The sequence below is a fragment of the Oncorhynchus kisutch genome, unplaced genomic scaffold (assembly GCF_002021735.2).
Source record: "Oncorhynchus kisutch isolate 150728-3 unplaced genomic scaffold, Okis_V2 scaffold916, whole genome shotgun sequence".
NCBI classification, from domain to species: domain Eukaryota; kingdom Metazoa; phylum Chordata; class Actinopteri; order Salmoniformes; family Salmonidae; genus Oncorhynchus; species Oncorhynchus kisutch.
In genome coordinates this window covers 1-55,048 of record NW_022262861.1, presented here as the reverse complement: position 1 = coordinate 55,048, position 55,048 = coordinate 1, and the positions used below count along the sequence as shown (strand labels likewise).

General features: G+C 44.9%; 1 protein-coding gene across 1 annotated transcript; it reads left to right on the top strand.

Annotated features, from left to right (window-relative positions):
• Nucleotides 1–2,059: 2,059 nt before the first annotated feature.
• Nucleotides 2,060–12,719, top strand: LOC116363224 (ran GTPase-activating protein 1-like; the record flags this gene model as incomplete). Its single annotated transcript, XM_031817029.1, has 3 exons — nt 2,060–2,198; nt 5,511–5,536; nt 12,491–12,719. Coding segments are annotated over exons 1-3 (310 nt in total), but the record flags the coding sequence as incomplete, so codon positions are not given.
• Nucleotides 12,720–55,048: the final 42,329 nt, after the last annotated feature.

Genomic DNA, 55,048 nt, shown 5'->3' with positions numbered 1-55,048 from the left:
AGAGAAGGAGTAGTATGAGGGTGCGGCTAAAGGCTATCAAAACTGGTCGCCTAGAGCGTTGGGGACAGAGAATAAGAGGAGCAGGTTTCTGGGCATGGTAGAATATATTCAGGGCATAATGCGCAGACAGGGGTATGGTGGGGTGCGGGTACAGCGGAGGTAAGCCCAGGCACTGGGTGATGATGAGAGAGGTTGTATCTCTGGACATGCTGGTAGTAATGGGTGAGGTCACCGCATGTGTGGGAGGTGGGACAAAGGAGTTATCAGGGGTATGAAGAGTGGAACTAGGGGCTCCATTGTGAACTAAAACAATGATAACTAACCTGAACAACAGTATACAAGGCATATTGACATTTGAGAGAGACATATAGCGAGGCATACAGTAATCACAGGTGTTGAATTGGGAAAGCTAGCTAAAACAGTAGGTGAGACAACAGCTAATCAGCTAGCACAACAACAGCAGGTAAAATGGCGTAGACTAGGCAACGGGGCCAACAGATAAAACAAACAAGCAGAATGGAGTACCGTGATTTATGGACAGTCCAGCGTGCATCAGCTATGTAGCCAAGAGATCAGTGTCCAGGGGGCAGCGGTGGATGGGGAAGGGAAGCTGGACTGGCGAGTGTTATCCAGGTTAAAAAAAACGAACAATGACTAAATAGCTTGTAGCTAGTTAGCTGGTTAGCTTCTGGAGGTTCTTGAGTGTGTTCTAAAAATAAATAAAAAATAATAGCGATTCCGTATCACATTGGGTGAGGCAGGTTTCCGGAAGGTATAAACAAATTAAAAGTCAAAAGAGATAGAAAGTAAATATGGGTCCGGTGGGCGTTTGGGACGCGGCGATTCAGGCGGTTAGCAGGCCTGTGCTAACAAGCTAACAGTTTGTAGGCCCGGGCTAGACAAGGTAGCAGTTAGCGGACCGGAGCTGGACAAGCTAGCAGTTAGCAGGCCGAATTAGCAAGCAGGGAGATAGCGAGGGCTAGAGAGTTAGCCTTTGGGGGACGTCGCGATGGGGTGAGTCTGTTTATTCCTCTTCATGCGGTGACATCGATAGACCGGTCGTGGGCCCGGGTATTGTAGCTCAGGAGTATGCTACGGTGGTAGCGCAGGCCGGGCTAGCTTCAAGCTAAGTGGGTGGAAACGCTAGCCAGGGGTAATCGTCCAGGGTTGCGGTTTAGCTAGATAGCTAGTTGTGAAGATCCAGCGTATTTGGAAGCTTAGGTTTAGCAAAATGTTTTTAAAGGGATAGCTATGTAAAAAACGAAAAATATGTAAAAAAACGAAAAATAAACAAAATATACAGGGACACGACACGACAGGACGACTTACTGCTACGCCATCTTGTGAAGCATCACAGCACAGTTAAAAAATGTATGGCAAATGTTTATTTTACCTTTATTTAACTAGGCAAGTCAGTTAAGAGGCAGAACGACAGATTTGTACCTTGTCAGCTCGGGGATTTGAACTTGCAACCTTCCAGTAACTAGTCCAACAATCTAACCACTAGGCTACCCTGCCGCTCCATAAAAAATCTGCCATTTTCAGCTACAATAGTCATCTACAACATGAACAATGTCTACACTGTATTTCTGATCAATTTGATGTTGTTTTAATGGACAACAAAAAATAGCTTATCTTTCAAAAACAAGGACATATCTAAGTGACCCCAAACTTTTGAACGGTAGTGTATATAGATATATATACTTACCCCCAAAATATATGGGGGATTGGAAATGATGCAGACAATTACATTAATTTTAAATTACAAATCATTTTAAATAATAAAAAAAATAGTGACTAAAAAGAGACATACGGTGAATTTCATTTGAAGGTTTAGAAGATGGTTAGAGACAAAATGTTTGACAATCCAGCAGAGGGAATGTGTGTCATTCTAGTAGAACAGTTTAACATAATGAGTAGTTCTCTGTTGCCACTATGGCCCAGGGCTGAGGGATGGCCAGGATAACTGAGGGAGGGAGGGGTTTGGTCATGGGGCAGATTGTGGGTATTAGATGAGGCCATCAGAGTCCAGTGGATTACTGTAAGCCTATCCAGCAGCCTACAGCAGCCTATCCACTAGCCTCTGTGTCCTGCTCAGTCACATCATATCACTCTACTCACACCAGTCCAGTCCGGGAGGAAGATGGGGGTCAATACTCGCTGTGTTGCTCTGCTGGTTCTGCTGCTGTTAGCTCAAGGTAAGATTAATCTCCCTAACCCAGGTACCCTGTCAGCACTGTCGCTAACCTAACTCACCCTAACCCCCCTAACCCTAACTCACCCTAACCCCCCTAACCCTAACTCAACCTAACTCACCCTAACCCCCCTAACCCTAACTCACCCTAACCCTAACTCACCCTAACCCTAACTCACCCTAACCCATATGTCCAGTTACCCAAATCAGCATGATTTCCCTGTGTTTTATATATATTTCCATGCTGAGGTTGGAATGATACTTAGACATTTAGAAAATTATTATAATGCCATTTTAGTGTAAGAGCTGTTTGAAAATGCAGCCTGCAATTTCAGTCTGTTTTGGTGGGATGGAGTTTTAGCTTGCCTGGTGACATCACCTGGCGGTAAATTAGAAAGAGTTTCCCAAACAGCTCTGCCGATAACAGCTAGGTTTCAGTTTCTCTCCCCATTCAGACCCCTCCCAGAAAGTCCTAGCAAAAGTCTTGCTTGAGAAATTGCTGTTTGCTCAGAAGCAATTGTTGTTTATTTTTGACCATTTTAATTGAAAACAATCACAGTAAGGTACATAATTGTTAGCCCGAAATGATTTGATATTGAGATCAAAACTGCTGCATTGGACCAATGACCCATGCCCAGTTTACTGAACCAGTGGTTTACTAACCATGACCCAGTTTACTGAACCAGCAGTTTACTAACCATGACCCATGCCCAGTTTACTGAACCAGTGGTTTACTAACCATGACCCATGCCCAGTTTACTGAACCAGTGGTTTACTAACCATGACCCACTTTACTGAACCATTGGTTTACTAACCATGACTCAGTTTACTGAATCAGCAGTTTACTAACCATGACCCATGCCCAGTTTACTGAATCAGCAGTTTACTAACCATGACCCATGCCCAGTTTACTGAACCAGTGGTTTACTAACCATGACCCACTTTACTGAACCATTGGTTTACTAACCATGACCCAGTTTACTGAATCAGCAGTTTACTAACCATGACCCATGCCCAGTTTACTGAATCAGCAGTTTACTAACCTTGACCCACTTTACTGAACCATTGGTTTACTAACCATGACCCAGTTTACTGAATCAGCAGTTTACTAACCATGACCCACTTTACTGAACCATTGGTTTACTAACCATGACCCAGTTTACTGAACCAGTGGTTTACTAACCATGACCCATGCCCAGTTTACTGAATCAGCAGTTTACTAACCATGACCCAGTTTACTGAACCAGTGGTTTACTAACCATGACCCATGCCCAGTTTACTGAACCAGCAGTTTACTAACCATGTCTGGAATAGACATCGCTAAACTCTGTTGGTATCTGCTTGTCCTCCTGCTGTCTGGTTGTTAGACTGGGCTAGACTGGGTGATGTCTCAGACTGGGTTAGACTGTGTGATGTCTCAGACTGGGTTAAACTGGGTGATGTCTCAGACTGGGTTAGACCGGGTAATGTTGGATTGGTTTAGACTGGGTAATGTCAGACTGGGTTAGACTGGGTAATGTCAGACTGTGTTAAACTGGGTTAGACTGGGTAATGTCAGACTGGGTTAGACTGGGTAATGTCAGACTGGGTTAGACTGGGTAATGTCAGACTGGGTTCGACTGGGTAATGTCAGACTGGGTTAGACTGGGTAATGTCAGACTGGGTTAGACTGGTTAATGTCAGACTAGGTTAGACTGGGTAATGTCAGACTGGGTTAGACTGGGTAATGTCAGACTGGGTTAGACTGGGTAATGTCAGAGTGGGTTAGACTGGGTAATGTCAGACTTGGTTAAACTGGTTTAGAGTGGGGAATGACAGACTAGATTAATCTGGGTAATGTCAGACTGGGTTAAACTGGTTTAGACTGGGTAATTTCAGACTGCATTAGACTGGGTTAAACTGGTTTAGACTGGGTAATGTCAGAGTGGGTTAGACTGGGTAATGTCAGACTGGGTTAAACTGGTTTAGAGTGGAGAAAGACAGACTGGATTAATCTGGGTAATGTCAGACTGGGTTAAATTGGTTTAGACTGGGTAATGTCAGACTGCATTAGACTAGGTTAAACTGGTTTAGACTGGGTAATGTCAGAGTGGGTTAGACTGGGTAATGTCAGACTGGGTTAGACTGGGTAATGTCAGAGTCGGTTAGACTGGGTAATGTCAGACTGGGTTAGACTGGGTAATGTCAGACTGGGTTAAATTAGTTTAGAGTGGGGAATGACTGACTGGATTAAACTGGGTTAGACTGGGTAATGTCAGAATGGGTTAGACTGGGTAATGCCAGACTGCATTAGACGGGGTAATGTCAGACTGATCTGTATCTCACTGATCATCCCTAAAGCCAACAGCTCATTTGGCCGCCTTTCGTTCCAGTACTCTGCTGCCTGTGACTGGAACGAATTGCAAAAATCGCTTGACATGGGTACATTGACATGGGATTGGACTGGTTGTAATGGGTTGGTTTTGAGATGTATTGGGCTGGTTAAATCTCTAGTTACACTAGCACAGTGAGATGGGCTTGTGCTGGTTAGAACTCAAGATACATTAATACATTGAGATTGGACCTTTTAAAACTCTCGTTACTCTAGTACATTGAGATGTGATTGGGCTGGTTTTTGAGATGCGATTGGGCTGGATAAAACTCTAGTTGCTATAAAACATTAAGATGCATTAGACTGGGTATATCAGACCATATGTTGGAGATATCAGACCATATGTTGGAGATATCAGACCATATGTTGGAGATACCCGACCATATGTTGGAGATATCAGACCATATGTTGGAGATATCAGGCCATATATTGGGGATATCAGACCATATGTTGGAGATATCAGACCATATGTTGGAGATACCCGACCATATGTTGGAGATACCCAACCATATGTTGGAGATATCAGACCATATGTTGGAGATATCAGACCATGTGTTGGAGATATCAGACCATATGTTGGAGATATCAGACCATATGTTGGGGATATCAGACCATATGTTGGAGATATCAGACCATGTGTTGGGGATATCAGACCATATGTTGGAGATACCCGACCATATGTTGGGGATATCAGACCATATGTTGGAGATATCAGACCATGTGTTGGAGATATCAGACCATATGTTGGAGATATCAGACCATGTGTTGGGGATATCAGATCATATGTTGGGGATATCAGACCATATATTGGGGATATCAGACCAGGGATATAAGACAAAGTAGTTTATTTTGTCTCTGTATTTCTGTGTTTTTCTCACTGTATTTTCCTCCTTCTGTCTGTCTTTTTCTCTTTCTTTCTCTGCTGCCTGTCTGTCGGTGCTGCAGTCCTAAGCGGTGTTCACTCTCAGGAGGTAGGTACTCTAATACATTGAAATGGGATTTGGCTGGTTAGCACTCTAGTTATTTTAGTATAGTGAGATGGGTTTGGGCTGGTTAGAACTCTAGTTACTCTAATACTTTGAGATGGGATTGGGCTGGTTATTGAGATTGGATTGGGCTGTATAAAACTCTAGTTACTCTAGAACATTGAGATTGGATTGGGCTGGTTAGAACTCTAGTTGTTTCCGTACATTGAAATGGGATTGGGGTGGTTTGAATCTAGTTACTCAAATAAATTGAGATGGGATTGGGCTGTTAGAACTCTAGTACATTGGGATTGGGCTGGTTAGAACTCTTGTTACTCTAGTACAGTGAGGTTGGATTGGGCTGGTTAGAACTAGTTACTCTAAAACATTGAGATGGGATTGGGCTGGTTAGAACTCAAATTACTCTAGTATATTGAGATGGGATTGGGCTGGTTATAAATCTATTTATTTTAGCTAAGGGGGATTGGGCTGGTTTGAACTCTAGTAACTCTAATACATAGATATGTGATTGGGCTGGTTGAACTAATTTACTCTAGTAGAATGATATGTGATTGGGCTGTTTAGAACTCAAGTTACTCTAGTACAGTGAGATTGGATTGGGCTGTTTAGAATATAGTTACTCTAATAAATTGAGATGGGATTGGGCTGGTTAGATAATAGTTACTTTAGTAAAGTGAGATGGGATTGGGCTGTTAGCACTCTAGTTACTCTGGTACATTGACATGGGATTGGACTGGTTGTAATGGGTTGGTTTTTGAGATGTATTGGGCTGTTTAAATCTCTAGTTACACTAGCACAGTGAGGTGGGTTAGAGTGCTGGTTAGAACTCAAGATACTTTAATACATTGAGATTGGACCTTTTAAAGCTCTCGTTACTCTAGTACATTGAGATGTGATTGGGCTGGTTTTTGAGATTGGGCTGGATAAAACTCTAGTTGTAATAGAACATTAAGATGGGAATGGGCTGGTTAGAATTGAGTTACTCTGGTACATTGAGATGGTGCTGGTTTTTGAGATGAGATTGGGCTGGATAAAACTCTAGTTGTAATAGAACATTAAGATGGGATTTGGCTAATTAGAGCTGTAGTTACTCTTGTACAGTGAGATGGGAATGGGCTGGTTAGAATTGAGTTACTCTGGTACATTGAGATGGTGCTGGTTATTAAGATGGGATTGGGCTAATTAGAACTGTAGTTACTCTTGTACAGTGAGATGGGAATGGGCTGGTTAGAATGTAGTTACTCTGGTACATTGAGATGGGAATGGGCTGGTTAGAATTGAGTTACTCTGGTACATTGAGATGGTGCTGGTTATTGAGATGAGATTGGGCTAGTTAGAACTCTAGTTACTTTAGTACAGTGAGATGGGATTGGGGTGGTTAGAATGTAGTTACTCTGGTACATTGAGATGGGAATGGGCTGGTTAGATCTAGTTACTCTAGTACATTGAGATGGTGCTGGTTATTGAGATGGGATTGAGCTGGTTAGAACTTTAGTTACTTTAGTGCAGTGATATTGGATTGGGGTGGTTGTAATCTAGTTACTCTGGTATATTGAGATGGGATTGGGCAGGTCAGAATATTGCTACTCTAGTGCATTGAGATGGCGCTGGTTATTGAGATGGGATTGGGCTGGTTAGAATTCTAGTTACTCCAGTCCCTTGAGATATGATTGGGCTGGTTAGCACTCTAGTTACTTTAGTACAGTGAGATGGGATTGGGCTGGTTAGAACTCTAGTTACTCTAGTCCATTGAGATATGCCTGGGCTGGTAAGATCCCGAGTTACTTTGGTACAGTGAGATAGGATTGGGCTGGTTAGAATCTAATTACTCTTGTACATGGAGATGGGATTTGGCTGTTAGAACTCTCGTCCATTGAGATATGATTGGGCTTGTCAGAACTCTAGTTACAGTGAGATTGGATTGTATTTTTTAGAATATATTTACTCTAATGCATTGAGATGGGATTGGGCTGGTTAGAATAAAGTTACTCTCACACATTTAATATGGGATTGGACTTTTTAGAATTCCGTTACTCTAATGCACATAGATGGGATTGGGCAGGATAGAATGTCGTTACTCTAGTACATTGAGATGTGATTGGGCTGTTAAAACTCTCGTACAGTGATATGGGATTGGGATGGTTAGAACTCTAATTACTTTAGTACTGTGAGATTGGATTGGGCTGGTCAGAACTCTCTGACATTGATATGGGATTGGGATGGTTAGAACTCTAGTTACTTTAGTACTGTGAGATTGGATTGGGCTGGTCAGAACTCTAGTTTCTCTAGTACACACAGACGTAATTGGGCTGGTTAGAACTCTAGTTACTTCAGTACATTGAGATGGGATTGTTTTTTTTATAATACAATTAATACACTGAGATGGGATTGGCTGGTTAGAACTCTAGTTACTTTAGTACAGGGAGATGGGATTGGGCTGTTTAGAACACTAGTTATTTTATTACAGTGAGATTGGCTTGGGCTGGTCAGTACTTTAGTTACACTAATACATTGAGATGGGATTGGGCTGTTAGAACTCTAGTTTCTTTACTACATTGAGATGGAATTGGGATGGTTAGAACTCTAGTTACTGTAGTACATTGAGATGGGATTTGGTTGTTAAGAATTAATTTAGTCTAGTACAGCAATATTGGATTGGGCTGGTTAGAACTCTAGTTTCTCTAGTACATTGAGATGGGTATTACGTTGGTTAGAACTCGAGGTACTTTAGTACTGTGAGTTGGGATTGGGATGTTATAACAAGTTGTTGTTTTTTAGATGGTATTGGGCTGAATAAATATCTAGTTACACTAGCACAGTGAGATGGGATAGGGCAGGTTAGAACTCTAATTACTCTACTACATTGAGATTGGACTGAGCTGGTTAGAACTCTAGTTACTCTAGTATATTGATATGGAATTGGCTGGTTATTGAGATGTGATTGGGCTGGTTAACACTAGTTAAAATTGTACATTGAGATGGGATTAGGATAGTTAGGACTAATGTAGTCTATTACAGCAAAATGGGATTGGGCTGGTTAGAACTATAGTTTCTCTAGTACAGTGAGATGGGATTGGGTTGGTTAGATCTCTAGTTACTTTAGTACATTGAGATGGGATTGGGCTGGTTAGAACTCTAGTTATTTTAGTACAGTGAAATGGGATTGGGCTGGTGAGAATCGAGTTACTCTTGTACAATGGGATTGGGTTGGTTAGAACTCTAGTCACTCTAGTACAATGAGATGGGATTGGGCTTTTTAGAATCTAATTCATCTAGCACATTGAGATGGGATTGGTCTGGTCAAAACTCTAGTATCTCTAGTGCATTGTGATGGTGCTGGTTATTGAGATGGGATTGGGCTGGTTAAATTCTACTTACTCTAGTACGTAGAGATGGTATCGGGCAGGTATAGATTCTAGTTACTTTAGTACAGTGAGATTGGATTGGGCTGGTTAGAACTGAAGTTACTCTAGTGTAGATTGAGAAGGGAATGGCTGGTTAGAACTCTATTTATTTTAGTACAGGGAGATGGGATTGGGCTGGTTGGAACTATAGTTTCTCTAGTACAATAAGATGGAATTGGGATGGTTAGAACTCTTGTTACTCTAGTACATTGAGATGGGATTGGGCTACGTGGAATTCTAATTACTCTACTTCATTGACTTTGGATATGGATGGTTGGACATCTAGTTACTTTAGTACAGTTAGATGGGATAGGGCTGGTTAGAATCTAGTTACTCTAGTACATTGAGATGGGATAGGGCTGGTTAGAATCTAGTTACTCTAGTACATTGAGATGGGATAGGGCTGGTTAGAATCTAGTTACTCTAGTACATTGAGATGGGATAGGGCTGGTTAGAATCTAGTTACTCTAGTACATTGAGATGGGATAGGGCTGGTTAGAATCTAGTTACTCTAGTACATTGAGATGGGATTGGGATGGTTAGAACTTTAATTTCTCGACTACATTGAAATTGGATTGGGCAGGTTAGAACTCTAGTTACCGTAAAACAATGAGATGGGATTGGGCTGGTAAGAACTCTATTTACTTTAGTAAAATGAAAGGGGGAATGGGCTGGTTAGAGCTAATTTAGTGTAGTACAGCAAGATGGGATTGGGCTGGTTAGGACTATAGTTTCTCAAGTACTGTGAGATGGGATTGGGCTGGTTAGAACTCTAGTACAATGAGATGGGATTGGGATGGTTAGAACTCTTGTTACTCTAGTACATGGAGATGGGAATGGGCTGGTTAGAACTCTAGATACTCTAGTATTGAGTTTGGATTGGCTTTATTTAGAGATGGGATTGGGCTGGTTAACGCTAGTTACTCTAGTACATTGAGATGGAATTGGGATGTTTATAATTGTAATGGTTTTCCTCCTCTTCTTCCGAAGTGTTCATGATTTTTATTTTAAAGACAAACTGAACACTAAAATACAAAAACAATAAACGTAACGTGAATAACCAAAAGCGAAAACAGTACCGTGTGGTGAACAAACACAGACACGGAAACAAACTTCCACCAACAAACAAGTGAAACCCAGGCTACCTAAATATGATTCTCAATCAGAGACAACTAATGACACCTGCCTCTGATTGAGAACCATACTAGGACGAAACATAGAAATCCCAAAATCATAGAAAAACAAACATAGACTGCCCACCCCAACTCATCAAATCAAATCAAATCAAATGTATTTATATAGCCCTTCGTACATCAGCTGATATCTCAAAGTGCTGTACAGAAACCCAGCCTAAAACCCCAAACAGCAAGCAATGCAGGTGTAGAAGCACGGTGGCTAGGAAAAACTCCCTAGAAAGGCCAAAACCTAGGAAGAAACCTAGAGAGGAACCAGGCTATGTGGGGTGGCCAGTCCTCTTCTGGCTGTGCCGGGTGGAGATTATAACAGAACATGGCCAAGATGTTCAAATGTTCATAAATGACCAGCATGGTCGAATAATAATAAGGCAGAACAGTTGAAACTGGAGCAGCAGCACAGTCAGGTGGAAGTTGAAACTGGAGCAGCAGCATGGCCAGGTGGACTGGGGACAGCAAGGAGTCATCATGTCAGGTAGTCCTGGGGCATGGTCCTAGGGCTCAGGTCAGTTGAAACTGGAACAGCAGCATGGCCAGGTGGACTGGGGACAGCAAGGAGTCATCATGTCAGGTAGTCCTGGGGCATGGTCCTAGGGCTCAGGTCCTCCGAGAGAGAGAAAGAAAGAGAGAAGGAGAGAATTAGAGAACGCACACTTAGATTCACACAGGACACCGAATAGGACAGGAGAAGTACTCCAGATATAACAAACTGACCCCAGCCCCCCGACACATAAACTACTGCAGCATAAATACTGGAGGCTGAGACACTCATGCCCTGACCATACTAAATAACGACAAAACAAAGGAAATAAAGGTCAGAACGTGACAATAATCTAGTGACTCTAGTACATTGAGATAGGATTGGGCTGGTTAGATCTCTAGTTACTTTCGTAAAGTGAGATGGATATGGGTGTGCTTTTTACTCTAATTACTCTACTGCATTGAGATTGGATTGGGCTGGTTAGAACTCTAATACATTAAGATGAGATTGGGCTTGTTAGAACTCTCGTTACTTGTAGTTCAGTGAAATGGGATTGGGCTGATTAGAAATCTAGTTACTTTGGTACAGTGAGATGTGATTGGGCTGCTTAGAACTCTAGGTACTCTAGGTACATTGAGATGGGATTGGGCTGGTTAGAACTCTAGGTACTCTAGGTACATTGAGATGGGATTGGGCTGCTTAGAACTCTAGTAACACTAGTTTATTGAGATGAGTTTGGGGTGGTTAGAATCTAGTTACTCTAATATGGTGAGATATGATTGGGCTGGTTAGAACTCTAGTTACCCTACTACATTGAGATTGGATTGGGCTGGTTACTAATCTAGTTACTTTAGTACAGTGCGATGGAATTTGGCTGGGTAGAGCTCAAGTTACTTAAATTGCTATAGGATTTGGCAGGTTAGAATCTAGTTACTCTAATACATTGAGATGGGATTGGGCTGGTTAGAATCTAGTTACTCTAGTATATTTAGATGGGATTGGGCTGTTAGGACTCTAGTACATTGAGATAGGATTGGGATTGTTAGAACTGTAGTTACTTTAGTACAGTGAGATTGGGCTGGTCAGAACTCTAGATACACTAACACATTGAGATGGGATTGGGCTGGTTAGAATCTAGTTACTCTAGTACATTGAGATAGGATTGGGATTGTTAGAACTGTAGTTACTTTAGTACAGTGAGATTGGGCTGGTCAGAACTCTAGTTACTCTAGCATATTGAGATGGGATTGGCTTGTTATTGAGATGGGATTGGGCTGGTTTACACTAGTTACTCTAGTGCTTTGAGATGGGATTGGGATATTTAGAATGAATATAGTCTAGGACAGTGAATGGGATTGGGTTGGTTAGAACTCTAGGTCCTCTAGTACATGGAGATGGGATTGGGCTGGTTACAATCTAGTTTTTATAGTACAGTGAGATAGGACTGGGCTGGTCAGAACTCTTGTTACTCGAGTACATTGAAATGGGATTGGGCTGGTTATTGAGATTGGATTGGGCTGGATATAATCTAGGTACACTAATACATTGAGATGGGATTGGGTTTGTTAGAATTCTAGTTACTCTAACACAGTTGATTTGGGCTGGTTAGAACTCTAGTTGCTCTAGAACATTGAGATGGGATTGGGCTGGTTATTGAGCTGAGAGTGTGCTGGTTAAAACTTGTTACTCTAGTACATTGCGATTGGATTGGGCTGGTTAGAACTCTAGTTACTCTAGTACATTGCGATTGGATTGGGCTGGTTAAACTCTAGTTTCTCTGGTACAGTGTGTTTTGATTTGGTTGGTTTGAACGATAGTAGGCTCAATTAGGATTGTAACCATTTCTGGACCTGTATTCCAGGAGGAAGAGGAGGTCCAGGAGGAGCAGGCGGAGGAGATGCAACCAGAAGAGGAGGTGCAGGAGGAGGAGCAGCAGCAGGAGGAAGAGGTCCTAGAGACATGGACAGGGACAGGGAAAGCCTGCATATGTGACTGTGAAGGGGGGGAGTCTGCGACAGGTACCCCCACTATGACATCACCTGTCCTGGCCACATCGCCTCCTCAGAGCCGCCCACTAGACTGCATGCCAGGTGAGGATAGGATTCCGCCTGGTGAACGACTCTATCTGTGGTCACCTACTGTACCTGTGGTCACCTAGCTATAGTCACCTACTGTACCTGTGGTCACCTAGCTATGGTCAACTACTGAACCTGTGGTCACCTAGCTATAGTCACCTACTGTACCTGTGGTCACCTAACTGTAGTCTCCTACTGTACCTGTGGTCACCAAGCCATAGTCACCTAGCTATAGTCACATAGCTATAGTCACCTACTGTACCTGTGGTCACCTAGCTATGGTCACCTACTGTACCTGTGGTCACCTAGCTATGGTCACCTACTGTACCTGTGGTCACCTAACTGTAGTCTCCTACTATACCTGTGGTCACCAAGCTATAGTCACCTAGCTATAGTCACATAGCTATAGTCACCTACTGTACATGTGGTCACCTAGCTATAGTCTCCTACTGTACCTGTGGTCACCTAGCTATTGTAAATCAAATCAAATTTTATTTGTCACATACACATGGTTAGCAGATGTTAATGCGAGTGTAGCGAAATGCTTGTGCTTCTGGTTCCGACAATGCAGTACTATCCAACGAGTAATCTAACCTAACAATTTCACAACAATTACCTTATACACACAAGTGTAAAGGAATGAATAAGAATATGTACATTAAACAAATATATATGAATGAGTGATGGTATAGAACGGCATAGGCAAGATACAGTGGATGGTATAGAGTACAGTATATGCATATGAGATGAGTAATATAGGGTATGTAAACATTATATGAAGTGGCATTGTTTAAAGTGGCTAGTGATACATTTATTACATCCATTTTTTCATTATTAAAGTGGCTGTAGTTGAGTCAGTATGTTGGCAGCAGCACCAGGCGGTGATACAGCCCGACAGGATGCTCTCGATTGTGCATCTGTAAAAGTTTGTGAGTGTTTTTGGTGACAAGCCGAATTTCTTCAGCCTCCTGAGGTTGAAGAGGTGCTGTTGCTACTACTGTCCCATCAATGTGGATAGGGGGCTGCTCCCTCTGCTGTTTCCTGAAGTCCACGATCATCTCCTTTGTTTTGTTGACGTTGAGTGTGAGGTTATTTTCCTGACACCACACTCCAAGGGCCCTCACCTCCTCCCTGTAGGCCGTCTCGTTGTTGTTGGTAATCAAGCCTACCACTGTAGTGTCGTCTGCAAACTTGATGATTGAGTTGGAGGCGTGCATGGCCATGCAGTCGTGGGTGAACAGGGAGTACAGGAGAGGGCTGAGAACGCACCCTTGTGGGGCCCCAGTGTTGAGGATCAGCAGGGTGGAGATGTTGTTACCTACCCTCACCACCTGGGTGCGGCCCGTCAGGAAGTCCAGGACCCAGTTGCACAGGGCGGGGTCCAGACCCAGGGTCTCGAGCTTGATGACGAGTTTGGAGGGTACTATGGTGTTAAATGCTGAGTTGTAGTCGATGAACAGCATTCTCATATAGGTATTCCTCTTGTCCAGATGGGTTAGGGCAGTGTGATTGCGATTGCGTCGTCTGTGGACCTATTGGGGCGGTAAGCAAATTGGAGTGGGTCTAGGGTGTCCGGTAGGGTGGAGGTGATATGGTCCTTGACTAGTCTCTCAAAGCACTTCATGATGACAGAAGTGAGTGCTATGGGGCGGTAGTCATTTAGCTCAGTTACCTTAGCTTTCTTGGGAACATGAACATTGGTGGCCCTCTTGAAGCATGTGGGGACAGCAGACTGGGATAAGGATTGATTGAATATGTCCGTAAACACACCAGCCACCTGGTCTGCGCATGCTCTGAGGATGCTGTCTGGACCTGCAGGCTTGCGAGGGTTGGCACGTTTAAACGTTTTGCTCATGTCGGCTGCAGTGAAGGAAAGTCCGCAGGTTTTGGTAGCGGTCCTCAAAGCGAGCAAAGAAGTTGTTTCTGAGCCGTTGAATTGCGACTCTACTTTGTCTCTATACTGACGCTTAGCTTGTTTGATTGCCTTTTGGAGGGAATAGCTACACTGTTTGTATTCGGTCATGTTTCCGGTCACCTTGCCCTGATTAAAAGCAATGTTTCGCACTTTCAGTTTTGCGCGAATGCTGCCATCAATCCACAGTTTCTGGTTTGGGAATGTTTTAATAGATGCTGTGGGTATGACATCGCCGATGCACTTGCAAATAAACCCGCTCACCGACTCAGTGTATTCGTCAATGTTGTTGTTCGCCGCAATGCGGAACATATCCCAGTCCAATCGAAGCAATCTTGAAGTGTGGAATCCGATTGGTTGGACCAGCGTTGAACAGACCTGAGTGTGGGAGCTTCCTGTTTTAGTTTCTGTCTATAGGCTGGAAGCAACAAAAGCTTCAGCTTTTCAGAAAGGAGGGCAGGGGAGGGCCTTATATAAGTTAGAATAGCAATGATCTAGGTTTTTGCCAGCCCTGGTTGCGCAATCGATATGCTGATAGAATTTAGGAAGCCTTGTTTTCAGATTAGCCTTGATAAAATCCCCAGCTACAATAAATACAGCCTCAGGATATGTGGTTTCCAGTTTACATAGAGTCAGGTGAACAGAAGGACTTGAGTTCCTCTATGTTGTTATGATCACACCACGTCTCGTTAATCATAAGGCATACACCCCCGCCCTTCTTCTTACCAGAAAGATGCTTGTTTCTGTCGGCGCGATGCGTGAAGAAACCAGCTGGCTGTACCGACTCCGATAGCATGTCTCGAGTGAGCCATATTTCCGTAAAACAAAGAACGTTACAGTCTCTGATGTCTCTCTGGAAGGGTAGCCTTCCAGAGAGATGTGCCCGATCCTCTGTTTTGCCCGGGCGCGATGTGCCCGTCTACGGAGCCTGACCAGAAGACCGCTCCGTCCGCCCTTTCTACGGCGTCGTTGTTTCGGGTCGCCGGCTGGGATCCGGTCCATTGTCCTGGGTGGGGGGCAAAACAGAGGATCCGCTTCGGGAAAGTCGTATTCCTGGTCGTAATGTTGGTGAGTTGACGTTGCTCTTATATCCAATAGTTACTCCCGACTGTATGTAATAAAACCTAAGATTACCTGGGGTAACAATGTAAGAAATAAAACTACATAATTTCCTAGAAACGCGAAGAGAGGCGGCCATCTCTGTCGGCGCCAGAAGTAAACACCTACTGTACCCGTGGTCACCTAGCTATAGTGTAGCTATAGTCACCTACTGTACCTGTGGTCACCTAGCTATAGTCACCTACTGTACCTGTGGTCACCTAGCTAGAGTATCCTACTGTACCTGTGGTCACCTACTGTACCTGTGGTCAACTAGCTATAGTCTCCTACTGTGCCTGTGGTCACTTACTGTACCTGTGGTCACCTAGCTATAGTCTAGCTATAGTCTAGCTATAGTCACCTACTGTACCTGTGGTCAACTAGCTAGAGTCTCCTACTATACCTGTGGTCACCTAGCTACAGTCTCCTACTGTATCTGTGGTCACCTAGCTATTGGCTATTGACTATACCTAGGTACAGTACCTGTGGTCACCTAGCTATGGTCACCGACTGTATCTGTGGTCACCTAGCTATAGTCACCTAGCTATAGTCACCTAGCTATAGTCTCCTACTGTATCTGTGGTCACCTAGCTATAGTCACCTAGCTATGGTCACCTGCTGTGTCTGTGGTCACCTAGCTATAGTCACCTAGCTATGGTCACCTGCTGTACCTGTGGTCACTTAGCTATAGCCACCTACTGTACCTGTGGTCACTTAGCTGGGTTAGTTTAGTACTATTGGTTTAGGGTTGGTACTATTGGGTTAGGTTTAGTACTGTTGTGTCGGCGTTAATACTGTTGGTTTGGGGTTAGTACTGTTGGGTTAGGGTTGGTACTGTTGTGTTGGGGTTAGTACTGTTGGGTTAGGGTTAGTACTGTTGGGTTGGGGTTAGTTCTGTTGGGTTAGGGTTAGTACTGTTGGGTTGGGATTAGTACTGTTGGGTTAGGGTTGGTACTGTTGGGTTAGTACTGTTGGGTTAGGTTTGGCACTGTTGGGTTAGGGTTGGTACTGTTGGGTTAGTACTGTTGGGTTAGGTTTAGTACTGTTGTGTTGGCGTTAGTACTGTTGGGTTGGGGTTGGTACTGTTGGGTTAGGTTTGGCACTGTTGGGTTGGGGTTGGTACTGTTGGGTTAGTACTGTTGGGTTAGGTTGAGTACTGTTGTGTTGGCGTTAGTACTGTTGGGTTGGGGTTAGTACTATTGGGTTGGGGTTAGTACTGTTGGGTTGGCATTAGTACTGTTGGGTTGGGGTTAGTACTGTTAGGTTAGGGTTAATACTGTTAGGTTGGGGTTAGTACTGTCGGGTTAGGGTTAGTACTGTCGGATTTGGGTTAGTACTGTTGGGTTAGGGTTAGTACTGTTGGGTTGGGGTTAGTACTGTTGGGTTGGGGTTAGTACTGTTGGGTTGGGGTTAGTACTGTTGTGTTGGGGTTAGTACTGTTGGGTTAGGGTTAGTACTGTTGGGTTAGTGTTAGTACTGTTGGGTTAGGGTTAGTACTGTTGGGTCAGTAATGTTGGGTTAGGGTTAGTATTGTTGGGTTGGGTTAGTACTGTTGGGTTGGGTTAGTACTGTTGGGTTGGGATTAGTACTGTTGGGTTAGGGTTAGTACTGTTGGGTTAAGGTTAGTACTGTTGGGTTGGGGGTAGACATGTTGGGTTGGGGTTAGTACTGTTGGGTTAGGGTTAGTACTGTTGGGTTAGGACTAGGGTTAGTACTTTTTGGTTAGGGTTAGTACTGTTGGGTTAGGGTTAGTACTGTTGGGTTAGGGTTAGTACTGTTGGGTTAGGGTTAGGGTTAGTATTGTTGGGTTAGGGTTAGTACTGTTGGGTTGGGGTTAGTACTGTTGGGTTAGGGTTAGGACTGTTGGGTTGGGGTTATTACTGTTGGGTTGGGGTTAGTACTGTCGGGTTAGGGTTAGTACTGTCGGGTTGGGGTTAGTACTGTTGAGTTGGGGTTAGTACTGTTGGGTTGGGGTTAGTACTGTTGGGTTGGGGTTAGTACTGTTGTGTTGGGGTTGGTACTGTTGGGTTAGGGTTAGTACTGTTGGGTTAGTGTTAGTACTGTAGGGTTAGAGTTAGTACTGTTGGGTCAGTAATGTTGGGTTAGGGTTAGTATTGTTGGGTTGGGTTAGTACTGTTGGGTTGGGTTAGTACTGTTGGGCTGGGATTAGTACTGTTGGGTTAGTGTTAGTACTGTAGGGTTAGAGTTAGTACTGTTGGGTCAGTAATGTTGGGTTAGGGTTAGTATTGTTGGGTTGGGTTAGTACTGTTGGGTTGGGTTAGTACTGTTGGGTTGGGGTTGGTACTGTTGTGTTGGGGTTAGTACTGTTGGGTTAGGGTTAGTACTGTTGGGTTGGGGTTAGTTCTGTTGGGTAGGGTTAGTACTGTTGGGTTGGGATTAGTACTGTTGGGTTAGGGTTGGTACTGTTGGGTTAGTACTGTTGGGTTAGGTTTGGCACTGTTGGGTTAGGGTTGGTACTGTTGGGTTAGTACTGTTGGGTTGGCGTTAGTACTGTTTTGGTTTGGGGTTGGTACTGTTGGGTTAGGTTTGGCACTGTTGGGTTGGGGTTGGTACTGTTGGGTTAGTACTGTTGGGTTAGGTTGAGTACTGTTGTGTTGGCGTTAGTACTGTTGGGTTGGGGTTAGTACTATTGGGTTGGGGTTAGTACTGTTGGGTTGGCATTAGTACTGTTGGGTTGGGGTTAGTACTGTTAGGTTAGGGTTAATACTGTTAGGTTGGGGTTAGTACTGTCGGGTTAGGGTTAGTACTGTCGGATTTGGGTTAGTACTGTTGGGTTAGGGTTAGTACTGTTGGATTGGGGTTAGTACTGTTGGGTTGGGGTTAGTACTGTTGGGTTGGGGTTAGTACTGTTGTGTTGGGGTTAGTACTGTTGGGTTAGGGTTAGTACTGTTGGGTTAGTGTTAGTACTGTTGGGTTAGGGTTAGTACTGTTGGGTCAGTAATGTTGGGTTAGGGTTAGTATTGTTGGGTTGGGTTAGTACTGTTGGGTTGGGTTAGTACTGTTGGGTTGGGGTTAGTACTGTTGGGTTAGGGTTAGTACTGTTGGGTTAGGACTAGGGTTAGTACTTTTTGGTTAGGGTTAGTACTGTTGGGTTAGGGTTAGTACTGTTGGGTTAGGGTTAGTACTGTTGGGTTAGGGTTAGGGTTAGTATTGTTGGGTTAGGGTTAGTACTGTTGGGTTAGGGTTAGGGTTAGTACTGTTGGGTTGGGGTTAGTACTGTTGGGTTAAGGTTAGTACTGTTGGGTTGGGGGTAGTACTGTTGGGTTGGGGTTAGTACTGTTGGGTTAGGATTAATGTTAGTACTGTTGGGTTAGGGTTAGTACTGTTGGGTTAGGACTAGGGTTAGTACTTTTTGGTTAGGGTTAGTACTGTTGGGTTAGGGTTAGTACTGTTGGGTTAGGGTTAGTACTGTTGGGTTAGGGTTAGGGTTAGTATTGTTGGGTTAGGGTTAGTACTGTTGGGTTAGGGTTAGGGTTAGTACTGTTGGGTTGGGGTTAGTACTGTTGGGTTAGGGTTAGGACTGTTGGGTTGGGGTTATTACTGTTGGGTTGGGGTTAGTACTGTCGGGTTAGGGTTAGTACTGTTGGGTTGGGGTTAGTACTGTTGGGTTGGGGTTAGTACTGTTGGGTTGGGGTTAGTACTGTTGGGTTGGGGTTAGTACTGTTGGGTTAGGGTTAGTACTGTTGGGTTAGTGTTAGTACTGTAGGGTTAGAGTTAGTACTGTTGGGTCAGTAATGTTGGGTTAGGGTTAGTATTGTTGGGTTGGGTTAGTACTGTTGGGTTGGGTTAGTACTGTTGGGCTGGGATTAGTACTGTTGGGTTAGGGTTAGTACTGTTGGGTTAAGGTTAGTACTGTTGGATTGGGAGTAGTACTGTTGGGTTAGTACTGTTGGGTTAGGATTAATGTTAGTACTGTTGGGTTAGGGTTAGTACTGTTGGGTTAGGACTAGGGTTAGTACTTTTTGGTTAGGGTTAGTACTGTTGGGTTAGGGTTAGTACTGTTGGGTTAGGGTTAGTACTGTTGGGTTAGGGTTAGGGTTAGTACTGTTGGGTTAGGGTTAGTACTGTTGGGTTAGGGTTAGTACTGTTGGGTTGGGGTTAGTACTGTTGGGTTAGGGATAGTACTGTTGGGTTGGGGTTATTACTGTTGGGTTGGGGTTAGTACTGTTGGGTTAGGGTTAGTACTGTTGGGTTAGGGTTAGTACTGTTGGGTTAGTACTGTTGGGTTAGTGTTAGGGTTAGTACTGTTGGGTTGGGGTTAGTACTGTTGGGTTAAGGTTAGTACTGTTTGGTTAGTACTGTTGGGTTGGGGTTAGTACTGTTGGGTTAGTACTGTTGGGTTGGAGTTAGTACTGTTGGGTTAGGGTTAGTACTGTTGGGTTAGGGTTAGTAATGTTGGGTTGGGGTTAGTACTGTTGGGTTGGAGTTAGTACTGTTTGGTTAGGGTTAGTACTGTTGGGTCAGGGTTAGTACTGTTGGGTTAGTACTGTTGGGTTGGGGTTAGTACTGTTGGGTTAGTGTTAATACTGTTGGGTTAGTACTGTTGGGTTGGGGTTAGTACTGTTGGGTTAGTACTGTTGGGTTGGGGTTAATACTGTTGGGTTAAGGTTAGTACTGTTGGGTTAGGGTCAATACTGTTGGGTTAGTACTGTTGGGTTGGGGTTAGTACTGTTGGGTTAGGGTTAGTACTGTTGGATTAGTACTGTTTGGGTTAGGTTTAGGGTTAGTACTGTTGGGTTAGTACTGTTGGGTTGGGGTTAGTACTGTTGGGTTGGGGTTAGTACTGTTGGGGTTGGGGTTAGAACTGTTGGGGTTAGGGTTAGTACTGTTGGGTTAGGTTTAGTACTGTTGGGTTAGGGTTAGTACTGTTGGGTTAGGGTTAGGACTGTTGGGTTGGGGTTATTACTGTTGGGTTGGGGTTAGTACTGTCGGGTTAGGGTTAGTAACTGTTGGGTTGGGGTTAGTACTGTTGGGTTGGGGTTAGTACTGTTGGGTTGGGGTTAGTACTGTTGGGTTGGGGTTAGTACTGTTGGGTTAGGGTTAGTACTGTTGGGTTAGTGTTAGTACTGTAGGGTTAGAGTTAGTACTGTTGGGTCAGTAATGTTGGGTTAGGGTTAGTATTGTTGGGTTGGGTTAGTACTGTTGGGTTGGGTTAGTACTGTTGGGCTGGGATTAGTACTGTTGGGTTAGGGTTAGTACTGTTGGGTTAAGGTTAGTACTGTTGGATTGGGAGTAGTACTGTTGGGTTAGTACTGTTGGGTTAGGATTAATGTTAGTACTGTTGGGTTAGGGTTAGTACTGTTGGGTTAGGACTAGGGTTAGTACTTTTTGGTTAGGGTTAGTACTGTTGGGTTAGGGTTAGTACTGTTGGGTTAGGGTTAGTACTGTTGGGTTAGGGTTAGGGTTAGTACTGTTGGGTTAGGGTTAGTACTGTTGGGTTAGGGTTAGTACTGTTGGGTTGGGGTTAGTACTGTTGGGTTAGGGATAGTACTGTTGGGTTGGGGGTTATTACTGTTGGGTTGGGGTTAGTACTGTTGGGTTAGGGTTAGTACTGTTGGGTTAGGGTTAGTACTGTTGGGTTAGTACTGTTGGGTTAGTGTTAGGGTTAGTACTGTTGGGTTGGGGTTAGTACTGTTGGGTTAAGGTTAGTACTGTTTGGTTAGTACTGTTGGGTTGGGGTTAGTACTGTTGGGTTAGTACTGTTGGGTTGGAGTTAGTACTGTTGGGTTAGGGTTAGTACTGTTGGGTTAGGGTTAGTAATGTTGGGTTGGGGTTAGTACTGTTGGGTTGGAGTTAGTACTGTTTGGTTAGGGTTAGTACTGTTGGGTCAGGGTTAGTACTGTTGGGTTAGTACTGTTGGGTTGGGGTTAGTACTGTTGGGTTAGTGTTAATACTGTTGGGTTAGTACTGTTGGGTTGGGGTTAGTACTGTTGGGTTAGTACTGTTGGGTTGGGGTTAATACTGTTGGGTTAAGGTTAGTACTGTTGGGTTAGGGTCAATACTGTTGGGTTAGTACTGTTGGGTTGGGGGTTAGTACTGTTGGGTTAGGGTTAGTACTGTTGGATTAGTACTGTTTGGGTTAGGTTTAGGGTTAGTACTGTTGGGTTAGTACTGTTGGGTTGGGGTTAGTACTGTTGGGTTGGGGTTAGTACTGTTGGGTTGGGGTTAGAACTGTTGGGTTAGGGTTAGTACTGTTGGGTTAGGTTTAGTACTGTTGGGTTAGGGTTAGTACTGTTGGGTTAGGGTTAGTACTGTTGGGTTGGGGTGAGTACTGTTGGGTCAGGGTTAGTACTGTTGGGTTAGGGTTAGTACTGTTGGGCTGGGGTTAGTACTGTTGGTTTGGGGTTAGTACTGTTGGGTTAGGGTTAGTACTGTTGGGTTGGGGTTAGTACTGTTGGGTTAGGGTTAGTACTGTTGGGTTAGGGTTAGTACTGTTGGGTTAGGGTTAGTACTGTTGGGTTAGGTTTAGTACTGTTGGGTTGGGGTTAGTACTGTTGGGTTGGGGTTAGTACTGTTGGGTTAGGATGAGGGTTAGTACTGTTGGGTTGGGGTTAGTACTGTTGGGTTAGGTTTTGTATTGTTGGTTTGGGGTTAGTGCTGTTGGGTTAGGATTAGGGTTAGTACTGTTGGGTTAGTGTTGGCGTTAGTACTGTTGGGTTGGGGTTAGTACTATTGGGTTGGCATTAGTACTGTTGGGTTGGGGTTAGTACTGTTAGGTTAGGGTTAATACTGTTAGGTTGGGGTTAGTACTGTCGGGTTAGGGTTAGTACTGTCGGATTTGGGTTAGTACTGTTGGGTTAGGGTTAGTACTGTTGGGTTGGGGTTAGTACTGTTGGGTTGGGGTTAGTACTGTTGGGTTGGGGTTAGTACTGTTGTGTTGGGGTTAGTACTGTTGGGTTAGGGTTAGTATTGTTGGGTTAGTGTTAGTACTGTTGGGTTAGGGTTAGTACTGTTGGGTTAGGGTTAGGGTTAGTATTGTTGGGTTAGGGTTAGTACTGTTGGGTTAGGGTTAGGGTTAGTACTGTTGGGTTGGGGTTAGTACTGTTGGGTTAGGGTTAGGACTGTTGGGTTGGGGTTATTACTGTTGGGTTGGGGTTAGTACTGTCGGGTTAGGGTTAGTACTGTTGGGTTGGGGTTAGTACTGTTGGGTTGGGGTTAGTACTGTTGGGTTGGGGTTAGTACTGTTGTGTTGGGGTTAGTACTGTTGGGTTAGGGTTAGTACTGTTGGGTTAGTGTTAGTACTGTAGGGTTAGAGTTAGTACTGTTGGGTCAGTAATGTTGGGTTAGGGTTAGTATTGTTGGGTTGGGTTAGTACTGTTGGGTTGGGTTAGTACTGTTGGGGCTGGGATTAGTACTGTTGGGTTAGGGTTAGTACTGTTGGGTTAAGGTTAGTACTGTTGGGTTGGGAGTAGTACTGTTGGGTTAGTACTGTTGGGTTAGGATTAATGTTAGTACTGTTGGGTTAGGGTTAGTACTGTTGGGTTAGGACTAGGGTTAGTACTTTTTGGTTAGGGTTAGTACTGTTGGGTTAGGGTTAGTACTGTTGGGTTAGGGTTAGTACTGTTGGGTTAGGGTTAGGGTTAGTACTGTTGGGTTAGGGTTAGTACTGTTGGGTTAGGGTTAGTACTGTTGGGTTGGGGTTAGTACTGTTGGGTTAGGGTTAGTACTGTTGGGTTGGGGTTATTACTGTTGGGTTGGGGTTAGTACTGTTGGGTTAGGGTTAGTACTGTTGGGTTAGGGTTAGTACTGTTGGGTTAGTACTGTTGGGTTAGTGTTAGGGTTAGTACTGTTGGGTTGGGGTTAGTACTGTTGGGTTAAGGTTAGTACTGTTTGGTTAGTACTGTTGGGTTGGGGTTAGTACTGTTGGGTTAGTACTGTTGGGTTGGAGTTAGTACTGTTGGGTTAGGGTTAGTACTGTTGGGTTAGGGTTAGTAATGTTGGGTTGGGGTTAGTACTGTTGGGTTGGAGTTAGTACTGTTTGGTTAGGGTTAGTACTGTTGGGTCAGGGTTAGTACTGTTGGGTTAGTACTGTTGGGTTGGGGTTAGTACTGTTGGGTTAGTGTTAATACTGTTGGGTTAGTACTGTTGGGTTGGGGTTAGTACTGTTGGGTTAGTACTGTTGGGTTGGGGTTAATACTGTTGGGTTAAGGTTAGTACTGTTGGGTTAGGGTCAATACTGTTGGGTTAGTACTGTTGGGTTGGGGTTAGTAATGTTGGGTTAGGGTTAGTACTGTTGGATTAGTACTGTTTGGGTTAGGTTTAGGGTTAGTACTGTTGGGTTAGTACTGTTGGGTTGGGGTTAGTACTGTTGGGTTGGGGTTAGTACTGTTGGGTTGGGGTTAGAACTGTTGGGTTAGGGTTAGTACTGTTGGGTTAGGTTTAGTACTGTTGGGTTAGGGTTAGTACTGTTGGGTTAGGGTTAGTACTGTTGGGTTGGGGTGAGTACTGTTGGGTCAGGGTTAGTACTGTTGGGTTAGGGTTAGTACTGTTGGGCTGGGGTTAGTACTGTTGGTTTGGGGTTAGTACTGTTGGGTTAGGGTTAGTACTGTTGGGTTGGGGTTAGTACTGTTGGGTTAGGGTTAGTACTGTTGGGTTAGGGTTAGTACTGTTGGGTTAGGGTTAGTACTGTTGGGTTAGGTTTAGTACTGTTGGGTTGGGGTTAGTACTGTTGGGTTGGGGTTAGTACTGTTGGGTTAGGATGAGGGTTAGTACTGTTGGGTTGGGGTTAGTACTGTTGGGTTAGGTTTTGTATTGTTGGTTTGGGGTTAGTGCTGTTGGGTTAGGATTAGGGTTTGTACTGTTGGGTTAGTGTTGGCGTTAGTACTGTTGGGTTGGGGTTAGTACTATTGGGTTGGCATTAGTACTGTTGGGTTGGGGTTAGTACTGTTAGGTTAGGGTTAATACTGTTAGGTTGGGGTTAGTACTGTCGGGTTAGGGTTAGTACTGTCGGATTTGGGTTAGTACTGTTGGGTTAGGGTTAGTACTGTTGGGTTGGGGTTAGTACTGTTGGGTTGGGGTTAGTACTGTTGGGTTGGGGTTAGTACTGTTGTGTTGGGGTTAGTACTGTTGGGTTAGGGTTAGTATTGTTGGGTTAGTGTTAGTACTGTTGGGTTAGGGTTAGTACTGTTGGGTTAGGGTTAGGGTTAGTATTGTTGGGTTAGGGTTAGTACTGTTGGGTTAGGGTTAGGGTTAGTACTGTTGGGTTGGGGTTAGTACTGTTGGGTTAGGGTTAGGACTGTTGGGTTGGGGTTATTACTGTTGGGTTGGGGTTAGTACTGTCGGGTTAGGGTTAGTACTGTTGGGTTGGGGTTAGTACTGTTGGGTTGGGGTTAGTACTGTTGGGTTGGGGTTAGTACTGTTGTGTTGGGGTTAGTACTGTTGGGTTAGGGTTAGTACTGTTGGGTTAGTGTTAGTACTGTAGGGTTAGAGTTAGTACTGTTGGGTCAGTAATGTTGGGTTAGGGTTAGTATTGTTGGGTTGGGTTAGTACTGTTGGGTTGGGTTAGTACTGTTGGGCTGGGATTAGTACTGTTGGGTTAGGGTTAGTACTGTTGGGTTAAGGTTAGTACTGTTGGGTTGGGAGTAGTACTGTTGGGTTAGGATTAATGTTAGTACTGTTGGGTTAGGGTTAGTACTGTTGGGTTAGGACTAGGGTTAGTACTTTTTGGTTAGGGTTAGTACTGTTGGGTTAGGGTTAGTACTGTTGGGTTAGGGTTAGTACTGTTGGGTTAGGGTTAGGGTTAGTACTGTTGGGTTAGGGTTAGTACTGTTGGGTTAGGGTTAGTACTGTTGGGTTGGGGTTAGTACTGTTGGGTTAGGGTTAGTACTGTTGGGTTAGGGTTAGTACTGTTGGGTTAGTACTGTTGGGTTAGTGTTAGGGTTAGTACTGTTGGGTTGGGGTTAGTACTGTTGGGTTAAGGTTAGTACTGTTTGGTTAGTACTGTTGGGTTGGGGTTAGTACTGTTGGGTTAGTACTGTTGGGTTGGAGTTAGAACTGTTGGGTTAGGGTTAGTACTGTTGGGTTAGGGTTAGTAATGTTGGGTTGGGGTTAGTACTGTTGGGTTGGAGTTAGTACTGTTTGGTTAGGGTTAGTACTGTTGGGTCAGGGTTAGTACTGTTGGGTTAGTACTGTTGGGTTGGGGTTAGTACTGTTGGGTTAGTGTTAATACTGTTGGGTTAGTACTGTTGGGTTGGGGTTAGTACTGTTGGGTTAGTACTGTTGGGTTGGGGTTAATACTGTTGGGTTAAGGTTAGTACTGTTGGGTTAGGGTCAATACTGTTGGGTTAGTACTGTTGGGTTGGGGTTAGTACTTTTGGGTTAGGGTTAGTACTGTTGGATTAGTACTGTTTGGGTTAGGTTTAGGGTTAGTACTGTTGGGTTAGTACTGTTGGGTTGGGGTTAGTACTGTTGGGTTGGGGTTAGTACTGTTGGGTTGGGGTTAGAACTGTTGGGTTAGGGTTAGTACTGTTGGGTTAGGTTTAGTACTGTTGGGTTAGGGTTAGTACTGTTGGGTTAGGGTTAGTACTGTTGGGTTGGGGTGAGTACTGTTGGGTCAGGGTTAGTACTGTTGGGTTAGGGTTAGTACTGTTGGGCTGGGGTTAGTACTGTTGGTTTGGGGTTAGTACTGTTGGGTTAGGGTTAGTACTGTTGGGTTGGGGTTAGTACTGTTGGGTTAGGGTTAGTACTGTTGGGTTAGGGTTAGTACTGTTGGGTTAGGGTTAGTACTGTTGGGTTAGGTTTAGTACTGTTGGGTTGGGGTTAGTACTGTTGGGTTGGGGTTAGTACTGTTGGGTTAGGATGAGGGTTAGTACTGTTGGGTTGGGGTTAGTACTGTTGGGTTAGGTTTTGTATTGTTGGTTTGGGGTTAGTGCTGTTGGGTTAGGATTAGGGTTAGTACTGTTGGGTTAGTGTTGGCGTTAGTACTGTTGGGTTGGGGTTAGTACTATTGGGTTGGCATTAGTACTGTTGGGTTGGGGTTAGTACTGTTAGGTTAGGGTTAATACTGTTAGGTTGGGGTTAGTACTGTCGGGTTAGGGTTAGTACTGTCGGATTTGGGTTAGTACTGTTGGGTTAGGGTTAGTACTGTTGGGTTGGGGTTAGTACTGTTGGGTTGGGGTTAGTACTGTTGGGTTGGGGTTAGTACTGTTGTGTTGGGGTTAGTACTGTTGGGTTAGGGTTAGTATTGTTGGGTTAGTGTTAGTACTGTTGGGTTAGGGTTAGTACTGTTGGGTCAGTAATGTTGGGTTAGGGTTCGTATTGTTGGGTTGGGTTAGTACTGTTGGGTTGGGTTAGTACTGTTGGGTTGGGATTAGTACTGTTGGGTTAGGGTTAGTACTGTTGGGTTAAGGTTAGTACTGTTGGGTTGGGGGTAGTACTGTTGGGTTGGGGTTAGTACTGTTGGGTTAGGATTAATGTTAGTACTGTTGGGTTAGGGTTAGTACTGTTGGGTTAGGACTAGGGTTAGTACTTTTTGGTTAGGGTTAGTACTGTTGGGTTAGGGTTAGTACTGTTGGGTTAGGGTTAGTACTGTTGGGTTAGGGTTAGGGTTAGTATTGTTGGGTTAGGGTTAGTACTGTTGGGTTAGGGTTAGGGTTAGTACTGTTGGGTTGGGGTTAGTACTGTTGGGTTAGGGTTAGGACTGTTGGGTTGGGGTTATTACTGTTGGGTTGGGGTTAGTACTGTCGGGTTAGGGTTAGTACTGTTGGGTTGGGGTTAGTACTGTTGGGTTGGGGTTAGTACTGTTGGGTTGGGGTTAGTACTGTTGTGTTGGGGTTAGTACTGTTGGGTTAGGGTTAGTACTGTTGGGTTAGTGTTAGTACTGTAGGGTTAGAGTTAGTACTGTTGGGTCAGTAATGTTGGGTTAGGGTTAGTATTGTTGGGTTGGGTTAGTACTGTTGGGTTGGGTTAGTACTGTTGGGCTGGGATTAGTACTGTTGGGTTAGGGTTAGTACTGTTGTGTTAAGGTTAGTACTGTTGGGTTGGGAGTAGTACTGTTGGGTTAGTACTGTTGGGTTAGGATTAATGTTAGTACTGTTGGGTTAGGGTTAGTACTGTTGGGTTAGGACTAGGGTTAGTACTTTTTGGTTAGGGTTAGTACTGTTGAGTTAGGGTTAGTACTGTTGGGTTAGGGTTAGTACTGTTGGGTTAGGGTTAGGGTTAGTACTGTTGGGTTAGGGTTAGTACTGTTGGGTTAGGGTTAGTACTGTTGGGTTGGGGTTAGTACTGTTGGGTTAGGGTTAGTACTGTTGGGTTGGGGTTATTACTGTTGGGTTGGGGTTAGTACTGTTGGGTTAGGGTTAGTACTGTTGGGTTAGGGTTAGTACTGTTGGGTTAGGGTTAGTACTGTTGGGTTAGTGTTAGGGTTAGTACTGTTGGGTTGGGGTTAGTACTGTTGGGTTAAGGTTAGTACTGTTTGGTTAGTACTGTTGGGTTGGGGTTAGTACTGTTGGGTTAGTACTGTTGGGTTGGAGTTAGTACTGTTGGGTTAGGGTTAGTACTGTTGGGTTAGGGTTAGTAATGTTGGGTTGGGGTTAGTACTGTTGGGTTGGAGTTAGTACTGTTTGGTTAGGGTTAGTACTGTTGGGTCAGGGTTAGTACTGTTGGGTTAGGGTTAGTACTGTTGGGTTGGGGTTAGTACTGTTGGGTTAGTGTTAATACTGTTGGGTTAGTACTGTTGGGTTGGGGTTAGTACTGTTGGGTTAGTACTGTTGGGTTGGAGTTAATACTGTTGGGTTAAGGTTAGTACTGTTGGGTTAGGGTTAATACTGTTGGGTTAGTACTGTTGGGTTGGGGTTAGTACTGTTGGGTTAGGGTTAGTACTGTTGGATTAGTACTGTTTGGGTTAGGTTTAGGGTTAGTACTGTTGGGTTAGTACTGTTGGGTTGGGGTTAGTACTGTTGGGTTGGGGTTAGTACTGTTGGGTTGGGGTTAGAACTGTTGGGTTAGGGTTAGTACTGTTGGGTTAGGTTTAGTACTGTTGGGTTAGGGTTAGTACTGTTGGGTTAGGGTTAGTACTGTTGGGTTGGGGTGAGAACTGTTGGGTCAGGGTTAGTACTGTTGGGTTAGGGTTAGTACTGTTGGGCTGGGGTTAGTACTGTTGGTTTGGGGTTAGTACTGTTGGGTTAGGGTTAGTACTGTTGGGTTAGGGTTAGTACTGTTGGGTTAGGGTTAGTACTGTTGGGTTAGGTTTAGTACTGTTGGGTTGGGGTTAGTACTGTTGGGTTGGGGTTAGTACTGTTGGGTTAGGATGAGGGTTAGTACTGTTGGGTTGGGGTTAGTACTGTTGGGTTAGGTTTTGTAATGTTGGGTTGGGGTTAGTGCTGTTGGGTTAGGATTAGGGTTAGTACTGTTGGGTTAGGGTTAGTACTGTTGGGTTAGTACTGTTGGGTTAGGGTTAGGGTTAGTACTGTTGGGTTAGTACTGTTGGGTTGGGGTTAGTACTGTTAGATTAGGGTTAGTACTGTTGGGTTAGTACTTTTGGGTTGGGGTTAGTACTGTTGGGTTAGTACTGTTGGGTTGGGGTTAGTACTGTTGGGTTAGGGTTAGTACTGTTGTGTTAGGGTTAGTACTGTTGGGTTAGTACTGTTGGGTTAGGGTTAGTACTGTTGGGTTAGTACTGTTGGGTTAGTACTGTTGGGTTAGTACTGTTGGGTTATGGTTAATACTGTTGGGTTGGGGTTAGTACTGTTGGGTCAGGGTTCGTACTGTTGGGTTAGGGTTAGTACTGTTAGGTTAGTACTTTTGGGTTGGGGTTAGTAATGTTGGGTTAGGGTTAGTACTGTTGGGTTAGTACTGTTGGGTTAGGGTTAGTACTGTTGGGTTGTGGTTAGTACTGTTGGGTTGGGGTTAGTACTGTTGGGTTAGGGTTAGTACTGTTGGGTTAGTACTCTTGGGATAGGGTTAGTACTGTTGGGTTGGGGTTAGTACTGTTCGGTTAGGGTTAGTACTGTTGGGTTAGTACTGTTGGGTTAGTACTGTTGGGTTAGGGTTAGTACTGTTGGGTTATGGTTAGTACTGTTGGGTTGGGGTTAGTACTGTTGAGTTAGGTTTAGTACTGTTGGGTTGGGGTTAGTGCTGTTGGGTTAGAGTTAGTCAGGGTTCGTACTGTTGGGTTAGGGTTAGTACTGTTAGGTTGGGGTTAGTACTGTTGGGTTGGGGTTTGTACTGTTGGGTTAGGGTTAGTACTGTTGGGTTAGTACTGTTGGGTTAGGGTTAGTACTGTTGGGTTGTGGTTAGTACTGTTGGGTTGGGGTTAGTACTGTTGGGTTAGGTTTAGCACTGTTGGGTTAGAGTTAGTCAGGGTTCGTACTGTTGGGTTAGGGTTAGTACTGTTAGGTTGGGGTTAGTACTGTTGGGTTGGGGTTAGTACTGTTGGGTTGGGGTTAGTACTGTTGGGTTGGGGTTAGTACTGTTGGGTTAGTACTCTTGGGACAGGGTTAGGACGGTTGGGTTGGTGTTAGTACTGTTGGGTTAGAGTTAGTACTGTTGGGTTAGTACTGTTGGGTAGGGTTAGTAATGTTGGGTTGGGGCTAGTACTGTTGGGCTGGGGTTAGTACTGTTGGGTTGGGGTTAGTACTGTTGGTTTGGGGTTAGTACTGTTGGGTTGGGGTTAGTACTGTTGGGTTAGCTTTAGGGTTAGTACTGTTGGGTTAGCTTTAGGGTTAGTACTATTGGGTTAGCTTTAGGGTTAGTACTGTTGGGTTGGGGTTAGTACTGTTGGGTTAGTACTGTTGGGTTGGGGTAAGTACTGTTGGGTTGGGGTTAGTACTGTTGGGTTGGGGTTAGTACTGTTGGGTTAGCTTTAGGGTTAGTACTGTTGGGTTGGGGTTAGTACTGTTGGGTTAGTACTGTTGGGTTGGGGTTAGTTCTGTTGGGTTAGGGTTAGTACTGTTGGGTTGGGATTAGTACTGTTGGGTTAGGGTTGGTACTGTTGGGTTAGTACTGTTGGGTTAGGTTTGGCACTGTTGGGTTAGGGTTGGTACTGTTGGGTTAGTACTGTTGGGTTAGGTTTAGTACTGTTGTGTTGGCGTTAGTACTGTTGGGTTTGGGTTGGTACTGTTGGGTTAGGTTTGGCACTGTTGGGTTGGGGTTGGTACTGTTGGGTTAGCACTGTTGGGTTAGGTTGAGTACTGTTGTGTTGGCGTTAGTACTGTTGGGTTGGGGTTAGTACTATTGGGTTGGGGTTAGTACTGTTGGGTTGTCATTAGTACTGTTGGGTTGGGGTTAGTACTGTTAGGTTAGGGTTAATACTGTTAGGTTGGGGTTAGTACTGTCGGGTTAGGGTTAGTACTGTCGGATTTGGGTTAGTACTGTTGGGTTAGGGTTAGTACTGTTGGGTTGGGGTTAGTACTGTTGGGTTGGGGTTAGTACTGTTGGGTTGGGGTTAGTACTGTTGTGTTGGGGTTAGTACTGTTGGGTTAGGGTTAGTACTGTTGGGTTAGTGTTAGTACTGTTGGGTTAGGGTTAGTACTGTTGGGTCAGTAATGTTGGGTTAGGGTTAGTATTGTTGGGTTGGGTTGGGTTAGTACTGTTGGGTTGGGTTAGTACTGTTGGGTTGGGATTAGTACTGTTGGGTTAGGGTTAGTACTGTTGGGTTAAGGTTAGTACTGTTGGGTTGGGGGTAGACATGTTGGGTTGGGGTTAGTACTGTTGGGTTAGGGTTAGTACTGTTGGGTTAGGACTAGGGTTAGTACTTTTTGGTTAGGGTTAGTACTGTTGGGTTAGGGTTAGTACTGTTGGGTTAGGGTTAGTACTGTTGGGTTAGGGTTAGGGTTAGTATTGTTGGGTTAGGGTTAGTACTGTTGGGTTGGGGTTAGTACTGTTGGGTTAGGGTTAGGACTGTTGGGTTGGGGTTATTACTGTTGGGTTGGGGTTAGTACTGTCGGGTTAGGGTTAGTACTGTCGGGTTGGGGTTAGTACTGTTGGGTTGGGGTTAGTACTGTTGGGTTGGGGTTAGTACTGTTGGGTTGGGGTTAGTACTGTTGTGTTGGGGTTAGTACTGTTGGGTTAGGGTTAGTACTGTTGGGTTAGTGTTAGTACTGTAGGGTTAGAGTTAGTACTGTTGGGTCAGTAATGTTGGGTTAGGGTTAGTATTGTTGGGTTGGGTTAGTACTGTTGGGTTGGGTTAGTACTGTTGGGCTGGGATTAGTACTGTTGGGTTAGTGTTAGTACTGTAGGGTTAGAGTTAGTACTGTTGGGTCAGTAATGTTGGGTTAGGGTTAGTATTGTTGGGTTGGGTTAGTACTGTTGGGTTGGGTTAGTACTGTTGGGTTGGGGTTGGTACTGTTGTGTTGGGGTTAGTACTGTTGGGTTAGGGTTAGTACTGTTGGGTTGGGGTTAGTTCTGTTGGTTAGGGTTAGTACTGTTGGGTTGGGATTAGTACTGTTGGGTTAGGGTTGGTACTGTTGGGTTAGTACTGTTGGGTTAGGTTTGGCACTGTTGGGTTAGGGTTGGTACTGTTGGGTTAGTACTGTTGGGTTGGCGTTAGTACTGTTTTGGTTTGGGGTTGGTACTGTTGGGTTAGGTTTGGCACTGTTGGGTTGGGGTTGGTACTGTTGGGTTAGTACTGTTGGGTTAGGTTGAGTACTGTTGTGTTGGCGTTAGTACTGTTGGGTTGGGGTTAGTACTATTGGGTTGGGGTTAGTACTGTTGGGTTGGCATTAGTACTGTTGGGTTGGGGTTAGTACTGTTAGGTTAGGGTTAATACTGTTAGGTTGGGGTTAGTACTGTCGGGTTAGGGTTAGTACTGTCGGATTTGGGTTAGTACTGTTGGGTTAGGGTTAGTACTGTTGGGTTGGGGTTAGTACTGTTGGGTTGGGGTTAGTACTGTTGGGTTGGGGTTAGTACTGTTGTGTTGGGGTTAGTACTGTTGGGTTAGGGTTAGTACTGTTGGGTTAGTGTTAGTACTGTTGGGTTAGGGTTAGTACTGTTGGGTCAGTAATGTTGGGTTAGGGTTAGTATTGTTGGGTTGGGTTAGTACTGTTGGGTTGGGTTAGTACTGTTGGGTTGGGATTAGTACTGTTGGGTTAGGGTTAGTACTGTTGGGTTAAGGTTAGTACTGTTGGGTTGGGGGTAGACATGTTGGGTTGGGGTTAGTACTGTTGGGTTAGGGTTAGTACTGTTGGGTTAGGACTAGGGTTAGTACTTTTTGGTTAGGGTTAGTACTGTTGGGTTAGGGTTAGTACTGTTGGGTTAGGGTTAGTACTGTTGGGTTAGGGTTAGGGTTAGTATTGTTGGGTTAGGGTTAGTACTGTTGGGTTGGGGTTAGTACTGTTGGGTTAGGGTTAGGACTGTTGGGTTGGGGTTATTACTGTTGGGTTGGGGTTAGTACTGTCGGGTTAGGGTTAGTACTGTCGGGTTGGGGTTAGTACTGTTGGGTTGGGGTTAGTACTGTTGGGTTGGGGTTAGTACTGTTGGGTTGGGGTTAGTACTGTTGTGTTGGGGTTAGTACTGTTGGGTTAGGGTTAGTACTGTTGGGTTAGTGTTAGTACTGTAGGGTTAGAGTTAGTACTGTTGGGTCAGTAATGTTGGGTTAGGGTTAGTATTGTTGGGTTGGGTTAGTACTGTTGGGTTGGGTTAGTACTGTTGGGCTGGGATTAGTACTGTTGGGTTAGTGTTAGTACTGTAGGGTTAGAGTTAGTACTGTTGGGTCAGTAATGTTGGGTTAGGGTTAGTATTGTTGGGTTGGGTTAGTACTGTTGGGTTGGGTTAGTACTGTTGGGTTGGGGTTGGTACTGTTGTGTTGGGGTTAGTACTGTTGGGTTAGGGTTAGTACTGTTGGGTTGGGGTTAGTTCTGTTGGTTAGGGTTAGTACTGTTGGGTTGGGATTAGTACTGTTGGGTTAGGGTTGGTACTGTTGGGTTAGTACTGTTGGGTTAGGTTTGGCACTGTTGGGTTAGGGTTGGTACTGTTGGGTTAGTACTGTTGGGTTGGCGTTAGTACTGTTTTGGTTTGGGGTTGGTACTGTTGGGTTAGGTTTGGCACTGTTGGGTTGGGGTTGGTACTGTTGGGTTAGTACTGTTGGGTTAGGTTGAGTACTGTTGTGTTGGCGTTAGTACTGTTGGGTTGGGGTTAGTACTATTGGGTTGGGGTTAGTACTGTTGGGTTGGCATTAGTACTGTTGGGTTGGGGTTAGTACTGTTAGGTTAGGGTTAATACTGTTAGGTTGGGGTTAGTACTGTCGGGTTAGGGTTAGTACTGTCGGATTTGGGTTAGTACTGTTGGGTTAGGGTTAGTACTGTTGGGTTGGGGTTAGTACTGTTGGGTTGGGGTTAGTACTGTTGGGTTGGGGTTAGTACTGTTGTGTTGGGGTTAGTACTGTTGGGTTAGGGTTAGTACTGTTGGGTTAGTGTTAGTACTGTTGGGTTAGGGTTAGTACTGTTGGGTCAGTAATGTTGGGTTAGGGTTAGTATTGTTGGGTTGGGTTAGTACTGTTGGGTTGGGTTAGTACTGTTGGGTTGGGATTAGTACTGTTGGGTTAGGGTTAGTACTGTTGGGTTAAGGTTAGTACTGTTGGGTTGGGGGTAGTACTGTTGGGTTGGGGTTAGTACTGTTGGGTTAGGGTTAGTACTGTTGGGTTAGGACTAGGGTTAGTACTTTTTGGTTAGGGTTAGTACTGTTGGGTTAGGGTTAGTACTGTTGGGTTAGGGTTAGTACTGTTGGGTTAGGGTTAGGGTTAGTATTGTTGGGTTAGGGTTAGTACTGTTGGGTTAGGGTTAGGGTTAGTACTGTTGGGTTGGGGTTAGTACTGTTGGGTTAAGGTTAGTACTGTTGGGTTGGGGGTAGTACTGTTGGGTTAGGGTTAGTACTGTTGGGTCAGTAATGTTGGGTTAGGGTTAGTATTGTTGGGTTGGGTTGGGTTAGTACTGTTGGGTTGGGTTAGTACTGTTGGGTTGGGATTAGTACTGTTGGGTTAGGGTTAGTACTGTTGGGTTAAGGTTAGTACTGTTGGGTTGGGGGTAGACATGTTGGGTTGGGGTTAGTACTGTTGGGTTAGGGTTAGTACTGTTGGGTTAGGACTAGGGTTAGTACTTTTTGGTTAGGGTTAGTACTGTTGGGTTAGGGTTAGTACTGTTGGGTTAGGGTTAGTACTGTTGGGTTAGGGTTAGGGTTAGTATTGTTGGGTTAGGGTTAGTACTGTTGGGTTGGGGTTAGTACTGTTGGGTTAGGGTTAGGACTGTTGGGTTGGGGTTATTACTGTTGGGTTGGGGTTAGTACTGTCGGGTTAGGGTTAGTACTGTCGGGTTGGGGTTAGTACTGTTGGGTTGGGGTTAGTACTGTTGGGTTGGGGTTAGTACTGTTGGGTTGGGGTTAGTACTGTTGTGTTGGGGTTAGTACTGTTGGGTTAGGGTTAGTACTGTTGGGTTAGTGTTAGTACTGTAGGGTTAGAGTTAGTACTGTTGGGTCAGTAATGTTGGGTTAGGGTTAGTATTGTTGGGTTGGGTTAGTACTGTTGGGTTGGGTTAGTACTGTTGGGCTGGGATTAGTACTGTTGGGTTAGTGTTAGTACTGTAGGGTTAGAGTTAGTACTGTTGGGTCAGTAATGTTGGGTTAGGGTTAGTATTGTTGGGTTGGGTTAGTACTGTTGGGTTGGGTTAGTACTGTTGGGTTGGGGTTGGTACTGTTGTGTTGGGGTTAGTACTGTTGGGTTAGGGTTAGTACTGTTGGGTTGGGGTTAGTTCTGTTGGTTAGGGTTAGTACTGTTGGGTTGGGATTAGTACTGTTGGGTTAGGGTTGGTACTGTTGGGTTAGTACTGTTGGGTTAGGTTTGGCACTGTTGGGTTAGGGTTGGTACTGTTGGGTTAGTACTGTTGGGTTGGCGTTAGTACTGTTTTGGTTTGGGGTTGGTACTGTTGGGTTAGGTTTGGCACTGTTGGGTTGGGGTTGGTACTGTTGGGTTAGTACTGTTGGGTTAGGTTGAGTACTGTTGTGTTGGCGTTAGTACTGTTGGGTTGGGGTTAGTACTATTGGGTTGGGGTTAGTACTGTTGGGTTGGCATTAGTACTGTTGGGTTGGGGTTAGTACTGTTAGGTTAGGGTTAATACTGTTAGGTTGGGGTTAGTACTGTCGGGTTAGGGTTAGTACTGTCGGATTTGGGTTAGTACTGTTGGGTTAGGGTTAGTACTGTTGGGTTGGGGTTAGTACTGTTGGGTTGGGGTTAGTACTGTTGGGTTGGGGTTAGTACTGTTGTGTTGGGGTTAGTACTGTTGGGTTAGGGTTAGTACTGTTGGGTTAGTGTTAGTACTGTTGGGTTAGGGTTAGTACTGTTGGGTCAGTAATGTTGGGTTAGGGTTAGTATTGTTGGGTTGGGTTAGTACTGTTGGGTTGGGTTAGTACTGTTGGGTTGGGATTAGTACTGTTGGGTTAGGGTTAGTACTGTTGGGTTAAGGTTAGTACTGTTGGGTTGGGGGTAGTACTGTTGGGTTGGGGTTAGTACTGTTGGGTTAGGGTTAGTACTGTTGGGTTAGGACTAGGGTTAGTACTTTTTGGTTAGGGTTAGTACTGTTGGGTTAGGGTTAGTACTGTTGGGTTAGGGTTAGTACTGTTGGGTTAGGGTTAGGGTTAGTATTGTTGGGTTAGGGTTAGTACTGTTGGGTTAGGGTTAGGGTTAGTACTGTTGGGTTGGGGTTAGTACTGTTGGGTTAAGGTTAGTACTGTTGGGTTGGGGGTAGTACTGTTGGGTTGGGGTTAGTACTGTTGGGTTAGGATTAATGTTAGTACTGTTGGGTTAGGGTTAGTACTGTTGGGTTAGGACTAGGGTTAGTACTTTTTGGTTAGGGTTAGTACTGTTGGGTTAGGGTTAGTACTGTTGGGTTAGGGTTAGTACTGTTGGGTTAGGGTTAGGGTTAGTATTGTTGGGTTAGGGTTAGTACTGTTGGGTTAGGGTTAGGGTTAGTACTGTTGGGTTGGGGTTAGTACTGTTGGGTTAGGGTTAGGACTGTTGGGTTGGGGTTATTACTGTTGGGTTGGGGTTAGTACTGTCGGGTTAGGGTTAGTACTGTTGGGTTGGGGTTAGTACTGTTGGGTTGGGGTTAGTACTGTTGGGTTGGGGTTAGTACTGTTGTGTTGGGGTTAGTACTGTTGGGTTAGGGTTAGTACTGTTGGGTTAGTGTTAGTACTGTAGGGTTAGAGTTAGTACTGTTGGGTCAGTAATGTTGGGTTAGGGTTAGTATTGTTGGGTTGGGTTAGTACTGTTGGGTTGGGTTAGTACTGTTGGGCTGGGATTAGTACTGTTGGGTTAGGGTTAGTACTGTTGGGTTAAGGTTAGTACTGTTGGGTTGGGAGTAGTACTGTTGGGTTAGTACTGTTGGGTTAGGATTAATGTTAGTACTGTTGGGTTAGGGTTAGTACTGTTTGGTTAGGACTAGGGTTAGTACTTTTTGGTTAGGGTTAGTACTGTTGGGTTAGGGTTAGTACTGTTGGGTTAGGGTTAGTACTGTTGGGTTAGGGTTAGGGTTAGTACTGTTGGGTTAGGGTTAGTACTGTTGGGTTAGGGTTAGTACTGTTGGGTTGGGGTTAGTACTGTTGGGTTAGGGATAGTACTGTTGGGTTGGGGTTATTACTGTTGGGTTGGGGTTAGTACTGTTGGGTTAGGGTTAGTACTGTTGGGTTAGGGTTAGTACTGTTGGGTTAGTACTGTTGGGTTAGTGTTAGGGTTAGTACTGTTGGGTTGGGGTTAGTACTGTTGGGTTAAGGTTAGTACTGTTTGGTTAGTACTGTTGGGTTGGGGTTAGTACTGTTGGGTTAGTACTGTTGGGTTGGAGTTAGTACTGTTGGGTTAGGGTTAGTACTGTTGGGTTAGGGTTAGTAATGTTGGGTTGGGGTTAGTACTGTTGGGTTGGAGTTAGTACTGTTTGGTTAGGGTTAGTACTGTTGGGTCAGGGTTAGTACTGTTGGGTTAGTACTGTTGGGTTGGGGTTAGTACTGTTGGGTTAGTGTTAATACTGTTGGGTTAGTACTGTTGGGTTGGGGTTAGTACTGTTGGGTTAGTACTGTTGGGTTGGGGTTAATACTGTTGGGTTAAGGTTAGTACTGTTGGGTTAGGGTCAATACTGTTGGGTTAGTACTGTTGGGTTGGGGTTAGTACTGTTGGGTTAGGGTTAGTACTGTTGGATTAGTACTGTTTGGGTTAGGTTTAGGGTTAGTACTGTTGGGTTAGTACTGTTGGGTTGGGGTTAGTACTGTTGGGTTGGGGTTAGTACTGTTGGGTTGGGGTTAGAACTGTTGGGTTAGGGTTAGTACTGTTGGGTTAGGTTTAGTACTGTTGGGTTAGGGTTAGTACTGTTGGGTTAGGGTTAGTACTGTTGGGTTGGGGTGAGTACTGTTGGGTTAGGGTTAGTACTGTTGGGTTAGGGTTAGTACTGTTGGGTTGGGGTTGGTACTGTTGGGTTAGCACTGTTGGGTTAGGTTGAGTACTGTTGTGTTGGCGTTAGTACTGTTGGGTTGGGGTTAGTACTATTGGGTTGGGGTTAGTACTGTTGGGTTGTCATTAGTACTGTTGGGTTGGGGTTAGTACTGTTAGGTTAGGGTTAATACTGTTAGGTTGGGGTTAGTACTGTCGGGTTAGGGTTAGTACTGTCGGATTTGGGTTAGTACTGTTGGGTTAGGGTTAGTACTGTTGGGTTGGGGTTAGTACTGTTGGGTTGGGGTTAGTACTGTTGGGTTGGGGTTAGTACTGTTGTGTTGGGGTTAGTACTGTTGGGTTAGGGTTAGTACTGTTGGGTTAGTGTTAGTACTGTTGGGTTAGGGTTAGTACTGTTGGGTCAGTAATGTTGGGTTAGGGTTAGTATTGTTGGGTTGGGTTGGGTTAGTACTGTTGGGTTGGGTTAGTACTGTTGGGTTGGGATTAGTACTGTTGGGTTAGGGTTAGTACTGTTGGGTTAAGGTTAGTACTGTTGGGTTGGGGGTAGACATGTTGGGTTGGGGTTAGTACTGTTGGGTTAGGGTTAGTACTGTTGGGTTAGGACTAGGGTTAGTACTTTTTGGTTAGGGTTAGTACTGTTGGGTTAGGGTTAGTACTGTTGGGTTAGGGTTAGTACTGTTGGGTTAGGGTTAGGGTTAGTATTGTTGGGTTAGGGTTAGTACTGTTGGGTTGGGGTTAGTACTGTTGGGTTAGGGTTAGGACTGTTGGGTTGGGGTTATTACTGTTGGGTTGGGGTTAGTACTGTCGGGTTAGGGTTAGTACTGTCGGGTTGGGGTTAGTACTGTTGGGTTGGGGTTAGTACTGTTGGGTTGGGGTTAGTACTGTTGGGTTGGGGTTAGTACTGTTGTGTTGGGGTTAGTACTGTTGGGTTAGGGTTAGTACTGTTGGGTTAGTGTTAGTACTGTAGGGTTAGAGTTAGTACTGTTGGGTCAGTAATGTTGGGTTAGGGTTAGTATTGTTGGGTTGGGTTAGTACTGTTGGGTTGGGTTAGTACTGTTGGGCTGGGATTAGTACTGTTGGGTTAGTGTTAGTACTGTAGGGTTAGAGTTAGTACTGTTGGGTCAGTAATGTTGGGTTAGGGTTAGTATTGTTGGGTTGGGTTAGTACTGTTGGGTTGGGTTAGTACTGTTGGGTTGGGGTTGGTACTGTTGTGTTGGGGTTAGTACTGTTGGGTTAGGGTTAGTACTGTTGGGTTGGGGTTAGTTCTGTTGGTTAGGGTTAGTACTGTTGGGTTGGGATTAGTACTGTTGGGTTAGGGTTGGTACTGTTGGGTTAGTACTGTTGGGTTAGGTTTGGCACTGTTGGGTTAGGGTTGGTACTGTTGGGTTAGTACTGTTGGGTTGGCGTTAGTACTGTTTTGGTTTGGGGTTGGTACTGTTGGGTTAGGTTTGGCACTGTTGGGTTGGGGTTGGTACTGTTGGGTTAGTACTGTTGGGTTAGGTTGAGTACTGTTGTGTTGGCGTTAGTACTGTTGGGTTGGGGTTAGTACTATTGGGTTGGGGTTAGTACTGTTGGGTTGGCATTAGTACTGTTGGGTTGGGGTTAGTACTGTTAGGTTAGGGTTAATACTGTTAGGTTGGGGTTAGTACTGTCGGGTTAGGGTTAGTACTGTCGGATTTGGGTTAGTACTGTTGGGTTAGGGTTAGTACTGTTGGGTTGGGGTTAGTACTGTTGGGTTGGGGTTAGTACTGTTGGGTTGGGGTTAGTACTGTTGTGTTGGGGTTAGTACTGTTGGGTTAGGGTTAGTACTGTTGGGTTAGTGTTAGTACTGTTGGGTTAGGGTTAGTACTGTTGGGTCAGTAATGTTGGGTTAGGGTTAGTATTGTTGGGTTGGGTTAGTACTGTTGGGTTGGGTTAGTACTGTTGGGTTGGGATTAGTACTGTTGGGTTAGGGTTAGTACTGTTGGGTTAAGGTTAGTACTGTTGGGTTGGGGGTAGACATGTTGGGTTGGGGTTAGTACTGTTGGGTTAGGGTTAGTACTGTTGGGTTAGGACTAGGGTTAGTACTTTTTGGTTAGGGTTAGTACTGTTGGGTTAGGGTTAGTACTGTTGGGTTAGGGTTAGTACTGTTGGGTTAGGGTTAGGGTTAGTATTGTTGGGTTAGGGTTAGTACTGTTGGGTTGGGGTTAGTACTGTTGGGTTAGGGTTAGGACTGTTGGGTTGGGGTTATTACTGTTGGGTTGGGGTTAGTACTGTCGGGTTAGGGTTAGTACTGTCGGGTTGGGGTTAGTACTGTTGGGTTGGGGTTAGTACTGTTGGGTTGGGGTTAGTACTGTTGGGTTGGGGTTAGTACTGTTGTGTTGGGGTTAGTACTGTTGGGTTAGGGTTAGTACTGTTGGGTTAGTGTTAGTACTGTAGGGTTAGAGTTAGTACTGTTGGGTCAGTAATGTTGGGTTAGGGTTAGTATTGTTGGGTTGGGTTAGTACTGTTGGGTTGGGTTAGTACTGTTGGGCTGGGATTAGTACTGTTGGGTTAGTGTTAGTACTGTAGGGTTAGAGTTAGTACTGTTGGGTCAGTAATGTTGGGTTAGGGTTAGTATTGTTGGGTTGGGTTAGTACTGTTGGGTTGGGTTAGTACTGTTGGGTTGGGGTTGGTACTGTTGTGTTGGGGTTAGTACTGTTGGGTTAGGGTTAGTACTGTTGGGTTGGGGTTAGTTCTGTTGGTTAGGGTTAGTACTGTTGGGTTGGGATTAGTACTGTTGGGTTAGGGTTGGTACTGTTGGGTTAGTACTGTTGGGTTAGGTTTTGGCACTGTTGGGTTAGGGTTGGTACTGTTGGGTTAGTACTGTTGGGTTGGCGTTAGTACTGTTTTGGTTTGGGGTTGGTACTGTTGGGTTAGGTTTGGCACTGTTGGGTTGGGGTTGGTACTGTTGGGTTAGTACTGTTGGGTTAGGTTGAGTACTGTTGTGTTGGCGTTAGTACTGTTGGGTTGGGGTTAGTACTATTGGGTTGGGGTTAGTACTGTTGGGTTGGCATTAGTACTGTTGGGTTGGGGTTAGTACTGTTAGGTTAGGGTTAATACTGTTAGGTTGGGGTTAGTACTGTCGGGTTAGGGTTAGTACTGTCGGATTTGGGTTAGTACTGTTGGGTTAGGGTTAGTACTGTTGGGTTGGGGTTAGTACTGTTGGGTTGGGGTTAGTACTGTTGGGTTGGGGTTAGTACTGTTGTGTTGGGGTTAGTACTGTTGGGTTAGGGTTAGTACTGTTGGGTTAGTGTTAGTACTGTTGGGTTAGGGTTAGTACTGTTGGGTCAGTAATGTTGGTTAGGGTTAGTATTGTTGGGTTGGGTTAGTACTGTTGGGTTGGGTTAGTACTGTTGGGTTGGGATTAGTACTGTTGGGTTAGGGTTAGTACTGTTGGGTTAAGGTTAGTACTGTTGGGTTGGGGGTAGTACTGTTGGGTTGGGGTTAGTACTGTTGGGTTAGGGTTAGTACTGTTGGGTTAGGACTAGGGTTAGTACTTTTTGGTTAGGGTTAGTACTGTTGGGTTAGGGTTAGTACTGTTGGGTTAGGGTTAGTACTGTTGGGTTAGGGTTAGGGTTAGTATTGTTGGGTTAGGGTTAGTACTGTTGGGTTAGGGTTAGGGTTAGTACTGTTGGGTTGGGGTTAGTACTGTTGGGTTAAGGTTAGTACTGTTGGGTTGGGGGTAGTACTGTTGGGTTAGGGTTAGTACTGTTGGGTCAGTAATGTTGGGTTAGGGTTAGTATTGTTGGGTTGGGTTGGGTTAGTACTGTTGGGTTGGGTTAGTACTGTTGGGTTGGGATTAGTACTGTTGGGTTAGGGTTAGTACTGTTGGGTTAAGGTTAGTACTGTTGGGTTGGGGGTAGACATGTTGGGTTGGGGTTAGTACTGTTGGGTTAGGGTTAGTACTGTTGGGTTAGGACTAGGGTTAGTACTTTTTGGTTAGGGTTAGTACTGTTGGGTTAGGGTTAGTACTGTTGGGTTAGGGTTAGTACTGTTGGGTTAGGGTTAGGGTTAGTATTGTTGGGTTAGGGTTAGTACTGTTGGGTTGGGGTTAGTACTGTTGGGTTAGGGTTAGGACTGTTGGGTTGGGGTTATTACTGTTGGGTTGGGGTTAGTACTGTCGGGTTAGGGTTAGTACTGTCGGGTTGGGGTTAGTACTGTTGGGTTGGGGTTAGTACTGTTGGGTTGGGGTTAGTACTGTTGGGTTGGGGTTAGTACTGTTGTGTTGGGGTTAGTACTGTTGGGTTAGGGTTAGTACTGTTGGGTTAGTGTTAGTACTGTAGGGTTAGAGTTAGTACTGTTGGGTCAGTAATGTTGGGTTAGGGTTAGTATTGTTGGGTTGGGTTAGTACTGTTGGGTTGGGTTAGTACTGTTGGGCTGGGATTAGTACTGTTGGGTTAGTGTTAGTACTGTAGGGTTAGAGTTAGTACTGTTGGGTCAGTAATGTTGGGTTAGGGTTAGTATTGTTGGGTTGGGTTAGTACTGTTGGGTTGGGTTAGTACTGTTGGGTTGGGGTTGGTACTGTTGTGTTGGGGTTAGTACTGTTGGGTTAGGGTTAGTACTGTTGGGTTGGGGTTAGTTCTGTTGGTTAGGGTTAGTACTGTTGGGTTGGGATTAGTACTGTTGGGTTAGGGTTGGTACTGTTGGGTTAGTACTGTTGGGTTAGGTTTGGCACTGTTGGGTTAGGGTTGGTACTGTTGGGTTAGTACTGTTGGGTTGGCGTTAGTACTGTTTTGGTTTGGGGTTGGTACTGTTGGGTTAGGTTTGGCACTGTTGGGTTGGGGTTGGTACTGTTGGGTTAGTACTGTTGGGTTAGGTTGAGTACTGTTGTGTTGGCGTTAGTACTGTTGGGTTGGGGTTAGTACTATTGGGTTGGGGTTAGTACTGTTGGGTTGGCATTAGTACTGTTGGGTTGGGGTTAGTACTGTTAGGTTAGGGTTAATACTGTTAGGTTGGGGTTAGTACTGTCGGGTTAGGGTTAGTACTGTCGGATTTGGGTTAGTACTGTTGGGTTAGGGTTAGTACTGTTGGGTTGGGGTTAGTACTGTTGGGTTGGGGTTAGTACTGTTGGGTTGGGGTTAGTACTGTTGTGTTGGGGTTAGTACTGTTGGGTTAGGGTTAGTACTGTTGGGTTAGTGTTAGTACTGTTGGGTTAGGGTTAGTACTGTTGGGTCAGTAATGTTGGGTTAGGGTTAGTATTGTTGGGTTGGGTTAGTACTGTTGGGTTGGGTTAGTACTGTTGGGTTGGGATTAGTACTGTTGGGTTAGGGTTAGTACTGTTGGGTTAAGGTTAGTACTGTTTGGGTTGGGGGTAGTACTGTTGGGTTGGGGTTAGTACTGTTGGGTTAGGGTTAGTACTGTTGGGTTAGGACTAGGGTTAGTACTTTTTGGTTAGGGTTAGTACTGTTGGGTTAGGGTTAGTACTGTTGGGTTAGGGTTAGTACTGTTGGGTTAGGGTTAGGGTTAGTATTGTTGGGTTAGGGTTAGTACTGTTGGGTTAGGGTTAGGGTTAGTACTGTTGGGTTGGGGTTAGTACTGTTGGGTTAAGGTTAGTACTGTTGGGTTGGGGGTAGTACTGTTGGGTTGGGGTTAGTACTGTTGGGTTAGGATTAATGTTAGTACTGTTGGGTTAGGGTTAGTACTGTTGGGTTAGGACTAGGGTTAGTACTTTTTGGTTAGGGTTAGTACTGTTGGGTTAGGGTTAGTACTGTTGGGTTAGGGTTAGTACTGTTGGGTTAGGGTTAGGGTTAGTATTGTTGGGTTAGGGTTAGTACTGTTGGGTTAGGGTTAGGGTTAGTACTGTTGGGTTGGGGTTAGTACTGTTGGGTTAGGGTTAGGACTGTTGGGTTGGGGTTATTACTGTTGGGTTGGGGTTAGTACTGTCGGGTTAGGGTTAGTACTGTTGGGTTGGGGTTAGTACTGTTGGGTTGGGGTTAGTACTGTTGGGTTGGGGTTAGTACTGTTGTGTTGGGTTAGTACTGTTGGGTTAGGGTTAGTACTGTTGGGTTAGTGTTAGTACTGTAGGGTTAGAGTTAGTACTGTTGGGTCAGTAATGTTGGGTTAGGGTTAGTATTGTTGGGTTGGGTTAGTACTGTTGGGTTGGGTTAGTACTGTTGGGCTGGGATTAGTACTGTTGGGTTAGGGTTAGTACTGTTGGGTTAAGGTTAGTAACTGTTGGGTTGGGAGTAGTACTGTTGGTTAGTACTGTTGGGTTAGGATTAATGTTAGTTACTGGTTGGGTTAGGGTTAGTACTGTTTGGTTAGGACTAGGGTTAGTACTTTTTGGTTAGGGTTAGTACTGTTGGGTTAGGGTTAGTACTGTTGGGTTAGGGTTATACTGTTGGGTAGGGGTTAGGGTTAGTACTGTTGGGTTAGGGTTAGTACTGTTGGGTTAGGGTTAGTACTGTTGGGTTGGGGTTAGTACTGTTGGGTTAGGGATAGTACTGTTGGGTTGGGGTTATTACTGTTGGGTTGGGGTTAGTACTGTTGGGTTAGGGTTAGTACTGTTGGTTAGGGTTAGTACTGGTGGGTTAGTACTGTTGGGTTAGTGTTAGGGTTAGTACTGTTGGGTTGGGGTTAGTACTGTTGGGTTAAGGTTAGTACTGTTTGGTTAGTACTGTTGGGTTGGGGTTAGTACTGTTGGGTTAGTACTGTTGGGTTGGAGTTATACTGTTGGGTTAGGGTTAGTACTGTTGGGTTAGGGTTAGTAATGTTGGGTTGGGGTTAGTACTGTTGGGTTGGAGTTAGTACTGTTTGGTTAGGGTTAGTACTGTTGGGGTCAGGGTTAGTACTGTTGGGTTTAGTACTGTTGGGTTGGGGTTAGTACTGTTGGGTTAGTGTTAATACTGTTGGGTTAGTACTGTTGGGTTGGGGTTAGTACTGTTGGGTTAGTACTGTTGGGTTGGGGTTAATACTGTTGGGTTAAGGTTAGTACTGTTGGTTAGGGTCAATACTGTTGGGTTAGTACTGTTGGGTTGGGGTTAGTACTGTTGGGTTAGGGTTAGTACTGTTGGATTAGTACTGTTTGGGTTAGGTTTAGGGTTAGTACTGTTGGGTTAGTACTGTTGGGTTGGGGGTTAGTACTGTTGGGTTGGGGTTAGTACTGTTGGGTTGGGGTTAGAACTGTTGGGTTAGGGTTAGTACTGTTGGGTTAGGTTTAGTACTGTTGGGTTAGGGTTAGTACTGTTGGGTTAGGGTTAGTACTGTTGGGTTGGGGTGAGTACTGTTGGGTCAGGGTTAGTACTGTTGGTTAGGGTTAGTACTGTTGGGCTGGGGTTAGTACTGTTGGTTTGGGGTTAGTACTGTTGGGTTAGGGTTAGTACTGTTGGGTTGGGTTAGTACTGTGTTGGGTTAGGGTTAGTACTGTTGGGTTAGGGTTAGTACTGTTGGGTTAGGGTTAGTACTGTTGGGGTTAGGTTTAGTACTGTTGGGTTGGGGTTAGTACTGTTGGGTTGGGGTTAGTACTGTTGGGTTAGGATGAGGGTTAGTAACTGTTGGGTTGGGTTAGTACTGTTGGGTTAGGTTTTGTATTGTTGGTTTGGGGTTAGTGCTGTTGGGTTAGGATTAGGGTTAGTACTGTTGGGTTAGTGTTGGCGTTAGTACTGTTGGGTTGGGGTTAGTACTATTGGGTTGGCATTAGTACTGTTGGGTTGGGGTTAGTACTGTTAGGTTAGGGTTAATACTGTTAGGTTGGGGTTAGTACTGTCGGGTTAGGGTTAGTACTGTCGGATTTGGGTTAGTAACTGTTGGGGTTAGGGTTAGTACTGTTGGGTTGGGGTTAGTACTGTTGGGTTGGGGTTAGTACTGTTGGGTTTGGGGTTAGTACTGTTGTGTTGGGGTTAGTACTGTTGGGTTAGGGTTAGTATTGTTGGGTTAGTGTTAGTACTGTTGGGTTAGGGTTAGTACTGTTGGGTTAGGGTTAGGGTTAGTATTGTTGGGTTAGGGTTAGTACTGTTGGGTTAGGGTTAGGGTTAGTACTGTTGGGTTGGGGTTAGTACTCTTGGGTTAGGGTTAGGACTGTTGGGTTGGGGTTATTACTGTTGGGTTGGGGTTAGTACTGTCGGGTTAGGGTTAGTACTGTTGGGTTGGGGTTAGTACTGTTGGGTTGGGGTTAGTACTGTTGGGTTGGGGTTAGTACTGTTGTGTTGGGGTTAGTACTGTTGGGTTAGGGTTAGTACTGTTGGGTTAGTGTTAGTACTGTAGGGTTAGAGTTAGTACTGTTGGGTCAGTAATGTTGGGTTAGGGTTAGTATTGTTGGGTTGGGTTAGTACTGTTGGGTTGGGTTAGTACTGTTGGGCTGGGATTAGTACTGTTGGGTTAGGGTTAGTACTGTTGGGTTAAGGTTAGTACTGTTGGGTTGGGAGTAGTACTGGTTGGGTTAGTACTGTTGGGTTAGGATTAATGTTAGTACTGTTGGGTTAGGGTTAGTACTGTTGGGTTAGGACTAGGGTTAGTACTTTTTGGTTAGGGTTAGTACTGTTGGGTTAGGGTTAGTACTGTTGGGTTAGGGTTAGTACTGTTGGGTTAGGGTTAGGGTTAGTACTGTTGGGTTAGGGTTAGTACTGTTGGGTTAGGGTTAGTACTGTTGGGTTGGGGTTAGTACTGTTGGGTTGGGGTTATTACTGTTGGGTTGGGGTTAGTACTGTTGGGTTAGGGTTAGTACTGTTGGGTTAGGGTTAGTACTGTTGGGTTAGTACTGTTGGGTTAGTGTTAGGGTTAGTACTGTTGGGTTGGGGTTAGTACTGTTGGGTTAAGGTTAGTACTGTTTGGTTAGTACTGTTGGGTTGGGGTTAGTACTGTTGGGTTAGTACTGTTGGGTTGGAGTTAGTACTGTTGTGTTAGGGTTAGTACTGTTGGGTTAGGGTTAGTAATGTTGGGTTGGGGTTAGTACTGTTGGGTTGGAGTTAGTACTGTTTGGTTAGGGTTAGTACTGTTGGGTCAGGGTTAGTACTGTTGGGTTAGTACTGTTGGGTTGGGGTTAGTACTGTTGGGTTAGTGTTAATACTGTTGGGTTAGTACTGTTGGGTTGGGGTTAGTACTGTTGGGGTTAGTACTGTTGGGTTGGGGTTAATACTGTTGGGTTAAGGTTAGTACTGTTGGGTTAGGGTCAATACTGTTGGGTTAGTACTGTTGGGTTGGGGGTTAGTAACTGTTGGGTAGGGTTAGTACTGTTGGATTAGTACTGTTTGGGTTAGGTTTAGGGTTAGTACTGTTGGGTTAGTACTGTTGGGTTGGGGTAGTACTGTTGGGTTGGGGTTAGTACTGTTGGGTTGGGGTTAGAACTGTTGGGTTAGGGTTAGTAACTGTTGGGTTAGGTTTAGTACTGTTGGGTTAGGGTTAGTACTGTTGGGTTAGGGTTAGTACTGTTGGGTTGGGGTGAGTACTGTTGGTCAGGGTTAGTACTGTTGGGTTAGGGTTAGTACTGTTGGGCTGGGGGTTAGTACTGTTGGTTTGGGGTTAGTACTGTTGGGTTAGGGTTAGTACTGTTGGGTTGGGGTTGTACTGTTGGGTTAGGGTTAGTACTGTTGGGTTAGGGTTAGTACTGTTTGGGTTAGGGTTAGTACTGTTGGGTTAGGTTTAGTACTGTTGGGTTGGGGTTAGTACTGTTGGGTTGGGGTTAGTACTGTTGGGTTAGGATGAGGGTTAGTACTGTTGGGTTGGGGTTAGTACTGTTGGGTTAGGTTTTGTATTGTTGGTTTGGGGTTAGTGCTGTTGGGTTAGGATTAGGGTTTGTACTGTTGGGTTAGTGTTGGCGTTAGTACTGTTGGGTTGGGGTTAGTACTATTGGGTTGGCATTAGTACTGTTGGGTTGGGGTTAGTATGTTAGGTTAGGGTTAATACTGTTAGGTTGGGGTTAGTACTGTTGGGTTAGGGTTAGTACTGTTGGATTTGGGTTAGTACTGTTGGGTTAGGGTTAGTACTGTTGGGTTGGGGTTAGTACTGTTGGGTTGGGGTTAGTACTGTTGGGTTGGGGTTAGTACTGTTGTGTTGGGGTTAGTACTGTTGGGTTAGGGTTAGTATTGTTGGGTTAGTGTTAGTACTGTTGGGTTAGGGTTAGTACTGTTGGGTTAGGGTTAGGGTTAGTATTGTTGGGTTAGGGTTAGTACTGTTGGGTTGGGGTTAGAACTGTTGGGTTAGGGTTAGTACTGTTGGGTTAGGTTTAGTACTGTTGGGTTAGGGTTAGTACTGTTGGGTTAGGGTTAGTACTGTTGGGTTGGGGTTAGTACTGTTGGGTTAGGGTTAGTACTGTTGGGTTAGGGTTAGTACTGTTGGGTTGGGGTTAGTACTGTTGGTTTGGGGTTAGTACTGTTGGGTTAGGGTTAGTACTGTTGGGTTGGGGTTAGTACTGTTGGGTTAGGGTTAGTACTGTTGGGTTAGGGTTAGTACTGTTGGGTTAGGTTAGTACTGTTGGGTTAGGTTTAGTACTGTTGGGTTGGGGTTAGTACTGTTGGGTTGGGGTTAGTACTGTTGGGTTAGGATGAGGGTTAGTACTGTTGGGTTGGGGTTAGTACTGTTGGGTTAGGTTTTGTATTGTTGGTTTGGGGTTAGTACTGTTGGGTTAGGATAGGGTTAGTACTGTTGGGTTAGTGTTGGCGTTAGTACTGTTGGGTTGGGGTTAGTACTGTTGGGTTGGGTTAGTACTGTTGGGTTGGGGTTAGTACTGTTGGGTTAGGGTTAGTACTGTTGGGTTGGGGTTAGTACTGTTGGGTTAGGGTTAGTACTGTTGGGTTTGGGTTAGTACTGTTGGGTTAGGGTTAGTACTGTTGGGTTGGGGTTAGTACTGTTGGGTTGGGGTTAGTACTGTTGGGTTGGGGTTAGTACTGTTGTGTTGGGGTTAGTACTGTTGGGTTAGGGTTAGTACTGTTGGGTTAGTGGTAGTACTGTTGGGTTAGGGTTAGTACTGTTGGGTTAGGGTTAGGGTTAGTATTGTTGGGTTAGGGTTAGTACTGTTGGGTTAGGGTTAGGGTTAGTACTGTTGGGTTGGGGTTAGTACTGTTGGGTTAGGGTTAGTACTGTTGGGTTGGGGTTAGTACTGTTGGGTTGGGGTTAGTACTGTTGGGTTAGGGTTAGTACTGTTGGGTTGGGGTTAGTACTGTTGGGTTGGGGTTAGTACTGTTGGGTTGGGGTTAGTACTGTTGGGTTTGGGTTAGTACTGTTGGGTTAGGGTTAGTACTGTTGGGTTAGTGTTAGTACTGTAGGGTTAGGTTAGTACTGTTGGGTTAGTAATGTTGGGTTAGGGTTAGTACTGTTGGGTTGGGTTAGTACTGTTGGGTGGGTTAGTACTGTTGGGGGGGGTTAGTACTGTTGGGTTAGGGTTAGTACTGTTGGGTTAAGGTTAGTACTGTTGGGTTGGGAGTAGTACTGTTGGGTTTAGTACTGTTGGGTTAGGATTAATGTTAGTACTGTTGGGTTGGGTTAGTACTGTTGGGTTAGGACTAGGGTTAGTACTTTTTGGTTAGGGTTAGTACTGTTGGGTTAGGGTTAGTACTGTTGGGTTAGGGTTAGTACTGTTGGGTTAGGGTTAGGGTTAGTACTGTTGGGTTAGGTTAGTACTGTTGGGTTGGGTTAGTACTGTTGGGTTGGGGTTAGTACTGTTGGGTTGGGTTAGTACTGTTGGGTTGGGGTTAGTACTGTTGGGTTGGGGTTAGTACTGTTGGGTTAGGGTTAGTACTGTTGGGTTAGGGTTAGTACTGTTGGGTTAGTACTGTTGGGTTAGTGTTAGGGTTAGTACTGTTGGGTTGGGGTTAGTACTGTTGGGTTAAGGTTAGTACTGTTTGGTTAGTACTGTTGGGTTGGGGTTAGTACTGTTGGGTTAGTACTGTTGGGTTGGAGTTAGTACTGTTGGGTTAGGGTTAGTACTGTTGGGTTAGGGTTAGTAATGTTGGGTTGGGGTTAGTACTGTTGGGTTGGAGTTAGTACTGTTTGGTTAGGGTTAGTACTGTTGGGTTAGGGTTAGTACTGTTGGGTTAGTACTGTTGGGTTGGGGTTAGTACTGTTGGGTTAGTGTTAATACTGTTGGGTTAGTACTGTTGGGTTGGGGTTAGTACTGTTGGGTTAGTACTGTTGGGTTGGGGTTAATACTGTTGGGTTAAGGTTAGTACTGTTGGGTTAGGGTCAATACTGTTGGGTTAGTACTGTTGGGTTGGGTTAGTACTGTTGGGTTAGGGTTAGTACTGTTGGATTAGTACTGTTTGGGTAGGTTTAGGGTTAGTACTGTTGGGTTAGTACTGTTGGGTTGGGGTTAGTACTGTTGGGTTGGGGTTAGTACTGTTGGGTTGGGGTTAGAACTGTTGGGTTAGGGTTAGTACTGTTGGGTTAGGTTTAGTACTGTTGGGTTAGGGTTAGTACTGTTGGGTTAGGGTTAGTACTGTTGGGTTGGGGTGAGTACTGTTGGGTTAGGGTTAGTACTGTTGGGTTAGGGTTAGTACTGTTGGGTGGGTTAGTACTGTTGGTTGGGTTAGTACTGTTGGGTTAGGGTTAGTACTGTTGGTTGGGGTTAGTACTGTTGGGTTAGGGTTAGTACTGTTGGGTTAGGGTTAGTACTGTTGGGTTAGGGTTAGTACTGTTGGGTTAGGGTTAGTACTGTTGGGTTGGGGTTAGTACTGTTGGGTTGGGGTTAGTACTGTTGGGTTAGGATGAGGGTTAGTACTGTTGGGTTGGGGTTAGTACTGTTGGGTTAGGTTTTGTATGTTGGTTTGGGGTTAGTACTGTTGGGTTAGGATTAGGGTTAGTACTGTTGGTTAGTGTTGGGTTAGTACTGTTGGGTTGGGGTTAGTACTGTTGGGTTGGGTTAGTACTGTTGGGTTGGGGTTAGTACTGTTGGGTTAGGGTTAGTACTGTTGGGTTGGGGTTAGTACTGTTGGGTTAGGGTTAGTACTGTTGGGTTTGGGTTAGTACTGTTGGGTTAGGGTTAGTACTGTTGGGTTAGAGTTAGTACTGTTGGGTTAGTAGTTTGGGTTAGGGTTAGTATTGTTGGTTGGGGTTAGTACTGTTGGTTAGGTTAGTACTGTTGGGTTGGGTTAGTACTGTTGGGTTAGGGTTAGTACTGGGGTTAAGGTTAGTACTGTTGGGTTGGGAGTAGTACTGTTGGTTAGTACTGTTGGGTTAGGATTAATGTTAGTACTGTTGGGTTAGGGTTAGTACTGTTGGGTTAGGACTAGGGTTAGTACTTTTTGGTTAGGGTTAGTACTGTTGGGTTAGGGTTAGTACTGTTGGGTTAGGGTTAGTACTGTTGGGTTAGGGTTAGGGTTAGTACTGTTGGGTTAGGGTTAGTACTGTTGGGTTAGGGTTAGTACTGTTGGGTTGGGGTTAGTACTGTTGGGTTAGGTTAGTACTGTTGGTTGGGGTTAGTACTGTTGGGTTGGGGTTAGTACTGTTGGGTTAGGGTTAGTACTGTTGGGTTAGGGTTAGTATACTGTTGGGTTAGTACTGTTGGGTTAGTGTTAGGGTTAGTACTGTTGGGTTGGGGTTAGTACTGTTGGGTTAAGGTTAGTACTGTTTGGTTAGTACTGTTGGGTTGGGGTTAGTACTGTTGGGTTAGTACTGTTGTTGGTTAGTACTGTTGGGTTAGGGTTAGTACTGTTGGGTTAGGGTTAGTACTGTTGGGTTGGGGTTAGTACTGTTGGGTTGGAGTTAGTACTGTTTGGTTAGGGTTAGTACTGTTGGGTCAGGGTTAGTACTGTTGGGTTAGTACTGTTGGGTTGGGTTAGTACTGTTGGGTTAGGTTAGTACTGTTGGGTTAGTACTGTTGGGTTGGGGTTAGTACTGTTGGGGTTAGTACTGTTGGTTGGGGTTAGTACTGTTGGGTTAAGGTTAGTACTGTTGGGTAGGGTTAGTACTGTTGGGTTAGTACTGTTGGGTTGGGGTTAGTACTGTTGGGTTAGGGTTAGTACTGTTGGGTAGTACTGTTTGGGTTAGGTTTAGGGTTAGTACTGTTTGGGTTAGTACTGTTGGGTTTGGGTTAGTACTGTTGGGTTGGGGTTAGTACTGTTGGGTTGGGGTTAGTACTGTTGGGTTAGGGTTAGTACTGTTGGGTTAGGTTTAGTACTGTTGGGTTAGGGTTAGTACTGTTGGGTTAGGGTTAGTACTGTTGGTTGGGGTTAGTACTGTTGGGTCAGGGTTAGTACTGTGGGTTAGGGTTAGTACTGTTGGGTTGGGGTTAGTACTGTTGGGTTTGGGGTTAGTACTGTTGGGTTAGGGTTAGTACTGTTGGGTTGGGGTTAGTACTGTTGGGTTAGGGTTAGTACTGTTGGGTTAGGGTTAGTACTGTTGGGTTGGGTTAGTACTGTTGGGTTAGGTTAGTACTGTTGGGGGGGTTAGTACTGTTGGGTTGGGGTTAGTACTGTTGGGTTAGGATGAGGGTTAGTACTGTTGGGTTTGGGGTTAGTACTGTTGGGTTAGGTTTTGTATTGTTGGTTTGGGGTTAGTACTGTTGGGTTAGGATTAGGGTTTTACTGTTGGGTTAGTGTTGGGTTAGTACTGTTGGGTTGGGGTTAGTACTGTGGGTTGGGGTTAGTACTGTTGGGTTGGGGTTAGTACTGTTGGGTTAGGGTTAGTACTGTTGGTTGGGGTTAGTACTGTTGGGTTAGGGTTAGTACTGTTGGGTTTGGGTTAGTACTGTTGGGTTAGGGTTAGTACTGTTGGGTTGGGGTTAGTACTGTTGGGTGGGGTTAGTACTGTTGGGTTGGGTTAGTACTGTTGTGTTGGGTTAGTACTGTTGGGTTAGGGTTAGTATTGTTGGGTTAGTGTTAGTACTGTTGGGTTAGGGTTAGTACTGTTGGGTAGTATGTTGGGTTAGGGTTAGTATTGTTGGGTTGGGTTAGTACTGTTGGTTGGGTTTAGTACTGTTGGGTTGGGTTAGTACTGTTGGGTTAGGGTTAGTACTGTTGGGTTAGGGTTAGTACTGTTGGGTTGGGTTAGTACTGTTGGGTTGGGTTAGTACTGTTTGGTTAGGGATTAATGTTAGTACTGTTGGTTTAGGGTTAGTACTGTTGGGTTTAGACTAGGGTTAGTACTTTTTTGGTTGGGTTAGTACTGTTGGGTTAGGGTTAGTACTGTTGGGTTAGGGTTAGTACTGTTGGGTTAGGGTTAGGGTTAGTATTGTTGGGTTAGGGGTTAGTACTGTTGGGTTTTAGGGTTAGTACTGTTGGGTTGGGGTTATACTGTTTGGGTTAGGGTTAGTACTGTTGGGTTGGGGTTAGTACTGTTGGGTTGGGGTTAGTACTGTTGGGTTAGGTTAGTACTGTTGGGTTGGGGTTAGTACTGTTGGGTGGGTTAGTACTGTTGGGTTGGGGTTAGTACTGTTTGTGGGGTTAGTACTGTTGGGTAGGGTTAGTACTGTTGGGTTAGTGTTAGTACTGTAGGGTTAGAGTTAGTACTGTTGGGTCAGTACTGTTGGGTTAGGGTTAGTATTGTTGGGTTGGGTTAGTACTGTTGGGTTGGGTTAGTACTGTTGGGTTGGGATTAGTACTGTTGGGTTAGGTTAGTACTGTTGGGTTAAGGTTAGTACTGTTGGGTTGGGAGTAGTACTGTTGGGTTAGTACTGTTGGGTTGGATTAATGTTAGTACTGTTGGGTTAGGGTTAGTACTGTTGGGTTAGGACTAGGGTTAGTACTTTGGTTAGGGTTAGTACTGTTGGGTTAGGGTTAGTACTGTTGGGTTAGGGTTAGTACTGTTGGTTAGGGTTAGGGTTAGTACTGTTGGGTTAGGGTTAGTACTGTTGGGTTGTAGGGTTAGTACTGTTGGGTTGGGGTTAGTACTGTTGGGTTAGGGTTAGTACTGTTGGGTTGGGGTTAGTACTGTTGGGTTGGGGTTAGTACTGTTGGGTTAGGGTTAGTACTGTTGGGTTAGGGTTAGTACTGTTGGGTTTTAGGGTTAGTACTGTTGGGTTAGTGTAGGGTTAGTACTGTTGGGTTGGGTTAGTACTGTTGGGTTAGGGTTAGTACTGTTGGTTAGTACTGTTGGGTTGGGGTTAGTACTGTTGGGTTAGTACTGTTGGGTTTGGGTTAGTACTGTTGGGTTGGGGTTAGTACTGTTGGGTTTGGGTTAGTACTGTTGGGTTAGGGTTAGTACTGTTGGGTTAGGGTTAGTACTGTTGGGTTAGGGTTAGTACTGTTGGGTTGGGGTTAGTACTGTTGGGTTAGGGTTAGTACTGTTTGGGTTAGTACTGTTGGGTTGGGGTTAGTACTGTTGGGTTTAGTACTGTTGGGTTGGGGTTAGTACTGTTGGGTTAAGGTTAGTACTGTTGGGTTAGGGTTAGTACTGTTGGTTAGTACTGTTGGGTTGGGGTTAGTACTGTTGGGTTAGGGTTAGTACTGTTGGTTAGTACTGTTGGGTTAGGTTTAGGGTTAGTACTGTTGGGTTAGTACTGTTGGGTTGGGGTTAGTACTGTTGGGTTGGGGTTAGTACTGTTGGGTGGGGTTAGTACTGTTGGGTTAGGGTTAGTACTGTTGGGTTAGGGTTAGTACTGTTGGGTTAGGGTTAGTACTGTTGGGTTAGGGTTAGTACTGTTGGGTTGGGGTAGTACTGTTGGGTTAGGGTTAGTACTGTTGGGTTAGGGTTAGTACTGTTGGTTGGGGTTAGTACTGTTGGGTTGGGGTTAGTACTGTTGGGTTAGGGTTAGTACTGTTGGTTGGGGTTAGTACTGTTGGGTTGGGTTAGTACTGTGGGGTTAGGGTTAGTACTGTTGGGTTGGGTTAGTACTGTTGGGTTGGGGTTAGTACTGTTGGGTTAGGTTAGGGTTAGTACTGTTGGGTTGGGGTTAGTACTGTTGGGTTTAGGTTTAGGTACTGTTGGGTTTGGGGTTAGTACTGTTGGGTTAGGGTTAGGGTTAGTACTGTGGGTTAGGGTTAGTACTGTTTGGTTAGTACTGTTGGGTTATGGGTTAGGGTTAGTTGTTGGGTTAGTACTGTTGGGGTTGGGGTTAGTACTGTT